The sequence below is a fragment of the Pinus tabuliformis genome, chromosome J, assembly GCF_031772625.1.
Source record: "Pinus tabuliformis cultivar Carrire ecotype Pingquan chromosome J, CPIR1, whole genome shotgun sequence".
NCBI lineage: Eukaryota > Viridiplantae > Streptophyta > Pinopsida > Pinales > Pinaceae > Pinus > Pinus tabuliformis.
In genome coordinates, this window is record NC_142295.1 from 1,185,630,629 (window position 1) to 1,185,702,717 (window position 72,089).

At 39.7% G+C, this 72,089-nt stretch overlaps 1 protein-coding gene across 1 annotated transcript; it reads right to left on the minus strand.

The window, feature by feature from the left end:
* Positions 1-2,567: 2,567 nt before the first annotated feature.
* Positions 2,568-57,300, minus strand: LOC149231321 (protein LOW PSII ACCUMULATION 1, chloroplastic-like). The gene is made up of 5 exons (XM_089376268.1): positions 56,976-57,300; positions 3,543-4,142; positions 3,380-3,430; positions 3,048-3,258; positions 2,568-2,839 (listed from the first exon to the last, which is right to left on the minus strand). Exons 1-4 carry the CDS (start codon positions 57,212-57,214, stop codon positions 3,120-3,122), a joined length of 1,029 nt encoding a protein of 342 aa, XP_089232394.1. The 5' UTR covers positions 57,215-57,300; the 3' UTR covers positions 2,568-2,839; positions 3,048-3,119.
* Between the last annotated feature and the right edge of the window lie 14,789 nt (positions 57,301-72,089).

Genomic DNA, 72,089 nt, shown 5'->3' on the forward strand with positions numbered 1-72,089 from the left:
AAATATCCTTGTAGTCCACTCCCTTTTAATGGGATAACCTTATTGCCACAAACTTTGCTTTGTTCTTCCCGATGCTACTAGAATCATTGCCTTGGCATCCTTCACAAAGTACCTAGAAACCTTATTCAGGAGGCTATGGAAGAAACAATTATGACTAAGCACAAAATGCAAAGACAAGAGGCTAACCAATGAATACAAATAATAATAGTAATCATGGGAGAAACATATGAATTACTTATCTTTTGAATAAAATGTTGAGAGTTGTAGGAAATTGTCAAATCCATCTTGATCCTTGGCTCCTTGTAGAAATTAATGAAGTCCATCTGCAATATCATCAAGTTTGGATTCCTTTTCCTTCTTCTGAGGTGGATGCTCACCCTTGTCCTCAACATCAACTGCTAATGCATGTTGCTTTCCTATCTAGCATGATTTGTAAGGGCGAGGGTTTCATCATCTACGGATTAGGCTTAGCAAGCCATTCATTGAGTTATCCAGCCACACCAAAGGCTCAACACCAAGCTAGTATCAACACCAAGTCTACCCTTGGATCTACCACTTACATTCCACATGTTATCAACGAGATAAAACAAGTATGCATTACACAACTCCAATTGCATCCAACATTTCAAGTCTTTCTCTAGGGATTACTTCACACAAACCCCAAGTCTTCCAACCCTTGTACCAGGTTGTCCTTTGCCTCCAATGCTCACACAAAAATCAACTCCTTTTGATCACTGTCAACTTGTTCACAGACAGGCTTCTCCTTTAGCCACCTGTACTATGCCAACATCAATCACCTTGCTATCATATTTCCCTTCTCAGCCCTTCCTTTCTTGTTGTCCACCACAGCCACCTTCTACTAGCTTTACCTTGGGTCTAAGGATGTGCTACACAAAATCAATAAAGGAAAATGTTCACTGAAGGATAATAAGGGAGTAGAGTTTGTAGAAAATGAGCTACAACATTCTCTTTAAGGTCCTTAGAAGGCTCATGCAGAAAAGAAGCAGAGGATGGTTTTGATTGATATCCATGTTGCTTAAACTGAACATGCTCAATTAACAAAGAGTTCCCACTAAGACCTTTATCATTGGAAGCTGAGACTGGTTGACTTTCATTTTGTTCGGGCTTGACATGTTCGATGGGTAAAGATCCCTAGCTTTGACCTCCGTCACTTGGAGTTGACTGCCTTAACATGTTCAATGGAAAAAGACTTGCTACTCAGACCTTCATCAGCTGGAGTTAAATCTAATTGTCTTTCATTTTCTTCAAGCTTAACATGATCAGTGAAAAGAGTTCCCCGCTTGAATCCTTATCATTAGAGAACTTCATTTGATTCTCATAGTGTTTGAGCTTAATATGTTCAAGCCCTCCTCAGAAGGCTTTCGGATTGATCTGGGGCCCTCAGCCTTCTTCTAGGGCTACGACCTAGACAGATATTTTCCTTGTAGCATTTTCCACCTCAGTTTCCCTTTAAAACTTTTCAGAGACTTTGGTTTAGTCCTCTTCTTGTCTGTTATGGTTCCTTTAGGGCTTGTTCTCTCACAAATGACTTTAATGGCTGCTCTTTTATCAAGGCTCTGATACCATGTTGAATTTTCTACAAAGATGCACAATAGAAACCAATCTTCTGATCTGGTAATTACTACCTAATGATATTCAATTAATTTATCTCATGCCACTGATATTATTGAGCAACTATACACTAAAAATCTCAACAGTAATGCAGTGAAAAAAGTAAGATCATAAAGAGACAGCCATGCACAATAGAGACAACAAATTTACACTAGGAAACCCAAACTTGGGAGAAAACCCAGAAACTTTTCTTCTAGGAGAAATTATTCTTCAGCAAGGTTTACAATTCAAAAAATTGTCTAGAAATCTGTGCCAAAATCCAAGTATAAAAAATGATCTATATTGTCAGGAGGACGAGCAGATATGGTATGTTGAAGTCAAGTTGTAAGTGGGTCTATAGTGGCTGCACAGGGTAATTCATGGTGGAATTGTGAAGGATCATAGTGTAGAATACTATGATACATGGGGATGCCTATGATCAGTGATGATCATGTAGGCATGGGTGACTCAATGTGGATGCTTTGAACCAAGGGTGAGTAGGACTGTTACCCAAAAAACAAGTAAAGATAAAAAATGGCAAAATTTGCTTCAAGGAAAAATATTTTGTACAATTACTAATGAATGAAGAATAATTGGATTGAAAGGACAAACATAAAGACAGGTCCCCCATTTATCAAATGGCTGCTCACCCTTGAGAGGGCAGTAATGGTAGAAAAATGTGGGAAGGAGCCCCATGGCTAAGTCTTCATGAAGTATGGAGAACTGGAATGCAGATGATCTGCTAATATTGGGGAATGAGAGGCCAATGAAGATGCTGGAATGCATTCAACAGAACGAACCAATACCAATGAAACACTATCTGTTGACATCCCTGAGCTTATTAAAGATGATAGAAACCTTAACCCTCACAGTAAACCAAAGAGTTGTCAAAAACCTGTGATTGCAAAATCTGAAAAATGACATTACAGTTGTTGTAGTTTATAAACCAGACGCAATCAGATTCAAACTGCTTCATATTTCTTTTGACATACTAAGTGTATTTTTGGCCTTTATCATGTGTAGCATGGCTACTATATACAATCGTTCAAATTTCATATTACAAGCACAAATAAGCAACCAAATAACCAGGTAATCCGGGTAACCAAACAGCAATTTGAGAAAACTCTTCTTTTGATTGCTGTTGCCAATGCATGTGAACGGCAGCCATAATGGAGACAATGGATATATCCAGCAGCTGAGATATGGGACCATTTTAGGCATCATCTTACTGCAAATATTATAACAAAATCAATTTTGAAGCTCAGGTCAAGATGTTTACCCATGTAGCAACACATGAAAAAAATCATAACACTATAAAAAAGCTATATATGCACTTCTTGCTATTATATTTATCCAGCTTGCATATCAGAAGAGTTAAAAGGGGAACAGGCCACATTAATGTATTGCTTTTTAAAGAAATCTGCTCTTTACATTACCTCTCAAAGCTTCTCTATGACTGCAACTTTGTGCTCATCATCTGATCTTCCCTGGAGATGACTAAGAGTTCTCTAAACTCTTCCATCCATTCCATCAAGCACACCAGACCAAATACCCTTTAAAGGTGGTAGTTGGGCTACAAATGCATTCCATGGAGGGTAACCAACTCCACTCCCTCGGACACGTCCATCCATACGCAGAGAGATGTATCTTAAGATCAAAGTTTTCATCTTGTTAGAAAACTAAAACTACTCATAAATAGGAAGATGCCACAATTTGTAGGATCTTCATTGGAGAAATGTTTAATTATAAATGTTGAATGGACACTTACACAGGCTGATCTTCGGCAACATTTGCCAATGACTTTTGTTCATTCAGCCACCTGCCAAAACCAAAAAAAATAGGATACAGCAGGTCACATTTTGTTTCGACCAAGAAGATAAATAAGTGAAATTACCTATGCCCATACATCTTAACTCAATAGATCTTCTTACTTTGACCATTCCGAAGTATAAATGGGAGTCAACCTCCATAGGCTTTTTCTTCTACTAATAGAACGTAGTCGTTCATCATCATTTTCGTCAGTTGAATTAGAATCTACATTTAAGGCCTGTAAGTTGGGTACCAAACCATCAGTGGCAAAATAGACCACCCTCACTCCTCGATCCAATAAATCCTTGGTGAAAGGATCACTCATTCTAAAGGCAGCTTCAATGAAGGCAGCAGGTCCAGCAACTATAATGAGACGGGCAAATCCTCTTAACTTGCTGATAGGAACTACCTCCTTCCCATTCACCTCTAACTTCAGATTAGCAAGGGTTTCTTCCCTTGAGAGCTTTGCTAGTTGTGCATTCTGAGCCTTCAGTTCCCTTGTGTAGAGAAAGGCGAACAAGGCAACTGCAGTCAAGTCAATACCCAACCCCTTGAGGACCTCTGGAGCTAGATCTGCATTTGGAGCATTTCTCAGTGCAGCAATCAAGCGAGTTATGGAAATCAGGCCTCCAAGACCACCACTTGCTATAAATGCAAGATAGAAAAACATCCTGACAGTCCGGAATGGAGAAAGGACTTCATTTCTTATCTTTGCTGCTGTACTGAAGAAAAGAATAAATTCAATGTCAGAATAAACCAAAGATTGGTGAATGAACTATGTGAGCTTGATCAAATCAATGTCAGAATAAACCAAAGAATGGTGAAAGAACCATGTGAGCTCAATCAAATCAGCTATGCAATAGGTGACATAAGCATGTAGAGTCTAGACTCTAGACCCACTACAATATTGCAAGAGGGTCAGAACTAGACAAACTTTCCCTTAGAATGGACATTACATCATGGCTTATCAAAAACTAAAGGTACAAATGAGAACGCAGGGAGCAATACTGGTAGCTAAATGGATTGTAAGAGCCATATGGTGGAATGTGCTGTGGTGGGCTCCTGTATGGCATCATATCCAAACAAATACAAATGTTGCAACCAATTAAAGACATTTCAGTATGTGTAACATTTATTAGTGGAGCAAAGGGCTTGGAAATCTCATGATCAAGAGTGCCCAAGAGGATATGGCAGCCTAGGCAGGTAATCACAGAGGGGCTTCACAGGGATATCCAAGGACCTCACAGTGGTTGGGACTTAGCATCAAGATTGATATGGACAAATCACCTGGATTCCAGGCAGATAAGCCTAACCCTTTTCTATCCAAGCAAAATAATGGCAAAAGAAGTTTTCAATGTTCACTCCTGGGGGGATTTGTGGGCCAAGGACTTGAGCAGGTGGATTTGGAGAGAAATCAATCCACAAAGGTAGCAGAGAATAGAAAAAATGCCTTTATAGCAGTCTGTAAAATCATACCTGAAGCCAATTTTTGCAACAGGAGCTTGGATGTGTAAGGACCAATCTTTTAAGACTGGAAGTGGTAATACAAAAAACCTTTTTTTTTATTATAGAACCAAAGAGTTTTATGATAGCACTCCCCCATGCTTCTCTATGACAGATGAACTCAATAGAAGGCAGTTCAGAATTCCCATGTCAGGTGAGCTAGGAGATCGCAAGGCATCTCGAAAGCACATGACGCATCAAAGCTAGAGCTGTCAGACAGCTGTGAATAACAACCTATCAGTTAACGATAGGCTACAACATACAGACTTTACATATGGTAGTTGTGAACCTTGCAGTGTAACCTGAATTTCTAGATTGGGTTGTAGCAGAATATCAGTCTCTGTTTATAACTTTATTGCCCCTCTCCGGCGGAAGGCAGCCATCTTTGGGGACAAGCAGATGATTCAACATGCAGGAAGAATTACATGGCAACACAAGTTTCAGCTAGGATAGGTATGTTCAGGAAAGATGGCGACTCTCCTGAAGTTGGAGCCGAGGCAGGCATGGTCACCCTCCTCGCTCATGAGGATGATAATACCCCTACTTTGGCTGGAAAAGTATAATAATATAATGTTTCTTCTGTTACACATTAAATAAATATAAGATGCAATTTTTCAAAAACAAAGAGCTAGTTCTGGTGTTCAATTATGACAGCTTGAGTAGCATTTTATTTTTATTGTTGATGATTAATAGTAAATCACTGAAATGTATCACGAAGAGCATAGAAGAATATTTTGAAATGAGCTCGACTAATCTGACCATAACAGCAGAAGATGCAAACAAAATGCTAAATTAAGAAATATGGTAACAACCCGAATAGAATTTCCTTGAAGTTTTCATGTCATAACAACATTTTTTTATGTTTATTGATGTTGTTTTCTTACTATTTTATGTTAAACTTATTTTTTAAGTATATATATATAGGCAAACCTCATCTGAACCTCATTAAAATACTGGAACTCGAATTGGACATAATTATTGTTGAACCCAAACCATGTGACTTAAATGGCCACTACAAGAACTGTGAATGGTGGTGGACTCACAAATCAGAGATTCCAGTTTTAAGCCAGGGTTATTAGTGAATTGTTATGTTTGATGATTTACAATTAAACGGTGTTGTCACCTAGATATACATATATCCACCTCATCAAAGGTCGTATCCTATGACTATAACCATGCATAAATACATTCTTTATTTACTTTATTGATGTTCTTGGCATCACAACCTTAATTGCATCCAGTTTAATCCATGTTATAAACTAGTTGATTACTACCAAAAAGCAACATCAAGTTGCAGATAGCAACATGACTCAAATGATAAGCTCATTTGTTTTTTACTATCCATCCTTAAGTATTGGTTAAGGATATACCTGCATGTGAGGTGTCTGACAAGAACCTACTCTCCCCAGTTGCTAACACCCATTTTATTGAGACTAAAATCTAGATGTCAGCTTGAAAGCCTTATATCTAGAACCTCAGCCATAATGAAAAAAAAATCTAATCATGTTGTCATTTGTCACATATGTATGTTTCATGACTAAGACGTATCATGGAAAACACAGCATAACCTAAGGTTTGCCAAAGTACTTTTTATTTAACCTTGACAACGTAGCTTAGTCATAAATCACTTTAATCAGATCTACGTGCAAAACTAGAAAAACAAGGTGATCATTGTGCTGATTCAAATTTCAGATATGCAAAATTCCAACAAATGCATGACAGAAATATATGTCTGGCTGTAAGAGAAGCTGAAAAAATCTTATTGCAGGTTAGATTCTATTTACAAATATAATACAATGCTCTCACCCAATTGCCTTTATTTTAGAAATTGCAAGTATAAATACACTCTCAACTAGTCAAAGTCACACTATTTGGGTCAGCTCCCAAATATGCATGACCAAGGTAGCACGAAGCGGGAGCATTTTTGAGAAGCAAAGCATTGGGAGCACCATTTTCAAAAAATCCTCAGAAGCGAAGCATCCTAGAAACATCTATCACACACACACATTCAAAAAAAACATCTAGAATGCCAAATTAGTTGAAAAATATACGAAAACATGCATATTTGTACATAAATCATGGCATCCATAGTACATTAATGATTAATTATTTGAGCATCAACCATCTACACTCTAGATTCTATCAATTACAAACAAACATACAAATTTTATTATTTTCAAGTCATATAATAGAAAGTAGACCATTGACTTATGGAATAGGTTATCTGGCCACCGTCAACAATAACATGACCATATACTTATGTTTTGCAAAATAGGACATCTATACACCAAAATATGAAGACCCAAAGGTCCAAAACAATAAATTGATCTAGATGCTAAACACCTCTCCACAAAAGAAGTGTTCAACAATTGTGAAAGCACCCAGGCTGCCAAATGTTGTAGCTGTGGTGTAGCACCACTCCTTGACAAACAATGCTCCACCATCGCTTATATTAGGGTCCTCATCATCAGTTTCATCCTTCATTCTTTTCCTCTTGTCTAGCCTTTGTCATTACCTTGATTATATAGAGACATCAGTCGACACTGCCCAATTTTGATCAAGCTGCCTAATCCAAGCCTTAAAATATGGTAGAAAAAGATTAGCATACATGATCAATGATTTTGGTTTGAGTGAAGGGTGCATTTTTGCTAAGGCCGTGACAAAGGAGTTCAACAATCAACACCACCAACACTAGGGTACATATAGGACTTGGTGTGATTAAATGTGAATCACATACCCTAATATATGATAGAATCTAATGAATGTTGCAATCCTATTAATCCTAAAATCTTGAAAATTGTTAAGTCTATTGAACTTTGAATGGGATATGAGACTCTATATTCTCCATATGAATTCCAATGATGTTGGAACCACTCCCAAAAATCTTGAAACAATTAATGGTAACGTTAAAAATTTAAGTAAAAGGATAATAGGGAGTTTCCAAGAAGTGTCTAGGGAGCTTCCAAAGAGGGTCTATTACCCACTACCAATGGGTGATCCCATAGGAGAATTTTTCTCCTAGATTTGTCTTCAGCTGTCAGCCAACGACCGCTAACAGCCACTAGTGTAGCAGATATATTGTGCCAATTAATCTCTGCTCCCTGAGCCAGTCATATGTCCCCTCGCCCATCTATCGAGAGAGTATGTTTGAAGGTGGGCCATTCATCCCTAAAGGTATGTTTTTCATTGTGAAATCGAGTGCTTATGCTTGTTTTTCCTTGGGCACTAATGGGTATGGATTATTGGGTGACTTGGAAGAAGGAAGGGTTTTGATTGTAGTCTTGTTCCCTCACCTTAAATGGGGGGTTAATCCTCAATCCTAGTCCCATGGGATCTCCCCTATTGGCTTATAGCTTCAATATCGAAAACCCTGATTTTGGTAGTGTAGTCCCCTTTTCCCATTTCACATTTTTCACTCCCCTCCACACATTACATGCCCTATTTCATCATCTTCCCTCTCTAGGTTCACATGACCAATGGGTCTAGAAGACTCTGGTACACCCCCTACCCTTTGTCCACATGTTTGGGTCGGGCTTGGAAATGTTTCTCCGGAGGTTGATGCAGCTAAAAAAAAGATGAAAGCATATCATGGCCACAAATGGAAGAAAAAGAATATAACAAAATGCAAAAGATGGCCAAGACATTAAAAAATAACACATGGGAAAGAGCCAAACATGAGCTCTACCCCTTCATTATGGCCATCACCCTGGTTCCTAGGGCCCCATGAGTGCCCCCACATCATTGAGAAACCCATGCACGTACCAACCCCTAGTGGGGGATGAACTGCCCCACCTTAAGGTGGGTAATAACTGCTTATATCATACACAAGATGCTCTTATCTCCTGAAGTCCTCAGTAGTAATAATTAAAAAAATCAAGAAAAGGAAAAAGGCAAATAATGAAGGGTGGAAAAACAAAGGTCGGGGTAACTCATGTACCACGATTGCTCCCTCATACATCTATACACCCAAGTGTGTGGACATCCCTCATCATTACCACCCTTGAACCCATGGCATTTGGCCTTGAGACCCCTATGTCCCAGTCCACCTCATCATTGTCCACATGACCCCTGTCACTTGAAGGATGTACCTTGGACATGTCTTTCCCTTTAGGAGGTGGAAACACCTAATAGGGTTGTTTATTAGCCACTCCTACCTAGGGAGGTAACAATATTACATGCTCAAAGCCCCAAATTTGGAAGGGAAGCCCATTATGAAGTCTCATTTGTGCCCTTGATTAACAAGCTTGGTTCACTTAGATGCACTAATGAATTATTGTACCTGATGGTGAGGAGACGCATTGGATCTTATATGTAATTGGCAAGTGGTTTCATCATGGGCCGGGCAACTTAATTGGGGCCCAAGCCCACCAAAGGATCATATTGACATTTGTAGAGGATGCGTTGAGAGTCATGGGACTTCATCTTGCGTATTAGCATCATTCCACACCATAGGCACCTTCAGTAGTTTGTTCATTGCCCCACATTATCTGCGAGCTGGTGCACTTGGAACAACGTGACCCAGCCGGCTTAGCATGAACAGGGCAGTTGATCCAAGGCCCAAAGGAGGTTTGTCTCACTCTTGAGACATGAGAGGGCAAGCACCATCATCAGAGCCCTCATTTGGAGCAGTCTACAAGCTTATCTTTCATCAGGAAACCCATGAGACTAGCAGTTGTTCACCAAGACCACCTTGGAGCACCACATGATGACTTACATAAAAATTTAGGGGGTTATCCCCTTGTCCATCATTCATGGAGGCCTCTCTCTCATCATGGCACCTAGAGGACTCAATAAGGCCCTCCAACGTCCCTTCTTCATCATGTCATCATTTTAACTCACTTATGGATGGCTTCTTCATAACTTTTGATGGCTACTTCGTTGGCTTGTAACCAAGACTTGTTATTAGCACATTATTTTATAATTTTTGGGGCTAATTAGGCTAAATCAAACTCGGAGAGACTCATATAAATAAGAGATGAGTCTCATTTGTGAGAAATCATCATCATCACTTCGATCTTTCTCTTGTAAAAAATTTCGCACTTTTTCTCTTGGATGCTAGTGGAGACTCTTTGATGCATTTCGATATCTTTGGAAGCTAAAATTTCGATTTTTTTTGGAGCTACTTCATGATTTTTGAATGGATATATCAATTTATCATCTTGTAAGTGATTTTTGTTGAATATTTTTTTTTGTTCTAACGTCTAGTGTATGGAATTGTTACAACTAGTAAATACTCTTATGCCCTAATTCGTTGAATATTATTTTGGATAGCTATTTGGTTGGTAATTGCATCTATTACTCATTGCATGACAATTGATGAATGTTCCTAGTGGATACGATTTTCATTTTCTTCCATGAATCTTCATAAACCTTGGGTGGGTAAATGTTAAAGATTTGTTGCTAAGGCATCATTCTTTTGTTGATTTGTGGTAGCATCAGATGTGCTCTAGCCACGAAATTTGGTGGAGAGGTTGGGGCACATGAGATCTCCAATACCCAGAGAGGGTTTGGGCAGATTCTAAACAGTTCAGGAGATATTAAAGTAATTAATATTTTTAATGGAGTCCCTAAGTCTAAACTTGGGGAAATTAAAATATTAATGTGGATTAATATAAACTGTGTTAGAATGGTCCAAAATACATGGATCAAGCCAGATCTAATCTTAGCCGTTGATTAGGGACTTAATCTCGGCCATTGATATGTGAACGAGAAAAGTATAAGAGGAGGCTTGAGGGTCACTTGGAGAACACACTAGATGATCAGTAATTCTATTCTCTAGAGCGGGTTTGCTAAGATAGATAGAATCAGTGATCGGAGTTGCAGCTGAGGGGCATTGAGTACAGAGATACAGAGAGGTAGAGATAGTGTCGGGAGATCAGCGCAGGAGCTAGAGAGAGTGACGCAGTAGCAGCTAGGGCTCATGCAAGGCCACGCAAAGGTAGCCAGGAGCTGCTCAGTGCTTCAGAGAGGCCATCGTTGCTAACGCAGAGGGCTAGAAGGCTGACGCAGGGCCTCCTGAGGCTAACGCAGACCCATTCAGGGTGACGCAGGGCCAATGCTAGGCAGAGAGAGGCTGACGCAGTCCAGAAAGGCTAATGCTGGGGTTTCTGGGGTAGATTGGAGCTGAGGAGTTGCGGAAGGTTTATCTGGGTTTCAGCTGGGACATTTGTCTCAGACTGAGAGGTACTACTACCAAGGAAATTCTCTGTTGGGTAAGCCGGATTTGGCACCCAGATTGTACTCTGAAATTTCTTAATAACAAATACAAAGGCAGAAAGGCGAATGAATGGGCTATTACACAGTAAGAAACAAAAGAACGTAATAGTGTACAGGAACCGTTGGATCAGTCAAATCAACGTACGAGATTGTGTGCAATAGACGGCTAAGATTAAGTCACGCAAGATAAAGTCAAGAAGATGAATGGCAGAGATTAAAACCACGTGCAGGATAGTGGAGCGGTCTTCGTAGGCGGTAAGCAGTATCTTGCACGCCCTCAAAGCGGTAAAGGGTATTCTATAATTTCACGCGATTAGACTAAGTGAATGACACGTAGCACGAGAAAACTACTTTTCTCGCACAGGCTCAACCTATTATCGTTCGCGCAAGAATCTGCGCGAGATTGCGTGATAGTTGTTCGATTGAATGAGTCACATCGACAATGGAGAACCAGAAATAGTGATGTCGATGTTGGTGAAAGGAGCATGTGAACCACTGAACCTCCATAAAGCACCAATTGATCAGGTAACATCAAAGATGAGGATTGAACCCATACAACTATGGAATTAATATGTCTATGTTGCATAGATATTGAAGGGATTTTAGGTAAGAATTCCTTCAATCGAGATTTGATATCATAAATTGATATGTTTTTGTGATTTGAATGATTTATGTGAATAATATTCCACTTAGCGTGGTAAAGGCATGAAGCCTTAGTCATATAAAATTTGCTTAATATGTTAAAAGCATTCATATGGAATAAAATGCTATGTCAAATGTGTTGTTTATGAACTAATAACTAAGGAAATTCAAGACTTATGATCCTATTGCAAGAATAAAATGCCATGTGAGATAGTCATGTATAAATCCATAGTGGTGTTGGATATAGAAAGGCTATAGTGTTGCACAAGTGTCCAATGGTCTCCCTACTTTTGTTGGTGTCCCAAACTGTAACCTTCTTTCCAACACTACGAACACCTTTAGAGGGGAAGATTTTCCCGAGGGATTGCAAAGCAAAGAAAAGAAATGTCTTGTAGTATGCCTGAGGGGCTATTTAGCAAAGGTTTTGCGCTGGGCTAAAGAGGAATGTGACTAGATGGTTGAGCAGGTATTGGGGAAGTAATTGGATGATGTGTCAAAGTATTGGCTAGACCTTCCAATTCATCATGGTGGAATACAGGACATAAGAATATAGTCGCATCGAGAGGTGCACTACAACCCAATATGGGGAAGATGTTGTAGTGGCCCATAAAACGACGTGTTAAATCAAACAATAATAATAAAACATAATGTTGGCTCAATCAAAAAAATAATAAAGATGATAAATTGATTCAATTCAATTTGTTATATGAAAATTTGTTTTTATTAATAAAATTACACACAATATTTTCAATAAAAAAATCATAATATGCATACCTTAAAATAAATTTAAATAATAATGATAAACATGAGATCTCTAAAACCCAGAAATCGTTTCTGGAAATTCCACTTAGAAATGACTTAATTAGATTATTAGTCAATTTTTAAATATTTCCTAAGTCTAAACTTAGGGAATATGACTAATGAATTAGAATTAATTAAGTTATGGTGTGAATGTTCTAGAAAGTTGAAACTCACACAAATCAACTTCAAGTTAATCCTAGCCATCGATTAAGATATAATTTTGGATGTTGAAGTCTCAACAGAGGATTATAAGAAGTCAATGGGGCTTGGAAAAATCACTTGTGCAGTTCGATTTCATTAGCAGATCGATTTCCTCAGTAGCATCATTCAGTTGCCGAAGAGAGAGCCAGAGAAATCGAAGCAGTGAGAGAGGGGCAAGGGCAATGAATCCAGAGGAAGGATTCCAATTCCGGTGAGTGCATTTGCAGAGAGGCAGAGAAGCCATAGTGAGGCTGACGCAGAGCAGCGCAATAGCCTCTAGAGGCAAAGACGAATTGCTGGGGAGAGGCAAAGTTTCAGCGCCAGAAGCTGGGCAGAGGTTCCAAAGGCCAGGAGAGAGATTTTCCCAGACAACAGTTGATCATACAACTTGAGGAGTTGTTCTGAGATGAGTGCAAGAACAACTGCATTAGGGTAACGTAGTGACTGCACAGAGCTAGTTTAGACGACTCAATTTGAGCTGAGGTCAGTGCCCAGATTTGCCTGTTGAGTGAGGGGATTTCCTCACTAGATTTTTCTTGCCAGTTTTTCTTTGTAGTATTGTCAGTTTCGGCAACCAATTGTACTCATATTATTTCATTGTTGCATAATAATTAAAACCCTCAACTAATACACCGATTTTCCTGAGTTGGGTTTTTCCGAGGACATTGGTCCAAAAAATAACTATGTTATTTTGTGTGTGTGTGCTAGTATTTCTTCCAGTGTTTATTTCTTCCGTAGTTTATTTGTGTAGGTTGTAGCGTGATTGATTCAATATTTGTTGTAGTACATAGTAAATAAATTGTTAAAAATTAATTTAACAATTAGGAGAATTATTTCCAGTCGGTGCAATAGGAATCGGGTTTCCGATTTTTCACATGGTATCAAAGCACATATGATTGGCCAAAGAGCTCAGTAGCGAAGGAAGAGGGAGTTTCGTTGTTCATTGAGGGGCAATAGATCAAAATGCCAGAAGTAGCGCAGTCACCTTGGCCAAGAGGTCAAATTTCTTGAGGAGAATCGATTTTTCTGAGAGGGACAGAAAAATTCGACTTTCCAGATTGAGGAATTTTAGAGGCAGAGGGAGCAGCCCAGTATTTTCACAAAGCAGATCTCTAGCTGGACGCAGTAGTTTTGCAACAGTTTGCTAGAGCAAAGCTAGCGTCGAGTGGAAGAAGAGCACACACTGAGGGAAAATTCTCCTCAGGGAATTTCTAGTCTCAAGAAGTTCAATTTCCCTTGCAAATCAGCGGTCGTTGTGTGTAGAGTTTCTCACTCCAAAAGGGAGTGTGAATAGCTGAGAAGCATCTGAGCATAAGGGAAGAGAAGATTTTCAACATTGTTTGAGATGGCCACTACTGGACTTCGAGATCAGGACAGGTTGGATGGTGCTTCCAACTATGTCATCTGGAAGGCAAGGGTGTGCTTCCTTCTGAATGAATATGGCCTGAAACCATTCATAGATGTAGTGGTAGCTATCCCCACGAATGCAGATCAACTGAAGGAGTACAAAAAAAAGATGGCGCGGGCAAAGAGGTTTATCTTTGATGGTGTTCGGGATCACATTGTTTCTCACATAGCTGGCAACGATACTGCCAAGGAGATGTGGGATACACTTTCCACACTGTACCAGGGCACTTCCAAGCAGTGGAAGATGTACTTAGAGGAGAAGCTGAGATGCACCAGGATGCAGAAAGGGGAACGCATAGACCCCTTCCTCACCAGGATTCAGGAGATCCGAGACCAGCGGTCAGCTGTTGGGGCAACGCCTCAACCCACAGAGCTAGTGCGATTGGCACTAAACAGTGTCTCCGAAGAGTGTAAGGTATTCGTCCAAAGCATTTTGGGCAGAGAAAACTTGCCAAGGTGGGACAAGATGTGGGTCGATTTGCAGCAAGAGGAGTTGAGATGAGACTTAGTGAAGAACTCCATCAGTGGCAGCAGCAGCGGATGGAAGCAGGTGAAGGAGGAGGAGAATGTGGCCCTCGCATCAAAGGGTCCTGGTCAGGGACATGGGGAGTAGCAAAAGAGGAAGAAGGACCTGTCAAAGGTCAAGTGCTTCAAATGTGGTGAGCTTGGTCACTACAGCACCCAGTGTCCTCTCAGGAAGAAGGACAAGGAGGAGAAGCAGGCAGCCTCAGCAGAGATCGATAGGTTGTCCTCCAGGCTGGCGGAAGACTTCTCCATGTTCGTTGACATACCCCAAGGAGTGAAGTGGGGAGACTTGGTGTTGTAGCCCCAAAGTGCTACAAACGGGTAGGATTCTTGAAGAGGTCCACCTCTTGAATCAATACCTTGCTACGGGGGCCCATAGTTTTCAGTAGCAAGATGGATTAGTGGCAGATGATGCAGTCAGATGTCAGAATAGTAGATGCAGAGTCTAGTAGCAGTCGGATGCTGAGAAGCGCAGTGCAGAGTTGGCAATAGTGCAGGTGGCACAGAGTAGAGTCAGCAACAGCCCAGATGCCTCAGTGACAATGTTGGAAATAATACTAAGAGGGGGGTGACTCAGTATTATCAGATCAATTATTTTATTTCCTAAACAGAATTATATACGCTACTTCAATGAAGTGAACTAGCGTGTACACGCAACTGTGCTTAAAGAAACCAGCGTATATGCAGAGAACTTGTGATTTAGACAGTTTATCATGTGTTGAGCTTAAACTAGTATATCAGAGATTTATTAGACAGTGCAGCAAAAGCAGAATAAAGCATCACACATAAGAAACACACATGAATACCAAGATTTAAGGTGGAAACCTAATGTGGATCAAAACCAGCTGCTGTTGTTGTCTCTGTCTTCATTTAATAATAAGAAAATCAGTTTACAACATTGTACTGGTGCAGACTCATACCAGTACGCAGGCTTCTACCTGCAGAAGGTTACAACCTTCTCTCGTTCTCCAGCTTCTACTGGAAGGGAGCTACAACCCCCTAGCTCTTGTACTAGCGGATATGTTTACTAGTACGTAGGCACCGACCTACAGAAGGCTACGACCTTCTTTCTTTCTCCAGGGACCACATTTCATAAATTTTCAGACTGGATGCTCCTAGTACACAATAATACACATGAAGGCCTTGTTTCATCCATTTTCATACTGGGCCCGTCAACAACATTGAAGCTTAGAATCAATCATCATTGCAATACAACCATCAACTACATTTGCATTAACCAATCACTGAAACTCAATCATCACTCTCTGAATCAAATAAACTCAATCAATCACTGACAACCTCTGACACAACTGAATCAACCATTCATTCATACATAATCAACTTCAACAAATCCACTGGAACAGATAGATCACTATAACCAGTACACAGATCTGAACCCAGAATACTGCATCATCATTCAGAACCAGTTGTAACCTCAAAAACATGCATCAGAGTGTATACGCAACTTGGAACAGTCGAACCAGCGTGTATACGCAACTTCATCAAAGCGAACCAGCGTATAGATCTGCAAATACTTACTTATAACTTCGCTGCACTTCCCGACTTTAGACATACCCAGATCATCAAATATAAAGGGTAAAATATGTGTTAGCAATCAGATCTATCCCATCAGATCACATAATGATTAGTCATTATGATCCTGATCCATCATTAGATCTCATCCATCATCACTGAAGCAAATCACAATCTATCAATTTGAACACTGTCGCCAGAATGCAGTCACCAGAACATAAAGCAAAACCCAGAACTCTGCATCAACAACCAGAACCAACTGTAACTTCAAACATCATAGTTCATAAGGTATATGCTACTTTGATGTGTCAAACCAGCGTGTATACGCGCTTTTACCAAAGCGAAACAGCATACATGAATGCTAACTTAAAACTTCACAGACATTCCAGACTTCAGTCATACCCAGATCATATCATTTACAGAATAAAACATGCATCAGTATTCAGATCTAGATTGTCCATGATCAAACCACATAATGATAATACGTTTAAGGCTTTGTGGTCCCGATCCATCAACCATCATCAACCACAAGGGTGCATCCTTAGATTAGATCAAGCAACGCATCAGAAGCTCATAACTTGCATATATGATCTAACACTTCAGAAGATATTCAATACTTGCACACCTTTGCCTATTGATCTTCTCCTCCTTATATAGTTTTGGGCCTTTCTCAATACCTTGGACCAAAACGACTTAGGACCAATACCTTAGACCAAATACCTAGGGTCAATACCTCGGACCAAATACCTTGGATCAAAATACCTTGGACCAAATACGTCGGACCAAAAACTTATTTTTCCAACATGTACGCGCTTTTCCTCTTGTGAAAGTGCGTGTATACGTTATATGCTCCTTTTGTTCTGTTAACCCGCGTGTATACGCTGCTTGGACAAAGTGAACCAGCGTATACCTTTCTTCTTCAATCTTGGAGTCTGATTTGTAATCCTTAACCTGTTGCACTATGAACTGTCCATCTGAGTGTGTTGCCATCAAAGACAACACCTGTATCATAATGCCAACAATCTCCCCCTTTGGACTTGATGGCAATAATAACACCAATACATTCTCCCCCTTTGACATCAAGGGCAAAGGGCGGACCAAGATATTCTTTCCCCTATGTTGTTCATGCTCCCCCTGAGTACATGCTGAATTCTCTGATTGAGCTCCCCTTTGTACATGCTAAGATGCACTGAAACCGTCCATGCTCCCCCTAAGCACAAGCAGAGTCTGCAAAAATATTCTCCAAAAGAATAACATGACTCTATAACTCAACTAAGTGAGTATGATCTTCCTATCACCAATGACTCATACATACATTCATCTCCCAACCAAGTGGGGATATACCAAATTTGACTCATCCACCCAACCAAGTGGGGATATACCAATTGTTTATACATGACAGAAATATAATTACATCATCCATCTTATGCAAAGTGGGGATACAAATTACATCATTTGTCCAATAGGACTCATTCAAATGTATGAGAAGACATATCACATCCTAGACTTTTACATGACTTAAGCAACAAAAGGTATAAATATCTGAAGCCATAGCTGGACTCAGCAACCATAATGCCAACAATGCAGAATGCGAGTGAAGGTTAATGCTCCCCCTGAACCTGTGCTACCTGTGCATTGTTAACAAGTCAATGATCAAGGCATCTTTGTCAGTTAGATAAAAATTAATGAACAGAGCATATCAATAGACTGTGATCATCAACATCAGACAAAGCACCCATATCAGAGCCTGCCCCACTGTTTTTCTTGTCTGAAAACATATACGCTCCTTGTCCCACAGAAACCCGCATGTGTATGCGACTCGACTTCATGAAACACACGTATAATAACCTTTCTCTGAAAAAATTAGATTTAACAGCAGGATGATGCAGCAACTACTCCCAACTTTTGTCTGAGATATTCAAATGTTTCTCTGGGCAGTGGTTTAGCGAATATATCAGCAACTTGTTCTTTGAAGGGAACATACTCCAATTCGACTTTTTGTTCAAGCACTTGTTCATGTAGAAAATGGTATTTGATGGGTATGTGCTTGGTCTTGGAGTGCATGACTGGATTCTTTGAAATACCAATGGCACTTGTATTATCACATAGAATGGAGATGGGTGGAGTATATGTGATCTGAATGTCTTGCAAGGTTTGCATCATCCAAAGTAGTTGTGCAACAAGATGCAGCAGCCGCATATTCTGCTTCAACTGTAGATAAAGCAATTGAACTTTGTTTCTTGCTGAACCAAGACACTAACCTGGAACCCATATAGAATGCACCACCACTAGTGCTTTTTCTGTCATCAACACTTCCTGTCCAATTTGCATTTGTATGTGCATGAAGAGTAAGATCTGCATCTTTACGATACCATAAACCAAAGTCCTGAGTTCCTTGAAGATATTTGAAAATTCTTTTGACTGCCTGAAGGTGTGATTCCTTTGGATTTGCTTGGAATCTTCCAACTATTCCTATTGCATGCGTGATGTCAGGTCGGGTACCTGTTAGATAAAGCAGACTGCCAATCATGGATCTGTAAGTTGGTTGATGCACTGTTGTTGATTCATCGTTTGAGCTGAGACTGCATCCTGTTGCCATTGGGGTACATACAGGTTTAGAATCTTCCATTCCGTACCTTTTCAAGATCTGACTGAGATATTTGGTTTGTGAAAAAAAATACCATCTTTATTTTGTTGAACTTGTAGACCAAGAAAATGGGTAAGTTCACCAAGCAAGGACATTTCAAATTCTTGCTGCATTACTGAAGCAAAATTTTGTCTCATGGATTCTTCATTGCTACCAAAAATGATATCATCAACATAAACAATGATAATTAGCAATTTATCAGTTTCAATCTTTGTATATAGATTGTTATCTGTTGAACCTTTTGTAAAACCTTGTTGGTGTAGATATTTGTCAAGGCGGTAATACCAGGCCCTTGGAGCCTGTTTCAGACCATAGAGGGCCTTTTTGAGTCTGCATACAAGTTTTGCATCATTTCCAAGAATGAATCCTTCTGGCTGTTCAATATAAACTTCTTCTTCTAAATCTCCATTCAAGAAGGCTGATTTCACATCCATTTGGTGTACTTTGAATTTTTGAAAGCTAGAAAGAGCAAGAAACATCCTTATGGCTTCAAGTCTGGCAACAGGTGCAAAAGTTTCTTCAAAATCTATACCTTCTTGTTGAGCATACCCTTTACAAACAAGTCTGGCCTTGTTTCTAATGACTTCTCCATTTTCATTTAGCTTGTTTTTGAATATCCATTTAGTTCCTATAATATTTTTATCATGAGGTCTAGGAACTAATTCCCAAGTATCATTTTTTTCAATTTGCTCAAGTTCTTCATCCATGGCCTTGACCCAACATTCATCTTTGCATGCTTCTTTTACATTTTGAGGTTCGGTGGAGGATAGTAATGCTAGATAGCTTGAGGTCCCTATAATATTTCTTCTTGTCTATACACCTACCTCTTTTTCCCCTAATATTTGAGTTTCTGGATGATTTTTCTGAACATACTTGGACGGAGTCTTTTCTTCTACCATTATCTCTTCTTCCGATGCTTCATTGGTTTCTTCTTCAATATGATTTTGACTTGATGTGGGAAAATAATCTCCATCTTCTTCATTGTCATAATCTTCTGTTGATTTTATCTGTTTTGGATTTTTGCATGCTTCATCAACTACAACATCAATGCTTTCAACAATTTTTCCAAGTCTTTTATTATAACATTTATATCCTTTACTTCTTGAAGAATAACCAAAAAGAATACCTTCATCTGCTCTGGGTTCAAACTTACCAAGTTTTTCATCAATCCTTTTGATGTAACATTTGCTCCCAAAAACTTTAAAGTATTTTACAGTAGGAGTCTTACCATACCAAAGTTCTTGTGGAGTTTGAGTGTTGTTTACCCGAACATTTGTTTGGTTGAGAATAGTTACGACAGCGAATGCAGCTTCACCCCAGAAGGTTGCAGGAGTTCCAAATTCATCTAGCATAGCTCGAGCCATTTGTTGAACTGTTCTGTTCATTTTTTCAACCACTCCATTTTGCTGAGTCCTTGCAGTGGAGAATTGCCTTTTTATTCCATGTTGTTCACAAAAGTCAAAGAATTCATCCGAGGTAAATTCCCCTCCTCGATCAGATCTGAGGCATTTGATTTTTCGATTTGATTCATTTTCAACCAAAGCTTTGAAGTCTTGGAACTTTTCAAAGACTTCATCTTTGTGCTTGAGCAGAGCTATCCAACACATTCTGGAAAAATCATCAACGAACAAAATAAAGTATTCTTCTCCACGAGGTGACTTTTTCCTTGATGGTCCACATAAATCAATATGGACAAGTTCAAGAGGCTTACTAGCTGACCCTTCCATTTCCATGAAGTGAACTCTGATTTGCTTGCCAATTTGACACGGTTTGCATATTGTATTTTCTGGGATGCTGATATCTGGAAGATCACGAACAGCCTTGAATCTGCATGCTTTCTTATTTGAGAAAATCTTAGATGTCCCAATCTTCTATGCCACAGCCAGTTTTCATCATTTTTGCTTAGATAGCACTGTTGTTGTCCTCCCTTGAGTATGTATAAGTTGTTTCGAGTTCTTGTACCTTTGATCACAGTCTCTCTTGTATCAAGCTCACGAACAACACATCCGTTTGATCGAAACACCACTTCATTTCCTTGATCACACATTTGACTGACACTCAACAGGTTATGCTTTAAACTGTCTACATACATAACATTTCCAGCTTTAACCTTTTCTTTCAAGAAAACAGAGCCTTTACCTTTTATGACAGCAGGAGTTTCGTTTCCAAATGAGACATTCTTTTCCTTTTCTAAGGCATTATATGAGTGAAGTTTTTCTTTGTCACCTGTCATGTGTTTTGAGCATCCACTATCGATGTACCACTGATTTTCTTGTCCTTCTGCATACAAGGCTATACCACATCTTTCTGTTTGAGATTCTTTCCTTCTCCATATCTTGGGATTTAATGGAGTTTGCTCCTTTTGAGATGATTGCCGAAATTTGCTCCTGCATTCAGATTCTTCATGACCAAAGTTGTTATAGATTGAGCATTCTATTTCATTTTCAAGAAGAGAAAAGTTATTATAGGAACTTTTCTTGATCCCTGTTACATTCCTTTGATTTCGTGCTTCTCTAGTCATGATGGTTTTGTAAGCAACACATTGAGCAGCTTTGTGTCCAAAATTATGACATGAAAAACATTGCCCATTAAAGAAGTTCCTGCGACTATCGAATCTATTGACCTGGTGATTGTAGTTTCTATTGATATTCATCTTTGGAGCAAATTGAGTATGATTTACCTGAGGTTGGTTGTGGCTTCTCTTCATCTTTGAAGTAAATTACCTGGTGATTTGCTTTATGCCTTTGTTGACGATTGTCATACTGTTCACTGGTCTTTGCTGCATCAAGATAGCTTTTGGTGGAGGTTGATGGCTTCTATGATTGAGATGCTTCTTCAGTATATCCAAGACCTATCTTTATCAGAGAAACTCTGAACTTTGATAATTTCATTTAAAGTTTTTGATCCTTTAGCAAATCTAAGATTGAGAGATTTCGTTTTCTCAAGATCCTTTCTTAGACCCACAATTTCACATTCTAGTTTTTCATTGTGTTTTTCTTTTTCAGCAAGTTGGTATGTTAAGGTATCTATAATCATATTCTTTTCTTCTAAACAGATTTTGAGTTTAGATATTTCTTCATGAAGGTCTTCCTCTTCTAAAGCATCCCAAAAATTATCATTGTCATAAGCCATGAGAAGTCTGTAATCTTGTCCAGTTTCATCTTCATCACTATTAGATAAACCATCACTATCTTCATGAGTATAGTAACTCCTTTTATTCACAACTTGTTTTCTATTCCCTTTTGCATATTCCTTTCCTTTTTCAAATTTATCTTTATGAGGACATCTGGCAGCATAATGACCGACTCTGCCACAAGAAAAGCATTTGAAGGGTAACTTACCTCTAAACCTTCCAGAACCCCGTTGAAGCTTTTTGACAAAGTTTACCTCATCTTCTTCTTCTAAAATATGTCTTGATTCATTGTGTTCTTCCTTTCCTTTTGTTGAAGCTTTGAATGCGGCTTCTCTCATATCTGATGGTCCTCCTTTTCTCATCTCAAAGGCAGTTAAGATTCCGTGAAGCTGCGTCATAGTGATATTCTGCAGATCCTGTTTTTCTTCTATGGCAGACACTTTGGATTCAAATTTAGCAGACAAGGATCTCAAAACTTTCTCAACTAAGGTAACTTCCTTAATTTCTTCACCCAGATTCTTCATACAATTGACAACCTCATCTATTCGTAGTAAGTAACTAACTATGCTTTCATCACTATGCATCTTAAGAGTTTCATACTGAATTCTGAGAGTTTGAAACTTAGCATGTTTTACCTGAGAGTCCCCTTCGTAGCTCAGAACGATTTTGTCCCATATTTCTTTGGCTAATTTGAGCTGCACGACTGCCGTATCTGTAGGAATTGCTGTTGGAAATGTATATCCTCCTTCCACAATTTCCCAGACATCCGTTCCAAGCGATTGTAAATAGGCTGTGGTTCTTATTTTCCAATAAACAAAGTTGCTCCCATCGAAGATTGGCGGTTTGATGGATCCCATGCTTTCTTGATTAGTCATGTTGATGGATCTCCCTTCAAGCGATCAAGCTTCTTTTGAAGGACGTACTCTGATACCAATTGTTGGAAATAATACTAAAAGGGGGGTGAATCAGTATTATCAGATCAATTATTTTATTTCCCAAATAGATTTATATACGCTACTTCAATGAAGCGAACTAGCATGTACACGTGACTGTGCTTAAAGAAACCAACCTATATGCAGAGAACTTGTGATTTAAACAGCTTATCATGTGTTGAGCTTAAACCAATATATCAGAGATTTCTTAGATAGTGCAGTAAAAGCAGAATAAAGCATCACACATAAGCAACACACACGAACACCAAGATTTAAGGTGGAAATCCAATGTGAGTGAAAACCACCTGCTGTTGTCGTCTTTGTCTTCTTTTACTAATAAGAAAATATGTTTACAACATTGTACTGGTGCAAACTCATACCAGTACACAGGGTTCTACCTACAGAAGGTTACAACCTTCTCTCATTCTCCAACTTCTACTGGAAGGGAGCTACAACCCCCTAGCTCTTATACTAGTGGATATGTTTACTAGTGCGTAGGCGCCGACCTACAGAAGGCTACGACCTTCTTTCTTTCTCCAGAGAGCACGTTTCATAAATTTTCAGACTGGATGCTCCTAGTACACAACAATGCACATGAAGGCCTTGTTTCATCCATTTTCATACTGGGCCCATCAACAACATTGAAGCTTAGAATCAATCATCATTGCAATACAACCATCAACTACATCTGCATTAACCAATCACTGAAACTCAATCATCACTCTCTGAATCAACCAAACTCAATCAATCACTGACAACCTCTGACACAACTGAATCAACCATTCATTCATACTTAATCAACTTCAACAAATCCACTAGAACAAATAGATAATTGTAACCAGTACACAGATCTGAACCTAGAATACTGCATCATCATTCAGAACCAGTTGTAACCTCAAAAACATGCATCAGAGTGTATACGCAACTTGGAACAGTCGAACCAGCGTGTATACGCAACTTCATCAAAGCAAACCAGCGTATAGATCTGCAAATACTTACTTATAACTTCGCTGCACTTCCTGACTTCAAACATACCCATATCATCAAATATAAAGGATAAAACATGTGTTAACAATCAGATCACATAATGATTAGTCATTATGATCCTGATCCATCATTAGATCTCATCCATCATCACTGAAGCAAATCACAATCAATCAATCTGAACACTGTCACCAGAATGCAGTCACCAGAACATAAAGCAAAACCCAAAACTCTGCATCAACAACCAGAACCAACTATAACTTCAAACATCATAGTTCATAAGGTATACGCTACTTCGATGTGTCGAACCAGCATGTATACGCGCTTTTACCAAAGCGAAACAGCGTACATATCTACAAATGCTAACTTAAAACTTCACAGACATTCCAAACTTCAGTCATACCCAGATCATATCATTTACAGAATAAAACATGTGTCAGTATTCATATCTAGATTGTCCATGATCAAACCACATAATGATAATACATTTAAGGCTTTATGATCCCGATCCATCAACCATCATCAACCACAAGGGTGCATCCTTAGATCAGATCAAGCAATGCATCAAAAGCTCATAACTTGCATATATGATCTAACACTTCAGAAGATATTCAATACTTGCACGCCTTTGGCTTATTGATCTTCTCCTCCTTATATAGTTTTGGGCCTTTCTCAATACCTTGGACCAAAACCACTTAGGACCAATACCTTAGACCAATTACCTAGGGTCAATACCTCGAACCAAATACCTTGGACCAATACCTTGGATCAAAATACCTTGGACCAAATACCTCGGACCAAAAACTTAGTTTTCCAAAATGTGCGCGCTCTTCCTCTTGTGAAAGTGCGTGTATACGTTATACGCTCCTTTTGTTCTGTTAACCCGCGTGTATACGCTGCTTGGACAAAGTGAACTAACGTATACATTTCTTTCTTCAATCTTGGAGTCTAATTTGTAATCCTTAACCTGCTGCACTGTGAACTGTCATCTGAGTGAGTTGCCATCAAGGACAACACCTGTATCATAATGCCAACAGACAACACAGATACTAGCAGCAGTCAGAGACTCGGGTGATAGATGCATCATACTAATCACAGTTGATTCAGTACTTAGGATGTTTTTTAGTTGCAGATGTTGCAGTTGCAACAGCAACAGATGAAGAGGGAGTTGCAGTGCAGATGCAGTATTGATAGCAAGGTCAGCAACAGTACAGATGAAACAGATATCAGAGTTACGCAGTAATTGGTGGGCAGCAGCAGCGTAATAGGAGATGATGCAGAGACAGGTTGTTGCTACAGGAGGCAGCAACACTAGAACGCATTCCTCGCTAAGAGGGAGTGCTAGTTTTTGTAGCATAGGATGTGTTCTAGCCTTGAAATTTTGTGGAGAGGCTAGAATACATGAGATCTCCAAAAACCACAAATCGTTTCTAGAAATTCCTCCCAGAAATGACTTAATTGGATTATTAGTCAGTTTTTAAATATTTCCTAAGTTTAAACTGAGGGAATATGACTAATTAATCAGAATTAATTAAGTTATATTGTGAATGTTATAGAAACTCGCACGGATCGACTTCAAGTTAATCATAGCCATCGATTAATATCTAATCTTAAATGTTGAAGTCTCAACAGAAGATTATAAGAAGAAGTCGATGGGGCTTGGAGAAATCAATTGTGTAGTTCGATTCCATTAGCAAATCGATTTCCTGAGTAGCAACATTCAGTTGTTGGAGAGAGAGCCAAAGAAATTGGAGCAGTGAGAAAGGGCCAGGGACAATGAAGCCGGAGGAAGGATTCCAATTCCGGTGAGTGCACTTTCAAAGAGGCAGAGAAGCCACAGTGAGGCTAAAGCAAAGCAGTGGAATAGCCTCTAGAGGCAAAGTCAAATTGCTGGGGAGAAGCAAAGTTTCAGTGCCAAAAGTTGGGCAAAGGCTCCAGAGGCGAAGAGAGACATTTTCCCAGGCAGCAACTGATCAAATGGCTTGAGAAGAAGTTGTTCCGAGCTGAGGGCAAGAACAACTACGTTAGGGTGACGCAGTGACTGCACAGAGCCAATTTGGACGGCTCAATTTGAGCTGAGGTCAGAGCCGGGATTTCCCTGTGGAGTGAGGAGATTTCCTCACTAGATTTTTCTTGCCAGTTTTTCTCTATAGGATTGCCAGTTTCAACATCCAATTGTACTCATATTATTTCACTGCTGCATAATAATTAAAACCCTCAACTGCTGCACCGATTTTCCCAAGTTGGGTTTTTCCGGGGACATTGGTCCAAAAAATAACTGTGTTATTTTATGTGTGTGTGCTAGTATTTCTTCCAGTGTTTATTTCCTCCGTAGTTTATTTGTGTATGTTGCAGTGTGATTGATTCAGTATTTGTTGTAGTACACAGTAAATAAATTGTTAAAAATTAATTTAACAATTTGGAAAATTATTTCCAGTTGCCGTAATAAGAATCAGGTTTCCGATTTTTCACAATTAGAAACAAGAATATTTCTATATATAGATGTGAAATATATATAAAATATAAAAAATAAAATTCGTTTTCCATAAAAATTAAAATAGCAATTCATATTCGTAACCATTATATTTCAGAGCTTCATATTTAAATTTAATTAATAAGCATATAAAATCTCTCTCCCTCTCCCTCTCTCTCTCTCTCTCCCTCTCTCTCTATATATATATAATCCATGCTACGCATATACATTAAAAAAATAAATTATAAAAATTATAAAACATGTTAAAGAAAAATGCCAAGCGCATATAAATGTAATTATATGTATTATCGGGGTTTTAATAAAATTAAAAATAAGAACAATTTTATATATAGAGATGTGAAATTTATATAAATATAAATAATATTATTACGAACCAACATAAATGCATCTTAACTCCAAATCTACTGAGCAGCGAGAAGAATCGAATCTCTAGGTGCAAACATTTCCTTAAGTTTTTACTCAAAAAGAGGTTTGCATCTTGAGAAATTTGATCCCTCTCTGGACTTGGTAGATCCAAGTTAAGATGGATCTATGTTGGTATTCTTGAATCAATGCAAGGATGCATTGAGTAGATGTGCATAAATAAATTATCTAAGAGTGCAAGTTGTAATTATGCACCCATACATGTTGCCTTGTATACTTGAATGCACTATTTGAATGCATTTTGTGAATACATGCTTATGTTATGTTTCATTGCAATTGATATGATTATAGCTGAAATGATGGAATTATTGATAAGCTCATGATTTTTCTAGATCATTTCAGCTGTTGTTGTGATGTTGCAAGAAAAGAATAGTATGCCACAATAGTCATATTTGGGTGGACTACATGAAATCTTTGTCAGGAAAACAAAGTTACAGAAAATGATGACTGTTGAAAGATGGATAGCCTATGAAGGGAGTTATGGAAAATGATGACACTGGAACCCTTTGATTACCACAAGTTCTTAATTGATGAGAGGCTACCAATGGATGCCTAGCAGTAAGTTGGCGCTCTTCTTGCACATGAAAATTTCATCAAGATGGATCAACCGAGAGACTATTTAGTAAAGAAGGAGATGCTTAAACCCAGAAGGGTGAGTGCAGCAAAGAACGAGCAACTTAAATGAATCCGTTGTGTGAGATTCATGTAAAATGATGGCCAAAATCAACGTGTGTTGGAAAGGAGAACGAGATGAAATTTTGATTGTAGGAAGCAAAGAATATACCTACAAATAAGTATTGGGCTAAAATTAGATACTTATTTTGTATCATGAATATACATGATTACATTGTATAGCTGAAAATTTCTTGTGAAGGGAATAGCTATTGTATAAAAATGCTATAACGAGCCTATTTTTCTTAATAATTGATGTAGATACATGCTAATATGCTAAGACCAAAGAAGTTATCAAGATAGTAAAATCCAATGCAGGTGTATTGTGCCAAGCTAACCAATAGCTATACAAATTTGCAAAGAAATGGATGGAATTATAGATGCAACAGAAGATTGAAGAAGCAACATGGGAGCAAATTATAATGCAAAAAGCATATCTGTACTTGTTTTGACATTTTGATATTAAAAAAAAAACAAATTGTTAATGTATATAATGGTGATGTGCACTGAGAAAGGTGCAAATCTAGGAGGCAGAGAATGTAATAAACCAATGTTGATCCCCGATTCAATATTGTATCATGTGCATGAATAATGGCTATCAACTGACAAATGCAATTTGCAACCAAACATTGAATATTAATAAATACATCACCAACTGCAAAAGAGAAGAACAAAAGAATGGGAGCTATGACTCCCCAAGAGAGGAAAGACAAGGGAGCTTAAGTAGGCTAAGAAAAAGACCTTAGTAACTGATTTAACCAAAAGTGTTTGTAACCTTAATTATGTCCTTTGATTATTTGCTAATTGTTATTTAATTAATCATTGGGAATCAGTGCATGAAGGAGATAAGTGGCCCCTTCATGCCATGCAGCTAAAAGCCTTACCCTTTTGCCCATGCAAACAAACTATGGTTTGAGTTGAAGTTCAAAGGTTGGGTATCGTTCCAATTATAAGAGAGCTGAAACTATCAGAAATTGGAATTTACCCGACAAACTATCCTTTGTTTGGGGAAATTGGGAGGATTATCCTTGAGTGAACCACCATGAGAATGTTGTAAATGAATTATGGAAAACCTACCGTGATGAATGAAGTAAGAATTGTGGTTGTGTAGAATGATAATAGTTGTCATTGAGGAAATTCGCTATAGAAGATAATTCCCGAGAATTCCAACAGTGAGATTTCCTAGTCAGCCAATGTTGAAAATCCTGGAGGGATGTGTGAATTGGGATAGCCTAAGGGATCACTTAATAGAGAAGGGAATTTCATTCCTTGGGTTGTGTAGGCTGATGGGCAAGAGGGTTGTGGATTGGGAATAGTTGCAAGTGTAAAAATGACTGTGAGCTTAGCAATTGAGCTATGAGAAGAGAAATTAGAGGCAACCATAGGAAGAGAGTGCCCTTGTGGATTCATAGCTTCAATTCAAGGGAAGCCTCTGTTGCAAAGAGAACTGGTGAAGTAGGGAACCTATGGTTGGAATGTCCTTCTTCAACATCCAATTGATGGACAATTTCCGAACAGCTAAGTACTATAGATTTTATTATTGATGTGTCGAAGTTTAATGCTATTGTTGCTGTGTATGAAAATTATGCAATTATATTCTCAATGATAAAAGGATGGAAGTTAGCTTTGGCTCAAGAGGGCATTCCTGTCTGTCTAGGATATATTTGTATGCAAATTTAAGGCTTTTACAGTGATATATTATAATGAAGAGGACATAATTCTGCTTCTATCATGTAATTTAATTTCTAGCAATGTCAATTTGTCATAAATGGCATTATGGGTATCTAAGCAGAGGCTAGAATCATGGAGGAAATGTATTTACTTTTCTGAAGAAGTTCTGGTTATGTATACTATTACAACTTCCATGTTTCAATCGTTATTGTCCAATGTATGTACTATGAACAGAAAATATGTTTTATATGTTGATATGGCTCATCATACTCACGGGTATTGAATTATTTTGTTGCGGGCATTGTATATTCCACTACCGAGTTTCATTCGCCTATCAATTCCATGTTAAAATGTTGATGTCAGCTTAATTAGATGGCCATGGATTCTTAATCCAATCTTCCTTGTCCCTTGACCAATCATCCACTGCATTCTTCATTGAAGATAATCTAAAATGTTCAAACAGGGTGATGTGTTGATCTGAGGGGTGTTAGTTTCCATAGCATCAGATGTGTTCTAGCCACGAAATTTGGTGGAGATGCTAGAATGCATGAGATCTCCAAAACCCAGAAATTGTTTCTGGAAATTCCACCTAGAGATGACCTAATTAGATTATTAACCAATTTTTTTAATGTTTCCTAAATTGAAACTTAGGAAAACTGGTTAATTAATCAGAATTAATTAAGTCAAGGTGAGAATAATCTAGAAACTCACACGGATCGATCCAGAAATGATCTAAGCCATCGATTAAAATTTACGATTTAATCTTGGTCGTTGGAGTCCCAACAAGAAGATAAAGGAAGGGATCGATGTGGTGATGGAGAACACACTTGAGTAGTTCGATTTCCTTGGCAGATCAATTTCCAGAGAGAAGCAGTAGTTGCCGAAGCGCTAGAGAGCTAGAGATCGAAGTAGAGACAGTGATCCTGAAGTTTTCCAGATCCGGAGAGGCAGCAGCAAAGAGGTCAAAGTTATTCCCAGTGAGGCAGTGTAGAGGACTGCGCAGTTGCTTCAGAAGAGCAATTCGATTTAGCTGGAGGAAAAATCGTTTTCAGTTCCAGAGATCAGACAAAAGTTCCAAAGTGTTGGAGAAGCGATTTCCTCAACAGAGACAGGCAGAATGACTTCATCAGAGGCAGTTCAGAGGCTAAACGTCATTGGGCCTGCGCAAGCACTGCGTAGCGGCTGACACAGAGGCGGCTGACACAGAGGGTCCAGAAAGACAAGTTTCTAAAGGAAGTAGTGTTGGGGTTGCTTGTGGAAGAAGGGTAATTCCCTTACATGATTTTGGCCAGATTTTCTTGTTGTTTGGATTGTCAGTTGGGCATCCATAGATTGTACTCAGATTTCATTGCTGCATAATAATAAAACCCTCATCTGTTGCACCGGTTTTCCCAAGTTGGGTTTTTCCGGGGACATTTGTCCAAAAATAATGGTGTCATTTTATGTGTGTGTGTGTGTGCTAGATTTTCTCAGTTTCCAGCGCTATTATTTTCCACAGTTTATTTGTGAAAATTGTAGTGGAGAATTATCCATTGTTTGTATAGGAAAATAAATTGTTAAATTAAATTAACAATTAGAACAATATTTTTCAGTTGCTGCAATAGATGAAATTTTCACATGGTATTAGAGCGTGAGTGATCAACCGGGAAGATTAGAAGCGAAGGAAAGAATTTCGCTACTCAAAGGGAGCAACAGGCTGAAATTCTTAAAGGCAGCGCAGTGCTCAGATAGGCAAGATGAATTGTTGGGGTAGGAATTCGATTTTCAGTTGCAGAAAAGTCGAGTTGCTTAGGTTAGTGATTCCAACAATCAAAAGGAGCAACAACAACTCAAATTTTCGCTGAGCAAATTCCTTGGTTGGACGCAGAGGGTTTTGCAGTAGCAGAACTAGCATCGGGTGGAAGAGAAAAGAAAGAACAATAGAGGGAAAATTTCTTTCAGGGAACTTCGAGTCTCAGAAGTTTGATTTTTCCAAGAGATTGGCAACAACAGCTAGCAGATTTGCGCATTTTAGAAGGGAGTGCGAGTAGTAGAGCAATAGCCAGGCAGATGGAAAGAGGGAATTTTCGACAAATTCAGAGATGGCCACAGCAAGGCTTAGAGATCAAGATAGGTTGGATGGAACTTCCAACTATGTCATCTGGAAGGCTAGGATGCCCTTCATTCTAGATGAATATGGCCTGAAAGCCTACTTAGATAATGTGGTGGAAGTTCCCCAGGATGCAAATCAACTCAAAGAATACAAGAAGGAGATGGCAAGGGCGAAGCAGTTGATCTTGGATGGAGTCTGAGACCATATAGTCTCACATCTGGCAGATAAAGGTACAACCAGAGAGATGTGGGTAGCTCTCTCCATGCTATATCAAGGTACTTCTGAGCAACGAAAGATGTTCCTGGAAGAAAAGCTGAGATGCATAAGGATGCAGAAGGGAGAAGGCATAGATCCCTTCCTCACCAAGATTCAGGAGGTCTGAAATCAGCTTGCAGTTGTTGGGGCAGCGCCTCAACCATCAGAGCTAGTGCGATTGGCACTAAACAATGTCTCGGAGGATTGGCAAGTGTTTTTCCAAAGTATATTAGGAAGAGACACTTTGCCAAGATGGGACAAGATGTGTCAGATTTGTAGCAGGAAGAGTTGAGGCGAGCTTTGTTAAAGAGCTCCATCAGCAGTAAGAGCAGTAGCAGATTGAAGAATGTGAAGGAGGAGGAGAATGTGGCCCTTGCATCTAAGGGTCTTAGTCATGAGCAAGGGGAACAGAAGAAGAAGAAGAATGACCTATCCAAGGTCAAGTGCTTTAGGTGTGGCGATTTTGGCCAGTACAATACCCAGTGTCCTCTCAAGAAGAAGGACAAGCAGGAGAAGCAGAACCAGGCAACAACACATGCTAAGATAGATAGGTTGTCCTCCAGGTTGGAGGAAGATTTTGCAATGTTCGCAGATATACCTCCAGGAGTGAGGTGGGGTGATTTGGTGTTGTAGCCCAAAGAGCTGCAAAGATTGGGCAGGGTCCTCGAGGAGTTCACCTCATGGATCATTACCTGGCTACGGGGGCCCACAGTACTCAGTAACAGGATGGATCAGTGGCAGTTGATGCAGTCAGTACCAGAGTGACAGTTGCAGACTAGTAGCAATCAGATGCTAAGGAGCGCAGTGCAGTGTTAACAGTAGAGCAGGTGGCTCAGTGCAGAGTTGGCAGCAGCACAGAGTCTTCAGTGACAGTGCAGATGCTAGTAGCAGTTAGAGACTCGGGAGACAAATGCATCATACTGAACACAGATGATTCAATATTTTGGATGCTTCTCAGTTGCAGTAGTTGCAGTTGCAACAACAACAAATGAGAGGTAGTTGTAATGCAAATGCAGAGTTGGCCGCAGTATGGCAGTGTCAGCAGCAGCACAGATGCAGCATCAGAGTTGCACAGTGGTTCGTGGGCAGTATGGCTAGACATCAACAATGTGACAAGAGGTGATACAGAGACAGTGTTGTGGAAAGAGGTGCAGCACTAGAGAGAACATAGTCCTCGGTAAAAGGGAGTGTTATTTTCTGTAGCATCAGATGTGTTCTAGCCACGAAATTTGGTGGAGAGGCTAGAATGCATGAGATCTCCAAAACTCAGAAATTGTTTCTGGAAATTCCACCTAGAGATGACTTAATTAGATTATTAACCAAATTTTTTAATGTTTCCTAAATCTAAACTTAGGAAAACTGGTTAATTAATCAAACTTAATTAAGTCAAGGTGAGAATAGTCTAGAAACTCATACGGATCGATCCAAAAATGATCTCAGTTATCAATTAAGATTTAATCTTGGTTGTTGGAGTCCCAATAGGAAGATATACGAAGAGATCGATGTGGTGATGGAGAACACACTTGAACAGTTCAATTTCCTTGGCAGATCGATTTCCAAAGAGCAGTAGTTGTTGCTGGAGAGCCAGAGATCGAAGAAGAGACAGTGAGGGGCAGAGGCAATGATCCGGAGGAAGTTTTCCAGATCAAGGGAGGTAGCAACAAGGAGGCTGAGTTATTCGTAGTGAGGCAGCATAGAGGACTGCGCAATTGCTTCAGAAAAGCAATTTGATTTAGCTAGAGGAAAAATCGTTTTCAGTTCCAGAAGCCAGACAGAGGTTCCAAAGTGTTGAAGAAGTGATTTCCTCAGCAAAGATAAGTAGAACAACTTCATCAGAGGCAGTTCATAGGCTAGATGTCATAGGGCATGCACGAGCACTGCGCAGAGGCTGACACAGAGGGTCCAGTAGGGGGATTTTTCTGAAGGAAGTTGTGCTGGGGTTGCTTGTGGAAGAAGGGTAATTCCCTTACATAATTTTGGCCGGATTTTCTTGCTATTTGGATTGTCAGTTGGGCATACATAGATTGTAATCAGATTTCATTGCTGCATAATTATAAAACCCTCATCTGTTGCACTGGTTTTCCCAAGTTGGGTTTTTCCGGGGACATTTGTCCAAAAAAAATGGTGTCATTTTTAAGTGTGTGTGCTAGATTTTCTCATATTCCAGCGCTATTATTTTCTGCAGTTTATTTGTGAAAATTGCAGTAGAGAATTATTCGTTGTTTGTATGGGCAAATAAGTTGTTAAATTAAATTAACAATTAGAAGAATAATTTCCAGTTGCTGCAATAGATGAAATTTTCACATGGGGCAAGGCAAATGCTTTAAAGGTCATCAATTTGTTATTGGAGCTTTGAGCGATGTCTCTCATATGAAATGGAAATTGTGGAGAATGTCACGTGGCCTTTGGTTACTGATACAACCGTCATCCATGTTTCTAATACTTGGTTGGTGAAGGACTATGGTGAGTAGTCAACCATGGCCCTAAAGCACTCTACTTCCGAAAGGTTTATCAATTCCTCTATACTTTAAGATGTGCGGTAAGGTGTAAGGGTATATGTGCTAATTCAAAACCCATCCTTTTAGCCATTCGTCGGCAAATATCCAATAACAGCAAACCAATCTAAATCATTAACTGTTCATTGATGGCACTGGAACAGCAAAACTGGACTTCGGTTATATCATTCAAATCGTCTGTCAATGAAATCACAAACTACATCCCGTTAACAAACTATACAGAGAAAGACTGTTGTGTGCTGTTTTCCAACCAACATATCCCTAAATCAATTATAGGTTTCGTAATTCAGATTGCTGTATGGGGAGGGCTTTGTTCCAATCACTAAAACAATTATATAAATTCAACTCACAAGCACCATTTCTAACCACAGTTCGCTGTACATGTATAAACAAACAGAAATATCCAAATCGAAATGCACTAATATGCATATACAGCTGTCAATTCTCCTGTTCACATTTATTTGCAGATGGGGTGTCAAACAACACCAATGAACAAACCATACAAAAAGGATTGCTGTGTGTGGATTAGTGCAATGCATGAAACATGAAGATGTATTCAAGCCAATATTTAATCATTGCTCTCTAATTTCTCAACAGAATCATAAGGAATAAACAACAAATGCAAATCGAATTGCTAAAGGGATGAATGGTTCAGTGGGAGCACTCACACTCATTAAACACAAGGAACAGCATTCAAATAGCAACTATTAACACGCACACCTAAGTCACATGACAGAGCGGCACCAGACACACATGACACATGGATACAAGTATTTAACACATGACACACCAACCTCTGGAATAGGATATGGCAGAGACGGCATGTTGAGCTCATATTGAGTATATTGTTGTAATGGTTTTAAGCCTTGTTGTTGTATGGCCTTGAGCCCTGAAGAATATATTATCCTTGTCTGCAACTTGGAGGGTGGGGTGCTTGTTTTAGATATATATATATATATATATATATATAAAATACAAAAATGAAATATAAACATAAAGATCCATCCTTTTAGAAATTAGAACATTGACAAAACATTGATACGACTAGTTACTACATCGAAGATGATAAAATACATAAAAAATTAGAATATTCAATAAACGCATAAAATAGAGGTTTAGAAGTTGGAAGTTGGAACCATAAACTGTAGTTTTCCCAATGAGTTATTTGATGTCATCAAAAATCAAAATGTATTACATAGACACTAAATCAGAACCACTAAGTACCTGAACCCAGCATGATTAGTGCCCTCTGTTGCTACTATTCTTTGAATCATCCATGGCCACAACTTGGAGGGACTAGAGGGCCACTGGATGTGGATCCCAATGCATTGGTAACATGTTGCAAACTAAATCTTTATGGTGTTGGATTTTCTTGGATGAGGACCTCACTCAAGCACAAGTTGTGGAACTTAAAACAATCTAGAGAATAGGTTATGGCAGCACAGCAGGTAGGGAAGTGGGTAGTTATCAGGTATCTTCGGGCAGTCATTCGGGACTCCTTCCCACCTGGGTGGGAACCCGAATTGGAGGTTCCAAATGATGGGCCCGCTTGGGGAGACGACAGGGTACAGGCATCTCTATCCATTGTTGGAATGGCAATGGATATTTCTGGTCATCGTTGGGACTTTTGTATGATGCTCTCGAATCAGCGAACATCCTCTTCGTGACCGAGACTCATGCAAGCCCTGTTCGACCTCTCCCAGATATCGCAGGTTACCATTGGTTCTCAGTTTGCAGGTAGGAGACGAGGAGCTCAAGAGGGGTCAGAGGATCAGGTGGAGTTGCTTGTTTGACTAGTGACTCACTCCGGAACAGGGTATCCTTGGCAGTCGAAGATGAGTTTTCCAAGTTTATGTGGATTCAAATTAGCATCGAAGTCTCTCCTCCGAAATACATCTACATTGCAGTTTGTTACTTTCCCCTAGCCTCTTCACCATTTTCCATCCATAATGGCTCAAATGGGGACCCCTTTATAGACTTGTACACTTAGTCACCAGGTTCGGCGAACAAAATCGTTGAAGTTCGAAATTGGCCGAATTTAAAAGGAAAACGAATTTAATCGTTCGAGTTCGCCGAATTTTATGGCGAACTCAAACTTAATCACGAACTCGAATTTTTTGGTGAATAAAATCATTGAGGTTCGTTTGGAGTTCGAAAAAATTCGTTTAGGGTTCGAAAAAATTCGTTGAAGTTCATTTTTTACGCCCGTTTTACCAAATCAACTGCAGTCTGCGGGTTTCATTGTTCGTCGGGTTAAACGATAGTTTCACTGTTTGCAACTTTGCGCGGGTTTCATTGTTCAGAGGGTTTCATTGTTCGCAACTTCGCCGAAGGGTTTCATTGTCTGCAGTCCAGTCTACAAGTCATTGTTGGGAAAGTTTCTGCCGGGAGTCTTGACTGATACATTACACCGAGCGGCCGACGGCGACACGTCTCGACTGAGTTTTGTTCCCAAGTAAGTGATCCGAGCCTAATTTCTTTGTCACAAGTCTGAGACAAATGATCCGAGCTGATTGTCTTTAATAATAATAAGTGATACAAACAGACTGTCCTCCAATCCAAGCTGAGCTTAAGTTTTAACTCCAACAAGTCTGAGTTCTGGTTTGTCTGGAAGACTGCCACAAATCCAAATCTTACACCTGACCGAGTTGCTACAGGAGTATAGAACGAGGTTTAAACTTTAGGCTTCACAATAGTTCAAGGTGTTAGTTTACAACTTACAGATCCAAGGTCAATTTTTCAGTAATCCGAAGCTCCTTTAGCAAGAAGGTTGCCTAGTCCTGTAGGCTGTCAGTGTTCAACTCAGGGTGGATGTAGGCTTACAATTTTTTATTTTTTTTAAACCAATGCATGAAATTACATTTCAATGAAATATGCTTCATATGAGAGCAAGATTGATGGTTTTGATTTCATAAAGCCTTGTCTTAAGACGCATAATAAATAATGTTTAATTTGTAAGACGTAGAAGAGCTTCCTCCTGCCTACTGTAATGGTTTTCTCTTCTGCCTTCCAGCCATTTTATTCTGCCTACCCGCCTGCCATTTTAAAGGGATGGATAATGCCTTTCTTTTAATCCTCCAGTTTTAGTCCATTCATTGTGAATTCAAATTGAGCTTTGTCAATATTTGTCCAACCAGGGGAGATAGTTCCTTGTCTTAGACATTGCTTCTTATTACAACATTGGTTGCAATGGCCGAATGAGGTGTTATTTCACCCCCTGTCGGACTCCAAAATGGCTGAGTTTAAGTTAATTCATTGTAACTTGTCACTGATCCGAGAGAGCTGACCCAACAGATCTTTTCCAAACAGTGTTCAAGTCTTCCACGACAGGTGGTTGTTTTATACAAGATTGAAGAGAGTCACAACTTAAAAATTAGATTGAAAATTTTCAACCTCTTACACAGTCATGAATCCTTAATCGAAAGAGTCAAAGACCAAACTGGCGTCTTACTGTCCTTATGAGAAGGTAAGCTTGCTGGTTATGTCACATGTGAAAGACAATTTTAAACTAGAGTTCAGATTTCTATGGGAAGTTCTAAGTTCTAATTCATGAAATACATTGTGAAGTGAAATTTCCTGTAGAATCTGCAAAGGCAGCAGCATATTCCATCAATAATTAAAGCATAGTAATTTACTAATTTCCACAATAGGAGAATTCCTAAGGATTTTTAACAGAAACTACATTTTGTTTGCAAGATCTTTAAATTTTGCTGTAATATCAATTGCTGCTATAGAAAAGAACATTCTCAATAGTGAAACAATCTTTACTAATGGGAGTCCACAGATTGGTTGTTAATGAACCAAGTTTTAGATGAACAAACTTTCATTTCCTTCTTGCAAGTTGCAACTTGCAATCATCAACATAGAAAACACAACCCAGGTCCCAAACATCAGCTCAATACTTCCTTAACTGACCTCTGGTCCTCTGCCCAAGGGAAGGCTGTCAGCTGATTCCCATTCTCGTCTTCCTGCTCAGCACTGTATCCAGATTCCAGACATACTGTTGAATTCAACTCCACATTGATACATGCTAAAAACAGTTAGATCTGAAGTGTATGGCCTGTTATGAAAATTCTGAACTGTTTTTAGTTAATTGATTGAATTTTTTTGAACTGTTTTTAGTTAATTGACTGAATTTTAACTATAAACAGTTAGGGTCATTAAATCTTTTAGATTTGAAGTGTATGGCCTGTGTAAGAAAAAAAAAACTACAGCAGTACAGCCTGCTCTTTTCTGCCTGTTTTGAATCACTCTTCCTTTTTCTAACTAATGAAAATGTAATTTCAAAAAAAATTGCAGACATTTCAGACTTCAAGCCTTCACCAGTTTTCAACAATCAGAGGTTCAGAACCTTCAAATTTCAATGGCACCCCCAAAATCAACTGTTGTAGCTTGGAATTTTGTCCAAAAAGATGGTTATAATCTTTCATGTCAGCAGTGTGGACATAATTTCATTGGCACTTTAACTAGAGCAATGGATCACCTTCTCGGTATTAGCAATGGAAGTGGAGGTGGTGTTGAAGCCTACACTAAGATCACCAATGAACAAAAAGCCACAATGCAGAAAGACCATTCCAATTCACAAATGCAAAAGGAGAAAAGGGTAAATAAGAGGCAGCGAATTGAGAGGGAGATTGCCATGTCTTCCTCCACCATTAATTCAGTTTCAAACATTGGTGGATCAAGTTCTACTCAAGCAAAAACAGGTGGAACCAAAACATTAAATCAATTCTGGAAACCTGTGGAGATACGGGAAGTTGATGATGCTATTGCAGAATATTTTTATGCATGTGCAATTCCCTTTAATGTGGCAAGGAGTCCATATTTTAAAAATGTAATTAAAAATGCCATTGATTTTGGAAAGGGCTATGTTCCTCCCAGATCTGAAGCTTTAAGGACAACTTTGCTAAAGAGAGCAAAAGACAGAGTGACAGGAAAGTTCGCTGATATTAAAGAGTCTTGGAAGCTTACAGGATGCACAATTTTGAGTGATGGTTGGTCAGATTTGTGTCATCGCCCATTGATCAATGTGCTTGTTTATTGTCCTCAAGGGGTACTTTTCTTGAAGGCAATAAATGCAATGGATCGAGTGAAGACATCAGAATTTATTTTTGGAATTTTGGATGAAGCGATTCAAGAGGTTGGGGTGGAAAATGTTGTCCATGTTGTTACAAATAATGCATCAAATTGTGTTGATGCAGGGAAGCTGCTTATGGAAAAGTATAATCAGATTTATTGGACTCCTTGTGCAACTCACTGCTTGGATTTGATGTTGCATGACTTAGCCAAATTTCCTTGGGTCAATGAGACAATCCGAAGAGCCAAAACAATTTCAAACTTCATCATCAACCATCGTCTCACTTTGAGCATATACAAAAAGAATGCATCAAAAGAGTTGTTGAGGCCTTGTGATACAAGGTTTGCCACTTTTTATATTACTCTGAAAAGAGTTGTTGAGGAAAAAGCGAGCCTAAGAGCTGTTTTTTGCAACACTGAGTGGGAGAGATCTACCCTCTCAAAAGAAACTAAGGGGAAAAATGTTGAACAAATAGTGCTCAATAATGGCTTTTGGGAAAATGCAAACAAGGTTTTAAAAATTTGTGGCCCAATTGTTAATGTGCTCCACATGGTTGATGGTGACAAACCTTGTATGGGTTTTGTTTATGAAAGCATTGATCGTTGCAAAGAGACCATTGCAACTGCTTTTAATAATGTGGAAGCTGATTACAAGGAGATATGGGATTTAATTGATCATAGATGGAAGATGATGCATAGTCCATTACATGCAGCAGCATGCTATTTGGACCCTAGATTGTTTGGGTTACCAAGACATAGGGATGAAGAAATCATGAATGGACTTATCCAGTCTATTGAGAAGCTAAATCCAGATCCAAATATTGCAGGTTTGATCAGAAGTCAGTTGAGGGCATACAGGTTAGAAGAAGGGTTATTTGGAACACAATCAGCAAAGTATGATAGGAGCAAAAGTGATCCAGCAGTATGGTGGGAATTTTATGGTTTAGGGGCACTAGAATTGCAAAATTTTGCAATTCGTATCTTAAGCCAGGGAACAAGTGCGTCAACATGTGAAAGGAATTGGAGTTCCTTTGACCACATTCATTCCAAAAAAAGAAATAGATTGTTATCTGGAAGATTAGAAGATCTTGTTTATGTTCGTAGTAACTTGCAGTTGGCATTGAAGAATATGGCTAAAGAGTCATCCAATTCTTCTACTCCGTGGATCGATCCTGTTCCAAATGCAACAATGGATGACGTTGATTTGTACATTGATAGTGACATAAACACTGACAGGGAATTCACTGATGAATCTGATGCTGAAGCATCTAGAGGATTCACAACTCATATTGCTCTTGATGACATAGAACTTTTTGATATAACAAGTGGGCAACAGGAACATCAAGAATAAAACTTGTGTTCTTGTTTTAGATTTCTAGTTTACTTTTTGCATGAACAATTTTCTAAAACTGCCAAGCTACTTTAAAGTTTAAACTTTCGAGTTTATATATAATTATATTTTGATATATTGAAGAACGAATTGCTCTCATTATTGGCTCACTTCATGGTTTACTGCTCACTGTCATAAACGAAAAGAGGTCTGAAAACATATCAGAGGCTTAAGTTTATTTCCACTGTTTGCTTGCTTCAATCTAACCTGAAAAGGAGTGGTGATTTTAGGACTGTTTTCAGCACCTGGTATTAAAGTTGACTGCTGTCATAAATGATAAAGGTTCTTGGCATGGGTTAATGTTCAATTTAGTTGTTTTATGATTTCATACCAAGAATACTATTATACTACATTCATATGAAAATTCTGAACTGTTTTAGTTAATTCACTGAATTTTTCTGAACTGTTTTTAGTTAATTGACTGAATTTGAGCCACTATATTTGCAGAGATTCTTTATGCATTTTCTGAGTTTGTACTTCAGAGTTTTGTAGTGATCTTTTGTCTCCTAGGCCATGGGCATTTTTAACTGTACTCTTTCTTTTTGAAGGCTGAATATCATTGGAAATCTGAAGCATATAATTTGGAGGAGAATTACAATAAAGACATTAAAGGCTTGAAAATGACCAAAATTGATCACACATAATTTATAAAATTTAATAGATTTTCTAGCCTCTGTTCTCTTGCTAAGCCAAAAATTTATTTGAATTTGACTTTAAATTGATTATATATATATATATATATATATATATATATATATATACATTTTTTTCGAATTTTATGTCGAACTTTATCGACAAAATTTTAGTTGTCGAACTTTATTCGAATTTCATGGTCGCCGAACTCGAACTCGAACACGAACCTGGTGACTTAGCTTGTACATCGGCATCACCCAGTACTCTGTTGTTGGGGAAGTCATCCTCCTAGGTGACTTCAATGCTCGTACTAGAGATCTCCAAATCCCTCTCCACGATCGATCAGAGGATGTGTTTTGTACCCAAGGGATAGATCCAGATTCAGTTGGGCTTCACCGGATGTCAAATGATGCTTTGGGGTCCACTACAGTTTATGGTAAGCATCTATTACAGTTGGGGGAATCACAGGAGTTGTTAATTTTAAATGGTCTCCCTTGTTTCCCAGACTCCCGCTTTTTCACATGTCGGCCATATGGCGAGGGTGTGAGTGTAGTTGATTATGTCCTCGCTAGCCAAAACTTGCTCCCTTTTATTTGCCATCTCTCGATCTCCCCCATCCCCCTTGTTGATCATGCACTTCTTTCCTTCTCTGTCAGGTTTGACCCTCCCCTTCCACCCCATCCTTCCCCTCAAGACCCACCCCAAACCACCTTTCGATTTGACGAAGGCGACCCTGACATCTTCTCCTCTACCCTACGCAAGATGCTTCCATCAAAGACACAGTTCTCCTTGCTTGATTATGCTTCCACTAAATACACTCGTCTTTCATCTACCATTTGGGAAGCAGCGCTCAAATCCTTCCCTCACTCCACTCGTTCCACTTCCATCTCCCGAAAATTTGGATCTTGTCCCATGAACAAATGGTATGATGATGAATGCAAGACTCTACATAGAGAACTTCGATATGCTTTCACCCACTCTCAACCCTTCTACCTTGACCTCAAAGCTTCTTACCATCGCCTCCTTCGTCACAAGAAACGACTCTTTGTCTCTCATAGAAGACGAGAACTTTCTGCTCTCCTTGTCCACTCCCCTAAACAATTCTGGCATACCATCCTTCCCCGACGCTCCCCTCTTCCATCTGACCTCGACCCTACATCCATGTTCTCTCACACTTCCAACCTTTACGATATTCCGAGGAAGGGAAAATTCATGATACCTCCCCACCCCCTTCCTGTTACCTATTCTCAGACAAAGATATTAGAGAGGCCATTTGGGTGATGAAAAACAGCAAAGCAGCCGATGAGGAAGGCTACCAAGCAGAGTTCTTTAAACATGGTTTCTGTGCTTTGGTTAGCTACTTGGCTGCTCTCTTCAACCATGTAGTCCGTGAAGGTTTTCCACCGGCATGGTCACACCACATCATCCATCCGATCCACAAATCAGGGCCTAGCTCAAATCCCAATAACTACAGAACGATCATGATGGGCCACACGTTCTCAAAGTTGTATGCTATTGTTCTACATAGGAAGCTCTCCAGTGACCTTGAGCAAGGACAACTCAAAGCTATGGGACAGGCAGGTTTTCGACCAGCTCATCAGAGCATCAACCAGATCTTCACCCTCCGTGTTGTGATTGAGGAGGCACGACATCGCTCTTCGAAAGTCTATTGTTGTTTCGTAGATTTTCGGAAAGCTTTTGACTCTGTTCTGAGGGAAGCCTTACTCCAGAGACTCAGAGATATTGGCATCTCGACGACCCTATTGACAGTTATTACGCGCCTATATGAGTCTGTCCTTGGTCGTCTTCGCATGGCTCATGGGATGTATGATTTCATCCGAAGCACTATTGTGGTTAAACAGGGCGGTCCATTGTCCCCTACCCTGCTTGGGATATATATTGATGAGTTGGAGGCTTTTCTACACAAGCATATCCAGGACACTGATGGTTGCCTTCTTCACCAGGTCCTGATATCTATTCTACTCTTTGCTGACGACATGGTCCTCCTCTCCTCATCTCGAGAAGGATTACAGAGGCAGCTGGATGCCTTAGCTTTGTTGAAGGAAATGTAAATAGGTTCGGTCTTCATAAATGTACTTTTGATATTTGTATTTATTCAAGAAAAGAAATATTATTTTTATAATATATGTCAATGAGTTTCTTGCTCATTGAAATAGGTCTAGCACATGTCAAAGTGCTATAGGGGAGTCAAATGGTCAAAAGAAAATGATGAAGACCTTAAGGGCATGTTACTCCATGTATATGTTTGTATAAGAGTCAAAGAATAACCCTCCAAGCAAAGTCAAGTCTCCTCCAAAGCAAAGACACCACCAAAGAAGCCATCCGAAGCAAAGGTAGCAAGTCGGCCTACAAACAATCTTCAAGTCAGCCTTCTAGTCGGCCTAAAAGGAGGGACAATCTTCTATATATAGAGGTTGTCCACTCCACTATAACATCACTCGTATTCCTCTGAAATCAACAAGCAAGTAAGACGAATCTAAGGTGAAGAAAAAGCGAAGAAGTGAAGCCTCTAATGCAACGAAATAAGGGAAAGTATATCCGAAGGTTGTAGGTTGTTTTTCTAGGGTAAATACAGTCACACGTGCGAAAAGATGAAGGACAGTCTGCGGTCATATCAACAGTAAGATCATAGTCATATAACTTCGTTGGTTGAGCAATCTAAATAGGCCTATAAGACCCCTCACTCAAGCGAAGAAGGAAGAGGTCAACAACACAAGGAAAACAGTCACGCATGCAAAGGTAAGGAGGTTGTCTTGTTGTCATAACAGCCCTCCCATTATAGTCATACAAGTTCATTGGTTGGTGAAGAGAAGGAAGGGATCATCATAAGGAAAGGGTCTCATCAAGGTATCTCTTCTAGAGCAAGTGCAACAAGATCTAACAATAACTGAAAGGAGGACGAAGTGCCAGGAAACAAAGTGCCAGAAGAAGGAAGTTTCGGGGAACAAAGTACAGAAAAGAGGAAGGACTTGACTTGTGCTTGGAGGACATTCTAGTCAAGGGTATCAATAAGAAGCTTCAATAAGAAAAACTTACTAAAGGGTTTTCCTTTCAAGAGAAGAGAGGTTTTGGCCCTGGCAGAGAGCCAACATCTTATGTTTTTGTTCTTATTTTTTTGTAGCAGTTTGATGAAGTACACACACATGCATTAAAAAGAAGAAGAAGAAGATTAAGCTAACAAGAAAAAGTAAAAAGACTCCACAAATTGTTATCAAGTCAAGAAGAATCACACTACATAGAATTGCCCTAGATTCTTCAACATGGTATCGGAGCTAAGGTGACACATCAAGGAAAGGGCATCTCAAGAACACTCATAAGGTGACTCATCAAGGAAGGACATCTACAAAGTTGAAGCATCAAGCCAAGAAGTCTCAATCACTTCAAGGACAAGAAGGCCTACCATCTATCATTCATCAAGGAAGACTACAAAGCAAGAAGAAGAGCCTTACATAAAGGCACCTACAAAGAAGAACAAATCAAAGAGGGACCTACATCATCTACAAGTCATCAAGCAAATCTCATCATCAAGCAAGTCCACTTGGAGAAGGCAACTTGAAGAACATCAAGATCCTAGGAAGGCAAGCCATCAAGTCTTCAAGGAGAAAGCAAATCCACTACATCTAAAAATCTATCAAGTATATGTCCCCTTTTGAATATACATTAATGTCTTTTTGCAAGGAAAGCAACAAATTGGTAGGTACCAATAACTTTCTTGCATGGAAGAAGAGGACTGACTTACTTCTCAAAGAGAATGAACTCCTAGAACACATCAAAGGGAATGTCACTATTCCTGCAAAGGGACAAACTCAAGCCTTAGCCAAGTATAATAGGGATGAGACAAGGGCTCAAAGGATTCTAATAGAATCCATCAAAGACTCTCTCATTCCTTATGTATTCAAATTTGAAACATCAAAAGAAATCTATGATAAACTAGTAGAGCTATTATCGATAACCACAGCTGGAGAAGTGATATCTCTAAGAAATGAACTATACAAGATGAAGATATCAAAGGAAGGAATAGCTCCCTACTTCATTAAGACCTTTGAGATAAGGAATCAACTTCAAGAGCTAGGGGAAGTCATGTCTGACAAATAAATGACAATTGTAGTACTCAATGCTCTACCTGAGGATTGGGGCAACTTCACATCAAGCATATATGCAGAGAAGGAAGCTACCACATTAAGTGAAATGTGGTCTCTATGCAAAACAAAGGAAACCAGACTCAAAGCCAAGGAAGATGTGGGATCAAAGGAGAAAGCATTTGCTACCATGGCCAAGAGAAAGGGAAAATTTGGCAAATTTGGTCCACGAAGAACAAACAATAAAGATATGTCCAAAATCCAATGCTATGGATGCCAAGAATATGGACACTACAAAAGGAATTGTCCTAAACTAAAGAAGGACAACAACAACAAAAGAAAAAGGGAAGAAGCTCACATGACTCAAGAGGTGAAAGAAGAAGAAAAGAAGCAAAAGAAGGAAGATCCTCTGGATCTCTACTATGACTAAGTCAAACTCTTTACTTAAAGTCTTCTTTCAAAGTTTTGAGTAGGATAGGAGCATGTAGGAATAGAATAAAATTGCATAGCTAGAAACATCTTCTAGAATCTAGCAGCATGAAGTACATAGAGTTCTAGATACTCATGTAGAAAGAGCATTTATAAATGAGAACAAAATGCATGGTTAGAAATATCTTCTAGAATATAGGAGCATGGTAGATATAGCTCAAGATATTCATGTAGAAGGAGCATACCTAGAATAGGACCTCATCCACAATGAAAGAAAATTGATCATGATTAAGAATCTTAGAAGACATCCATCATCAAAAGGAAAGAAACATTTGCAGGGTAAGGGTCTTCAAGATCCTATGATGGAATCTTCAAAAGAAGATTCATGAATAAGAAGCAGATGTTTCATTGGGAGTCCCATTCATGGGATTCAAGAAAAGGATGATATGCAGGCAAGCTAAGATGGAGCAAGAAGGGCCATATCAAGGACAACCAAATGAAGCCAAAATGATCAAAGGAGAATCAAGATGAGGTATGTATGCATCAAAGTTTAGTCATGTTATCATATGTACATTATTGAGTCATGGGAATAGTTCTATGACATGATCAAGTATGAAAGAATCTCTTTCACCAATAACATGCTCGAAGGCATGTACTACAATGCAATGAAGGTCAACAAAAGGAAATACTCACATAAGGAGTATAAGATTGTTGACTAGGAAGCAAGAAGGAATGTTGACTAGTCCTAGAAACTAGCAATGAAGAAGTGCTCCCTCAAGAAGTAGAAGGTAGTTGACCAATCTATCCAAGAAGAAGCAAATGAAGAAAGAGATCAAACATGTGAAGAACACCATGATCACCAAGAATCACTATCTGACAAGATACTTTGAAGATATCTCTTGAAAGAAGGCAAGACAACTTTGACAAAGGAAGGAAAGACCCTTGACACCTATGAAGGCCTTGGAGATACAAAAGGTGCAGATAATTGATTCTACTCTACAAAGATGTCATGATGAAGAAAGCCATCCAGCAAAACTTAATGTTGAAGCAATAACAGGATGAAGTCATGAAGGGCTACTCGACCGAAGCATGGGAACAAGCAAGTTCAACAAAGCATCCATGAGAAGAGTATTCTGAAGCATGGACAAGATGAAAAAGGAGTAGCCAGATGACAAGAGATCCTGATATATGACAAGAAGACCACTTTCCACAAAGGAAGCAATGACATGACAAACCAGGAAGGAAAGTGATCGATGGATGGTGCCCTACCAAAAGGAAGTTCGAACCAAGACTTCATGACATCGAAGGAAAGAAGAAGATCAAGCAGCTGAAGGACCCACGAAGAAGAAGTTGTTGATGAATGGACAAGTCCCTAGCTAAGAGGGAGTTATAACAAGTTCCCAATTACAAAGGAACTTGGACAAGTACCTTGTCAGAGGATACTTGGGCATGTCTTCCTCAATTGAGAGGAAGAGATAGACACAACATTCTTGTCTTCACTTGGGAAGAAAGAATGGGAGGATTGGGTAATCATCTGGCATTCGATACTCTTTGAGGATGTGTAGGGCATCCAAGACAAGAGTAGGCAAGCGGATCGATATAATTGAGGGTTGGGAACCCAAGACAAGAATAGTCCTAGAAGGTCATGCTCAGTGAACACCCGGGTGGGTATGTACCTTGAGAGACAATGACTAAGGTGTCTATAAGTCATTGGTCTCGCCAACATTGTGTTCTGATCTATTGAGAGAAAGAGCTATCAGTCAAGGCCTTGTTGTGGAATCAATGTTGGTTACTATGATGCTATAACAGATGGATTGCCAATCTGGTTTCTCTTATGAGAATTCTTCAAGATTAAAACTAACCAAACACCTTGTAATGTTGTATGAATACCTCCCTAGTTAAGAGGGAGTGTTGAAGGAAATGTAACTAGGTTCGGTCTTCATAAATGTACTTTTGATATTTGTATTTATTCAAGAAAAGAAATATTATTTTTATAATATATGTCAATGTGTTTCTTGCTCATTGAAATAGGTCTAGCACATGTTAAAGTGCTATAGGTGAGTCAAACGGTCAAAAGAAAATGATGAAGACCTTAAGGGCATGTTACTCCATGTACATGTTTGTATAAGAGTCAAAGAATAACCCTCCAAACAAATTCAAGTCTCCTCCAAAGCAAAGACACCATCAAAGAAGCCATCCGAAGCAAAGGTAGCAAGTCGGCCTACAAACAGTCTTCAAGTCGGCCTTTTAGTCGGCCTAAAAGGAGGGACAGTCCTCTATATATAGAGGTTTTCCACTCCACTATAAAGTCACTCATATTCCTCTGAAATCAACGGAAAGTAAGACGAATCTAAGGTGAAGAAAAAGTGAAGAAGAGAAGCCTCTAGTGCAGCGAAGTAAGGGAAAGTATAGGCGAAGGTTGTAGGCTGTTTTTCTAGGGTAAATACAGTCACACGTGCGAGAAGATGAAGGATAGTCTGCGGTCATATCAGCAGTAAGATCACAGTCACATAACTTCTTTGATTGAGCAATCTAAATAAGCCTATAAGACCCCTCACTCAAGCGAAGAAGAAACTCTCTCAAGCGAAGAAGGAAGAGGTCAACAACACAAGGAAAACAGTCACACGTGCGAAGCTAAGGAGGTTGCCTCTGTTGTCATAACTATGAAAATTTCTGAATCTACACATCAGAAATCCTACTGCAATCATTGGTTTATCATCTCCTACTTGTTCTTTACATTCAACAAGTTATTTAATAATTTAAACAGCGATGAAAACATTATTGCATACTACACATACATACAGATCATGAACTGAAATGAGACAATCACACAAGGGACACCATTATTTTTGGACAATTGTCCCCGAAAAAACCCAATTCGGGAAAACAGGGGCAGCATGTAGAGGGTTTGTATTATAAAGTAGATTTCTGAATACAACTAGGGTGCCCAATCCGACTCACCCAACAGAGAATAAACCTGGCAAAAGTACCTCTATCCGGAGATAGATATTTTGACAATTCCAGCAACTGGATGATCAAACCCCACAAATGACAATGTTGTTCCCAATGCTAGGCAGCGATGGCTGCTCCAAGCTCTATGCTGGAACTGCGTCACCCTTCCAGTGAGCCTCCCTTGCTCAGAAGTCGATATGTTGAACTGCTGTTCTCTCTGCCCCACACAAAACCCCAGTGCTGCCTCTAAGGGACTGCGTCAACTCCTCTAGCTTCTGTGTCAGCCTCTCTAGCTTCTATGTCACGCTCTTTGGAGTTGCGCTGTCTCTCATGTTGCTGCTCTGGCTCTCTGCTATGTATTCTCGGCCTTGGACTGAAGTCTCTCTGCCGAACTGCCCCTCTCTCACTGCAACTCAGATCACTTAGCTCGACTTTCTCAACAAACCACGCCCCGGAAAAAATGAACTCCTTGATCTCTCAGTGTGTCTCCCACTAACCCTCAAGCCTCCTTTTATACTTTTCTTGTTGATGAATCAACGGCCGAGATTAAGTCCCTAATCAACGGCTAAGATTAAAACAGACTTGATCCTCGTCACTTAGAAGTTTCTCACCCATATTCTTATTAATACCCATTAATATTTTTATTTTCCTAAGTTTAGACTTAGGAACCCATTAAAAATATTAATTATTTTAATAACTCCTCATCCAGGTGGAATTTCTCCAAACGATTTCTGGGTCTTGGAGATCTCATGTGTTCTAGCCCCTCCACAAAATTTTGGAGTTAGAGCACATTCGATGCTACCCAAAATCAACACTACCTCTAAGCAAGAAATGTGCTCTAGTAACACTTCTCAACAAAAGTACTACACTGATCCTCTACATCGGTCCTATGTGCTGCTGATGCTTGGCCTGATGCCCTTCATCCACTGCACTGTTGCTTCCTATACTGCTACCCATGACTCTACCACTGCCACTGCTACATCTGTACTACATCTCCCTCTCAATATGTTGCCCATAGCACCTCCCAATGCTAACTTTTGCACTGCAACTCAGTTGCTGAGAAGTAAGCAACTGAAACTTCACCCAAACACTGACATGCTGGTCAGTATAGATGCCTCGTGATGCTGAAGCTACCTCTGCTGCTAATCTGTGCTGACCCTCTGTTGCTACTGCGCTGCTGCAAACTGCTTTGTGCCTCTTGCACTGCTACAACATCCACTGCGCTGCCTCAGACTTTGGCACTCTAGCTCTACCACTGTCGCTCCATCACACCTCGCTCCAACCAACACCCATCATTTTGCTACTGTCGTGAAGGGCTCCCGTAGTCGTATGTGATCCAAGAGTTTGGGCACCTCAGGGATCCTACCCCATTTCCATACAGTCCTCTCGACTACAACTCCATGTTGCCCCATCTCTTCTCCAAAGGCACATGAGCACTCATGGCATAATCGTCATCCTCGTCTTCCTTGTCAACTTTCGCTGGAGCAGCCTTTAAGTCAGAAGCCTCCCCCTTGCCCTTATTTCAGGGGCACTGAGTGGCATCATGTCCCATTTCCCAACAATTGAAGCATCTGACCTTGGTTATGTCCTTCTTTCTCTTTTGCTGCCCTTTCTGTCCCGATGATGCAAGAGCTGAATCCTCCTCCTCCTCCTTCTTGACCCGGGCTCCTTTGCCGCTACTCCCTATCTTGGTCAACCTCCTGAGCTCTTCTTATCAAAGAGTTGCCCACATCTCCTCCCAACTGGGGAGAGTCGCTTTGCCCAAGATACTTTGGACAAAAGTTTCCTAGTCCTCAGTGACTACATTTAGGGCAGTCCTGACAATGAACTCAGGATCTGGTGTTGACCCCACAGAAGTCAACTGGTTGCGAATCACTTACAACCTGAGAAGGAAGGGATCGATCTCCTCTCCCTTCTGCATCTGGTATTGTCTCAGCTAATTTTCTAATAGCATCTTCCGTTGGACGGAAGAGCCCTAGTACAAGGTGGTCAACGACTCCCACATCTCCCTTGTTGTGTCCTTCTCAACAATGTGTGGTACTACATGATCTTTGACCCTATCTAGGATCATGCACTTGGCCTTCGCCTAGGCCTCCTTGTACTTCTTCAAAGGATCAACGTCAACCAGAACAACAACTGCTTTCAAAGCATAGTCCTTGATGCGATGTTTGTCTAGGATTGCCAGGATCCTAGCCTTCCAGTTGACAAAATTGGATGCTCCATCCAATCTGTCCTGATCCCTCAACCCATTCATTGCCATCTCTGCTCAAAAATAGGACTAGTTCTCTTCTCCCTCTCTTGCTGACAATCTTGCAAGACTTGGATCTAGATTTCTTTAGCGCAAGAAACCCTCTAAGGAACAAGCTCCTCTAGACTCCTTCCAAGTCCTGATTTCCCTTACAGAAATCCTCCGGCCAAATGTCGAATCCCTCCTCTCCAATCCTCCTTTACTGCTACAACCCAAATCTAGATTTCTTTGGTTAGAAATATGTCAAGGCAACGACTCCCTCTACCTCGGCTCTGTCTCCACAGACACTATTCTACACCAACAGAAACAGCGTCCCACTAGCTCCTCAAATCGAATTTGCTCTGCTCCTCCAGCCCTGGCAACTGGCTGATTCGAACCTTTCAGGCTCTGCGCTAGCCTAGAGAGCTGACGCAGTCACTGCGTGGGCTCCTCTTTGGCTCTGCGTCACCCTCTGCAGGCTTGAAATGCTGACGCAGGCACTACGTGAGCCTCTGTGTCACTCCTCTGGCTCTGCATCACTCCTCTGGCTACTCCTCTGCCTCTGAAACAGCGTTGTCACTCAGGACAGCTGCTTCTCTGTAGCAAATTCTCTGGATCTCTTGGTTGGTGTCTTCAGTCTCCTATGATCTACAATGCTCTGTTACCATGTGAAAATTTCTGAATCTACACATAATAAATCCTACTGCAATCACTGGTTCATCATCTCCTACTTGTTCTTTACATTCAACAAGTTATTTAATAATTTAAACAACGATGAAAACACTATTGCAGACTACACATACATACAGATCATGAACTGAAATGAGACAATCACACAAGGGGCACCGTTATTTTTGGACAGTTGTCCTCGGAAAAACCCAATTCGAGAAAACCGGTGCAGCATATAGAGGGTTTGTATTATTAAGAAGATTCCTGAATACAACTAGGGTGCCCAATCCGGCTCACCCAACAGAGAATAAACTTGGCAAAAGTACCTCTATCCGGAGACAGATATTTTGACAATTCCAGCAACTAGATGATCAAACCCCACAGATGACAATGTTGTTCCTAGTGTTGGGCAACGATGGTTGCTCCAAGCTCTGCGTTGGAACTGCATCACCTCCACTAGGAGTTACGTCACCCTTCCAATGAGCCTCCCTCGCTCAAAAGTCGATATGCTAAACTGCTGCTCTCTGTGCCCCACTGAAAACCGAGCGCTGCCTCTAAGGGACTGCATCAGCCCCTCTACTTCTACGTCACCCTCTCTAAAGTTGCGTTGTCTCTCCTGCTGCTGCTCTGCCTCTCTGTTATGTATTCTCGGCCTTGCACTGAAGTCCATCTGCCGAAGTACCCCTCTCTCACTGCAACTCAAATCACTTAGCTCGACTTTCTCGGCAAACCACACCCCAGAAAAATCGAACTCCTTGATCTCTTAGTGTGTCTCCAACTAACCCTCAAGCCTCCTTTTATACTTTTCCTATTGATGAATCAACGACCGAGATTAAGTCCCTAATCAACGGCTAAAATTAAAACAGACTTGATCCTCATCACTTAGAAGTTTCTCACCCATATTCTTATTAATAAACATTAATATTTTTATTTTCCTAAGTTTAGACTTAGGAACCCATTAAAAATATTAATTATTTTAATAACTCCTCATCCGGGTGGAATTCCTCCCAACGATTTCTAGGTCTTGGAGATCTCATGTGTTCTAACCCCTCCACAAAATTTCAGAGCTAGAGCACATCCGATGCTACCCAAAATCAACAATAACAGCCCTCCCATTACAGTCATACAAGTTCATTGATTGGTGAAGAGAAGGAAGGGATCATCATAAGGAAAGGGTCTCATCAAGGTATCTCTTCTAGAGTAAGTGCAACAAGATCTAACAACAATTGAAAGGAGAACGAAATGCCGGGAAACGAAGTGCCGGAAGAAGGAAGTGTTGGGGAACAAAGAGCAGAAAAGAGGAAGGACTTGACTTCTGCTTGGAGGACATTCTAGTCAAGGGTCTAGGGTTTGGCATTGATCCATAAGAAGCTTCAATAAGAGAAACTTACTAAAGGGTTTTCCTCTCAAGAGAAGAGAGGTTTTGGCCCTGGCAGAGAGCCAACATCTTGTGTTCATGTTCTTATGTTTTTGGTAGCAGTTTGATGAAGTACACACACATGCATTAATAAGAAGAAGAAGAAGATTAAGCTAACAAGAAAAAGTAAAAAGACTCCACAAATTGTTATCAAGTCAAGAAGAATCACACTACATAGAATTGCCCTAGATTCTTCAACAAGCTTTGTTTTGCGATATTCGATAGTTGACAGTTAACCTGGGTAAAACCAAGGTTATGATCTTCAATGGGGTGAAGAAAACATCAAACCTTCACTTCCTATTCAGAGGGGAGGAGGTTGAGATCACCAGCACATATACGTACTTGGGGGTGTAATTCTCAGGTGCCGCTTCAGTTTGCAACCAACGCTTTAGCCTCAGATCAACAAAGGATATGGATCCTTAGCCCTTCTCAAGAGACAGTGCTTTCAACATCACCTCCAAGACATCTCGTCCAAGATGAACCTCATGGACACCTTCATCTGTCACATTGTTCTATATGGCTCAGAGATTTGGGGACCATCTTTACTTGAGTCAGATTGGGCTTCAGTTGAGAGAGTCCAGATTCTTCTTCTTCGTCGCATCATTAGATGCAAACAGACAGTACCTCAGCACATCATCCTTGCAGAGTTTGGAGCTCAGCCCTTTCGGCTTGAGATAGTCTTCAATTTGGTCTCATTCTTGCATCGTGTCTGGGGATTTGCAGACTCGATAAAGAATAGGAATCGTTACCCTTACTTGGCATATTGCTCTTCTGAGAATATTGCCCGTTCTACTCCCTCGGGTCGGGCTAGACGTTGGTTTACAAGAGTTTCAGATCTCTTAGAGTCAGTGGGCATTCAGTTGGATCGTCTCCCTCCTTTCTGATATTCCTTGGATGCTCTTGATCACCTTCTACCTACTAGACAAGAGTCGAACAAGATCATCAGGGAGGACATCTACAGGCAGTTCATCCAGGTCACCTAGGTCAATCCTCCGAGAGGGTTGCGCCCAAAGATGGCCTTCTACGCTGAGCACTTCTTGGAGTTGAGAGACGCACTCATTATTCGACCCTAGTCTACGTTTCACCACTGGATGCATGCTCTTCGCATTCCTCCAGGCCAATTCAGAGTATGTTCTCATAGACTTCAGGTAGAGACGAACCGCCAGATTGATAGACCAGACAGAGCCTGCCAAGTATGTCTTTTACAGGAAGTAGAGACCGAGGTGCACTTCATTTTTGGATGCCCTATATACTACGAGATCAGAGGAAGGTTCCATTGCTTGTTCAAAGACTCTCAGACCCTCGCAGACTTTTTCACGTATCCCGATCAAAGATGTTTGGCCCTATATATGCAAAAGGCTCTCAGGTTCCGAGCATATATTCTTCAGCCTCCAATCAGACCAGACCCCACATAGAGGATCACGACATTTTTCAAGGCACTACCTTCAGACAAGGGCACAAAGAGTCCGATTGATACCGTTTCATATCAAGACTCTAGATCACAGAGGATCTGTGGGACCTCACCCTGCCACACAAGATCTCAGCAACAAATCTGTCTCAGATCTATCCCTGGGAGACAGACTAGGTCCTCCAGACCTCAGCAGTGCGTGAACTCCCCTAGACAACAATTTAGTGGACAGTCCACACCTCCCACTGGCCCTTCATCGGGCCAACAAACTTTGTGGAGTTTTTTTCAGTGTTCTTCAGTCAGCCTCAGATGTTAGGAGAGATGGGTCTAATCCTCCAGACCTCAACAGTGTGTGAACTCCCCCAGGCAACGATTTAGTGGACAATCCGCACCTCCCACTGGCCCTTCATCGGGCCAACAAACTTTGTGGAGTTTTTTTCAGTGTTCTTCAGTCAGCCTCAGATGTTAGGAGAGATGGGTCTGATCCTCAGACCCATTAGCCCCTGGATCTTCTCCGTCAGGGCATTCCATACATTGTATCTTTTATGTTCCTGCATTGTACCTTTTATATTCATGCATTGTATTTTTTATAGGAGACTATTTGGTTCTCCCGCATTGTATGGACATCATTGTACTCAACAGTCCCTTTGACCTACTTTGTGGTCATTAGTTGGACATAAATATAATTATCTTATCTTATCTTATCTAATTCTTCTTTTGTTCTCTTCCTCTTCTTTGTTGATTACGTCATGTGAGGGCTTCATATTGAGGGTGTTGTTCTAGTAGAAGTTAGGTCTTCCTATGTAGAGTATCAAATAAGGATTTGTGGGTGTAAAACCCAAGGAGAAATGGTGGATTCTGTAAATATTGCAATGCTTTTGTGGAAATCAGGTTGGTGGACATTGCAAGGGCCACATTCAAATCTTTTGAATACCTTATAATACTAGTCATCAATTTTTTTATACCACACACTTAATGCTATTCAATCCAAGATCATCTATTAACCATAGACTATTGCGAGAAGGAAGCAGGAAGTAATCTCCTTCTTCTACAGCATGAACACACAAGTTGGTGTCATCATTTTTCGACAGTGGAAACTGAATGCTTCCTATCCATGATCACCTAATAACCATAAACTGTGAGGTTGTTGTGCAGGAAGGGGAGGAGTCACTAGACAATCTTTCTCTAAATTTGAGCAATCAACTGGTGAATTCATCCTTGTCGCTTTCTGATAAACCTTTACCATATTTAAGCATCCTAAACCCCAAAGAGAATCTCATTTAAGAAAACGCCATACCTAGGTCATTGTTCTTCCGTTGTCTAGAACAAGTGTAACTTGTCACAAGCTCATTTTTCCAATCTAATGGAACTTTCTTTGGCAAAAGTTGACAAAGTTTCATGCCCAAATTCAGAACTCAGGCGGGTAAATGACGTTACCTACTAGGTCACGTAAGATTATCACTTTGTTAGAAGTTTCCTTCGCTGTGCTCATGGAAAAATTTACTTAACGTGAAGGTCAGGTTATCTCAACCCAGTAAAAACTTAAGGACCTTACCACATTTCAGAACCAACCGTTCTAACAGAAATAGGCACGGCATCCTGATCTTTACGGCAATAAGTGACCCTATTACTGACTTATCATCTCGGCAATAAGTGACCCTATTACTGACTTATCATCTATCCAAAGCAATCTTACCTGCCCTAGAACGGTTGGTTATCTGTATCAAACCGTGACCAAAAGTGAGCTATATGATGTGTTGAGAATTTGTGATCAATTTTTTCAGCTGTTATTATTCGTTATAATTTCCATTGAAGGAAGCAATTTTCATATAAGAACTTATGAGGATGTGCCACCATGGTAAGATATGCCGTTACAGATATCACATAAATAATAACCGTGGGCTGCAGAGAACTCACAAGACATCACACAGAAACCATTGGCAATGTTGTACAGGAGCAAGGGTGGGGTTGTTTCCCAAAGCCAACTTCAAGTGGGGTTGTTCCCAAAAGCCAACTTCAAGATTGGCAAAGTTTTTTATATAAACAATGTTTCACAAACCATCTATGTCTCATAATTTCTAAGTCTCTCTGTCCCATAACTGTACACACATACATGAAGGAGAGAACGAAATCTCACGTGCTAACAATGATTACAGTTGTAATGGATACTTATGTCGCCCATCTACCACAATGAATGTTTATATATAGTTAAAATTTTGGCCATTGGGTACCCATTAAGGAAGAAAGTCAGCATCCTTTTCAGTCCGAGAGAAGTTGCTGGTACTAAGCCAGTCCTCACTATAACTGCAAGAGAAAGGTTGGTGGTACTAAGTCCATCTTTAGTATAGACTCATTTAAAAGCACAACATAAGTACTCTATTCCAATTCCAGAGAGTCAACATGTCAACTTATAAGACTTAAACCTGTAAGCCCTCAGTATAGACTGCCAAACAAAATTACTCTATTCCAGGGCGTCAGCCTGTCAACTTATAAGGCTTGAACTTCCCTAAAGAAGATAACAACTATTCTTCCCAACGACTATACAAATGTTCTATGGGTATAGACATGAAAAAGGAAATTGGTAGTAAATGGCCTGCAGAAACTTGCCTGATTTCAGCAGGAGATCTATTTCCAGGATTAGCAGAACAACGGACGACAGCATCTCCATGCGTTCCATGGCCTTTACTTTGAAGAGGCAGAAGCTTCAGCAGTCCGAAACGACATGGGCTCGATCCACATAGCTTCTTACTTCGCCCAACAAGAGGATTCCGTCTTATTGTTGAAGGAAAATACATGTTAAAATGCAAGCAAGTAGTGGTAATGTAGCAGGAGCTTACAGGAGCCATGATCAGCGGCAATTATGAATAATTCCCTCGACTCTTTCTTCAGATGCCATTTTTTTTTTGTTCTTCTATGGCTACACGAAGCGGTACACCAGCCACCCGTTTTAATCTATCAATTTAAACTCTAACCCCCGGTCACATTGACGCCCCTCCAATTTTGAGGGAAGATCTGGGATTGTGTAATTTTCGTGGTTTATCGATTTTAGTTTAAAGGGCATATGAGGAACACGTGAAATGGTTGTATATACTGTTATCTGGCACCTACTTCGTTATTAAGTTTATTTTCAATTAATAAATTATTTTTTATATCAAGTTTATTTTCGATTCATACATTTTTCTCACTTATATTTTAATAAACTCTCTTTATGTACGGTGCCCTCATTAGCTATATGGACGGACGAAATAAAAGAGGGCCAAGTTCGAAAAGAGCTCTAGCCACCTTGAAGATGGTTTGGAATTGATGATGGAGACGCTGAATTTGGGTTTCTGATAGCAGTAGGTGCAGGAATGGACTATGGAGAACGCGAAAATTGATCTCACTATGGAGAGAGAATGATTTGTGAGGTCTAGGGTTGATAGAAATCACCTTTAGATGGACGACATAATGGGGTTGCCACCATTTGCAATAGTTTCTCGATCGTTGGCTTGGTTAGCCCCTTCGTTGGCATGGTTACCCCCTCACTGGTAGGATGGGGTGAGGAGGCTTTAGATAGATGTCAACCTTTTGTTTTTTAAGGTTTTAATTATAGGGGAAGAAGGTATCGCTGACATGGATAAGAAGTATAAGGTCGTGGATTTGGATTTTGGGGATTTGGGGTTATGGGATTCACCAAATATTCTCTTATCTGATGGGGGAATATTGTGAAATATTGAAGTGTATAAAAAATTTTGTTGAATCCTTTAAACATAAAACAGGGATAGTAGATCTAATAGTCCCTAACATGTATGATGGATTAGGACAAATAGGAGGGTCGGCAATTGTTGGTTATGGTAGGCAGGCATCCTAAGCACGTGAAAAGGTGGCAAATGAGGACAATGAGACCTTTTCGAGGGGGACTTCTCCTACATGTGGTGTTGAGCAGGAAAACAAGAGGGTTTTTTGCCCTTGAGCTAAGGGGGGGAGAGTCTGCTCAATATGCATCTGATCAGGGTTTACTGAAGCGAAGAAGAAAGGCTAAATGCATCAGGAAAGTGCAAAGTGCTCATCGTATGGTGTTGTGTGAAGATGTAACTATGGATCAAGTTTGAATTCTTGCAGATCGAAGCTTGGTAGGGAGATTTATGCGGCGAAGGGTGACGAAGAAAGGTTTGTCGGAGTGGATAAAACAAAATTGATTGTCATTTATGGGTTATGAACCAGAATTATGCCGCTTAACCAAGGGGTGGATAGGAATTATCTTTCAAATGAGGCAGGGTGCAGAAAGAATAAAAGAAAATGTATGCCTTTGGGACAATGTTAGTCTAGTTTTAAAGTTTTGGCATCCAGCTTTATGTGCACAATTGGAACCTGTGTTTGTTCAACATGTTGGGGCTTTAATTTTTGGTTTGTCATTACAGTTTTGAAATAAGGAGTTCATGGAAAAAGCCGGAAATTTATTAGGTAAGTTCTTATTTTTTGATGAGACACAAGAGTTGATTATGGACAAAAGGGTGGCCCGTGTGTTAGTCAAGGTAGATTTCAATCAAGATTTGGTGGCGAATTTGGAGGTTGTTTGGGGAAAATGTCAGTACAAATTTCAAGTGGACTATTGGCAGGTCCCTTTTAGATGTTCCGGTTGCAGGGAGATGGGACATCTTAGGAGGGATTGTCCATATTTTGTTGCTCCTTCAAAGCAGCGACCATTTAAGAGGAATATCAAGAAGGATGAGTCGAAGGAATATGTTTGCATTGATAAAGTGGATAATGTATTGGAGATTTTTGTCATTGAAGCAACGAGGGAGGATCAGACCCACGTTGGAGAAACTTCTAACAAGACTACTCTTGTACCAAGTATTCAATCTTCAACAAATCCTCATGTCATATTTTCCTCTTCTATCTTTTCTAGAACTTTTGTTTCAATGCATGAGGATATGGATCTTATCGAGTCAGGCTTAGAGGAAAGGGTTGTAAATATTTCAAAGCAAACCCCGGGCTCTCTGGACATTTTGCTTAATGCTTAGTGGGTTTTAAATCCTCACATCCCACCTACTTGGACAGAGGATATGGTTTTTTGCTCATTGGTAAAGTGGCAGGAGTCTAATCGGTCTTTCGAGATTATACCCTTACTTCTTATTAAAGTTCCTGGAACTGAAATTGTAGAAGATAAGGTTGTTGATTCTTCTGCTGAAATAATTCCCATGCCTCCATTGAATACCTTTATAAAGGAAGGGGAAGGGCATGAGGTTGGTTATGGTCCTTTGGTGTCGGTTTGAAAGAATAACAAGGCCCGGGAAGTGTCTCCTGTGGACAGGACACTAATAGCATAAGTGATTAAAAATTCGGGGAATAATAGATTATGTAAGGAAGGAGGAATAAAGTCGAGAGAGGATTTGTTGAAATTATTTCGGTCGGAGTTCCCTTTGGAGTCTTCTACATCGTTGATGGCTCCAATTTCTTCATAGGATCTGGAGTTTTCTTCTGGTAAGTCAAGGTCTGAGTTGAGGTTAAATCCAAAGCTTAGATTTTCTACCCCTCATGGATTTTCGTCTCCTATATATGATAATTTACTTGAGCCTCTTAGGGGAGAGAAGGGATTCCCATCCTTCAGATTACAACTGAAACCCATATTAACAACTTTTGGGATGGGGTTGTCGTATTTAGGGAAAAGTTCTATTGGTGATGCTATTTTCAGAGGAGGAAGATTAAAGCCTAGCCTTGTTAACTAGAGGGTGTGGAATTGGCATCATGTTAAGGGAAGGAGGGATATGAGGAGAAGATTGTGGGACATGGAGGAGGAGGATTTCTACTTCTGGGCGCTTAGAGGATATAAGCCTAGTATGGGGGTGGTTTGATGTTAATTCTCTCCTGGAACATTAGGGGCATTAGGGGTGCCTGAAAGAAAAAGGCCCTTAAATTTTTATCCTTTCTAATTGTGAGAAATGGGGGAAGAAAGCTCATTTTGATCCTTTAGCTCTCTTCTTTAGAAATCTGATAGATAACTGTAATTTGGTAGATGCAGAGCCTTTTCCTTTATAGGCTACTTGGACGAATAAGCATTCGAGAGAAGAAGGGATAGCAAAGAGATTAGATCGTTTTCTGGTTTTGGCTGATTTGATTGAACAATTTTGATGCTATATGAGTTGGGTGTTAAAGGATGGATTGATTGTGGGCGTCTTAGATCATTTCCCGGTTCTCTTGCAGATGGGGCATATACAAAAAAGGAAAAAGGCTCCTTTCAAATTCAATCCAGGTTGGATTAAAGAGGATTCATTCGCAAATTTGATTCAGAAGGAATGAGGATCTTTTGATTCAAGGAATAAGAAATCTCTGACAAAACATTTCATGCAGATGTTAAGAGACATTAAAATGAAAACAATTGAATGGGGTGCGAGAGGGAAGAATAAGGAATCATAGACAATGCGTGCAGGGATATTTTGGCTTTTGTGAACAAAAAAAGGAATCTTGCATTCTAGACCAAGAGGAACTTTTGTAGCTTCAAATTCTAGAACAGAGTCAAGACAATTTTTTATAGAAAGAGGAAGTAAATTGGAGAATACGTAGCAGAGATATATGGTTAGAAGAAGGAGATAGTAATACTAGATATTTTCACAAGTATGTTGAGTATAGAAAGGCTCAGAATTCCATTTGGTCCATCAAAGATCAAGAAGGGAGGATTATTACAGACTAGGAAGAAATTTGAAATATTGGAGTGCTTCATTTAAAAAAAAAATTAAGGACCTAGGGATAAATCACATTGTTGATTAATTAAAATTTATTCAAGCCTTTCCAAGACTGGTTGAGGATCAAGCAAATGAGATAATATTTGTTGATAAAAAAAGGAGAGATTCTAAATATTTTAAAGAAAGCGAAGAAGTCAAAAGGCCCAAGTCCAGATGGCTGGACAACGAGTTCTTTTTGGAATTTTTTGATCCTCTAACAAATGACCTAGTCCTAGCATTGAATGAGATTCAAGTAGAGGCAAAGGTTCCAGGTGCACTAAATGCTACTTTCATAACATTAATTCCAAAGAGTTTTGGTCCACAAACTTTCGATGATTTTAGGCCAATTTCTCTTTGTAATTTCTTTTATAAGTTGAATTCAAAAATCATGTCAGGCAGATTGAAAAGCTTCTTATCAGAAGGGTTTTCTTTGGAACAATTTGGATTCTTAAAAGATTGTCAAATTTTGGATGCGATAGGCGTGGCTCAGGAGGGTCTACACACAATGGTAAAGAAAAATTTGTTAGGTCTTGTTATGAAATTAGATCTTGTGAAAGCTTATGATAGGGTTAACTGGAGTTACCTGAGATTAATGCTTCTGCAAATCAATTTGACAATTCAAATTGTAAATTGGATAATGGCTTGTGTACAATCAACAAATTTTGCAGTTTTAGTTAATGGGGTAGCATCATATTTCTTTCGTGCTTCAAGGGGTATCAGACAAGGTTGCCCCTTGTCACCTTTCCTTTTTCTGCTGACAGTGGAAGGTTTAAGTCAGTTATTGATTTTAGAAGTAGAGGCAGGTAGAATTAAAGGCATAAATGTGATTGATTTGGTGAAAATTCTTCACTTGTTATTTGTGGATGACGTATTACTTTTTGGGAAGGGTGAGATTCAGATTTGGGTAAGAATATGGGACATTTTACAGTTGTTTTGCAGGGCTTCTAGTATGGAAGTAAGTCTGGTCAAGTCTTTCGTCCTCCACCATGGGCTGTCATGATTTTCTTTACAAGACCTCAAGAGAAATTTTCCTTTGGAGTTTAGACATCTAGAATTCGGTTTAAAATATTTGGGGTTTAGATTGAAAGCAATTAACTATATGGTAACTTATTGGAATTGGTTAGTGGAAAAGGTGAGCAGGAGGATTGATCATTGGTGTAATCATTATCTTTCTTTAGGAGGAAGACTTGTTTTGTTAAAATTAGTACTAGAAAGTATTTCAGTTTACTAGTTGTCAATTGCTTATGTTCCTAAGTCGATATTGGAGAAAATCAGAAGATTGTCTTTCAATTTCTTATGGAGAGGTAAGAAAAATTCAAGTTATCATCTAATGAAGTGGAAGGAGATAACCAAGCCAAAAAAACAAGGTGGTTGGGGTCTAAAGAACATCTTTAGTTTTGGGAAGGCTCTTATGGCAAAAGCATTATGGAGAGGGCTCTTTGACAAAGGGTTTTGGGGACAAATGTTCATAAGTATGTAAAGGTTGACAATTTAATGGATTGGGTCAACATGGCACATTCTGGTAGGAATGGTTCAAACATATGGAAAGCCTTTATAAATGCTTTACTTGTCATTCGTAAAGGACTAGTATGGAAAATAGGTAATGGAAGAATAACAAAACTGGGTTGGGAACCTTGGATGGCTAAAGGAGAATTGCAGACTATGTCCTATAATCTTAGACTAGCTTTGAATATGAGAGGGATCTTTTATTTTATCGATGTTTTCAAGGGAAGTCAATTAGGGGATGGGAGTTGGAAGAGTGCTTTGGAGCTGGGACTTGTGGGAGATTTAGCATTGGAATGGAACATGTATGTGTCTATTTTTCATCAAAGTGGTATTGTTTTATCGGAGGAAAATGATAAATGGATTTGGAGAAGGAATCCAGTGGATGGGAAGGTGACAATTAAATTAGCTTATTTGGTGTGTGAGGAGGAAGAGGCATCATATTCTAGTTGTATATGGTTAAAAGGAATCTGGAAATGGCAATGATCTTTAAAAATTAGATTATTTATCTGGTTGTCCCGTCGTAACAGAATTCTGACAGTAGATAATCTCCAAAAACAAAAGTTGTTGTGGACATAATTGGTGTGTTCTCTGCTAAAGAGACGGGGAATCTGTAGACCATCTCTTCATCAAATGTCCATTTACAACAGAATTTTTCTATGACATTGTTACAGATCCATTTGGGCACATCAATCCCATCATCCGATCAGTGTTTTAGGGTTCATCAAACCCTAATTTCAGTTGCTACATGCCCTAAACAAGTCACCCATTTGAATGCCTCCTTCCCAGACAGTTTCATGACATGAAGATATCCTGAAATGACCTCTAGAGGGACCAGCGCAGGTAGGCCCATGTAAGGGTGCGCTGCAGAGCAGTTAAGTCCATGCTAGGGTGCTCTGCAGAGCACTTAGGCTTCTCTTCACCTGCGCTGGGCGAGTTTGAGAGAAATTCACATAGGGTTTTGGGAATATTCTTATCTTTTGGAGTCATCTAGAAGGTTCCCTCACTTATCAACTCGTATGAACTCGAAAATGGATGAGGAATGAGTTAAGATGCATCTCATCCTCTCATCCCTTCCTCCATGGAACTAATTCTAAGTATGGAAGGCCATGCAATGCCACCATTTATGACAAAACCTCTTTCATCTCCCTATAAATTGACTACTCATCTAAGTGATTAGGGGTTGGATTATGTTGAATTGTAAGGAGATAATGTTGCTATGAGATTTGGCTTTGAAGCAAGTATTGTAATGCCACAAGTTTGTCATGCTTTTGATGTGATGTGGATGGGATCCAAGTTGGAGGAATGACTTTGAATCAGACACAAATGGTTGTAATTCCTTCTTCTATTCAATAAAGTGTTTGAACCTTTCTCCCATATGTTTGTATTGTTTTATAATGCTTATATGTGTGAAATGTATCTGATTCCATTCACTTATATTCAATAGATCTTTTGCTTTGATCGATTCTTTGTTTTCTGTTGTGTTTACAATTACTTCTCAAGTGTATTAAGTACGGGAAGGAGCGACAAGATCGATACAAAGGAGACGAGAGGAAAGCAGAACTACAAGTAGGTATTCTCGTCTTCTCATCTTATCAATTGCTTATAGGGAAAGTCTAAAATACTTTAAATTGTTGTTCTAGATATGGCTACTTATCTAGGGAATTAGTATTTATCCATAGATACCAAATTATCCAAAACAAATTGGTGACCATACTAGGGAAGATCCTCTTTTCTAGTAGCTTATCCACCTCCTAGGACATCCTTGCAGACCCTACTTGTGTTCATAGATTGTAATTCAGCTCTTTTGCATTGAAAATTTGGTCAAAATTGTGTCAAATTGCCTTTTGAAATGGCTCATTGTCACCAACGCAGGCTTGTGAGGGACACAGTGCGCTGCAAAACACCCCTGGCTTAGGGACAGTGCTCTGAAGCGCAATGTCTCCCATTTAGGGCTGCGCTGATCCTCACAGGGTCAGTTTCCCACCTTGGGAATGTGTTTTTGCCAACTTTTCTCTGTTTGTTTGTTTGTTGATTGATCAATGAATGTTATGTCTCGAAGAACAAGTTTCTATCTCCTTGTCTAGCCCGACTTTGATTTGATTGATTAATGTTTCTTAAATGTTTTATTTGTCATTATCAGTCTATAGTCAAAGTTAGAATATAGTTGATTAATCTTCGTTCGAAAGAAAGTGTCGTAAAGTCTTCTTTTCCTTCTAAACAGAACTCTCATAAAAGTTTTCGTTCTTATGAAAGATTGATTGGTTGTATGTGCATATTTCCTTTTGCTCATATTCACATTAAGGAAATAAAAAAGAAATACAAGCATGTTGCATTGAAAAAGTTTGTGTGTGCTCATAGGAATAGTGTAGGGAAATTGCATTAGATTGTGATTTTTGCTCTTTGGTCGAAAGAAATATGATTGCTCTATCTCTAAGTAGCTAGGATTTTTATTGTTAAATTGAATGGAAAGAATGCTTATCATGACAGTTGCATTCCTAGGAATTTTAATACATCACGTGGTCAACTTGAAAGGCAAATTCCTAAGAAATATCAACTTAAAATTAACATCAATTTACCTAATGGAGCATTGTCATTAACAAAAACATTTAGTGGTTCTAAGCTAGAGATGTGTTCCGGTGTCGTAAAACAAAGCAGTTGTCGCTAACTTATCTGCAATACATCCCAAGTGTGATACCTCATTCCACGTACGTGAGTATATCGTAGCTCGTCCACATACCTTCGGGTATATAGAGCGATGTTACAGTACGTAAAGTATATGGGAATGCTCTCACTGTGCGGTTTTGCATTAAACAATGCTTATACGGACTGGGCCTCCACGTACCTTCGGGTATATATGGGAGGAAAACACTAGGTTGCTATCCATCCTTAGGTAATCGAGTCAGCTGCCTTGTACACTGTGATACACCGAACACAACATTCGGGGAGATTGCCTGCATGTACTTCTTGGTTCGCCAGAAGGTATTCTGTAGTTCACACTTGCTTGGTAAACCTTTTGCCTAGCTTCCTTGTTTTTGTTTATTTCTTTTTTGATAATAAAATTAATCAACAATCATCGAGGAACATCAACCCTTACCCCGTCATTCGCGGAGAACAACGAGTAAACCGCCTTTGCTGCCCGAAGCTACACCTATTTGGTCAAAGCAGTCTCGCTTAACTGAGTCAAGTACATCAAGAACTCCTAGTTCTTCATTTGAATTACCTGAATCATCTATTTCAGTAAGTACTGAGACTCCAATTACTCCAACCATTTCTGGTACATCCGTTTCTGAAGAAGAAGTTTCACAATTACCTGAGGACATTAGCACTGATCCTAGTGAAACAGTAACCGAAGTTGTTCAACAACAAGTTGATCCTCAACTTGAAGTTGCTCAATAAGAAATTACTTCTGAACTTGAATTAGTTCAACCAGAAGTTAATCCAGAACCTATCACAGTTCAAACAGAAGTTACATATGAACCTGAAGTTGTTCAGGAACCTCTTTCTGAAACTATTGTTCTTTTACCCGAACATCTGGACTTCGAATTTGAACATTCAGAAGTTGTTACTTTACCAGAAGACGATCAACTGGTGAAGTTCTTCCACCTGGTTTAATTGTTGTCGAGGACGAATTGGAAGAATATTCTACACCTGGAACCCCATTCCACTTTGGAACTGGGCTTTATCTTTACCCTCATACTCCCCATTTTATTGCTTCGTTTGATCTTGCTTCTTTTCAAGTACTCGTCGATTCTTTAGGACAACTTTTGGGTTGGTTAACTATGGTTGAACAACCGTCAACATCCCAGACTACATCATCTGATGCAGCTGCGATAGAATCTTCTATTGCAACCTCTTTGATGTTTTCTACCACACCTGAGTCACACCTATATGGTGAATCGTTCGTCCCGGTTGGTTACCAATCTTTATCTGGAACCCACTCAGGGGTTGCTTCTACACCATGGTCATCACCCATGTCCTCAATCGAAATTCTACCTGGTTCTTCTTTAACGGGAACTCAACAGTTTGATCCTGCATATCAATATCAAGCTAGGAAATCTTGTCAACAAAGACCTATGTATCCATTAAATATTGGATTGCCACCATATGGAGAGCAATATGCTTATTCACCTTATCCTCCCTATGGAGGACTGTCATATGGTAGTATCCCGCAATATTCAGGTCAGCCTGGAATTTGAGTTTGTTAATGGCAACCAACAATGCGAGTTCAACCAAGGCTTGTGTATCCAACACAACCAATGCAAATTGTGTCAGTTATTCCTACTACACCTGTTGTTACTACTGTACCACAATCACAAGTTCAAACTATTGTATCTCAACCAGTAAAAACTGGTCCTTCTACCTCTCAACCACAAGTTTCGGGTCAACAAGTTCAAGTTTCTCAGGCTGTTGTACAATGACCACTTGTGTCTGGGGTTCAACAACCTCAGGTTAGTATACCCTTATCTAGATTGACTCAAGCTTACACTGGTATAGTTTATTCACAACCTGACCAACCTTTCATTGCTGGGCAACAACAACCGTTAAATCAACAATAGTTGTACCAACAACAACAACAGTTGATTCAACAACCATGGCAGCCCCAATTTCAACAACCTCAATTCCAGCAATTCCAACCCCAATTTGGACTTACCCAACAGGCTCAACCTGGGTTTGGATAGTATCAAGCTTACCAAGGTCCTGGTCAACAAGGCTTTGCAGGTTATGGACAACCGCAAATTCAACCTGGTTATCAACAACCACCTTATGCCGGATTTGTTCAACAACAACCTTATCAAGGTTACCAAATGCAGATGCCCTATGTTGGTATGCAAAGACCTATTGCTTAGGCAATTCCATCATATCCTGGGTATGCTCAACCTGACCTGAATCGACAGTTGCCATTTGTAGCAACTTTAGAATTACCAGATTTAAATCGGCTCACTAATGATCCAATCTTATATGCACCTTGGTGGTCGGTGATTCCGCATAAGTTACCTTCTGACATTCCGAAATTCAATGGAAATCCTAGAGAAGACCCATCAAATCATGTCATGACCTTTCATTTGTGGTGTTCATCAAACTCCTTAAATGATGATTCGGTTAGACTCCATCTTTTCCAAAGAACAGTTAATGGTCCGACTGGTAAGTGGTACATTGAGTTACCACGAGCTTCTTTCGACAACTTTACGACTTTAGCAACCACATTTCTGACCCACTTCTAGTTGCCTATTATATATGAGACTGGAAAGGAACTCCTAACCAACTTTAAATAGACTACTGCTACCCATATATCAGATCATATTCATGAGTGGCAGCGGCAGCGTCAAATGGTTAATACATATGTTTCTGATCAGCTTTTGGCTGAGTGGTTCATAAAATCCTTGTTGCCATCAATCATCGAGGATGTGGCAAAAGGTGGAGTTGTCACAGAAGAGTAAGTAATTGCTCATGCCCAATACTTGGATTTGATTTACACACAATCCAACATGCTCTATGATAAAATTCCCAATGCACCCCGATCAACTTTCACTGTTCCTCCTCCTCCACAATCGAGTAAGGACTCTCATGTCGGCGATGGTGTGATCGGTTCATCAAGCACACAAATGGTAGGAAGACCATCTGGTCAAACTCTTGCCATTACCAATCAAACTACCAATGCATCAGAGAACACTCTTGCTTCCAGAGTTAATGCCATGTCATCTGACAAAGGCAAAAATAAAAAGCAATGAGGAGGCAAGAAGAAGGGGAAAAACAAGAAGAAACAAGATAATTCTCCTCAAGATAAATCATATGATTCCTCTACTTTGGAAAGGAAACCTCGTTATCCATGTCTAATATGTAATGAAGAGAATTTTACAAGAGATTATCCACACTGCTCAGAAGTCTCTAAACTTCTAAAGACTTCTAACACATCTGCAGTGTTGACTGATTCGTTTCCAAACCTGGAGATACATTTGGTTACGACAGACCATGCTTCCACATCCCAAGTACTCATGTTATCCATCACAAAGCTGCAAAACAAAGTTTTGGTGTCAACGAGAAATAAAGATTATGGAAATCCACTGTCATCGTCGAATAATTAGGCCACTGATCAACCTAATCCTTCGACTTCGACTACATCTGAAAATATTCCACCACCTATTGCACCAGAATTAACAATAAAACCACCAAAGGGAGTTGTGCATAAATCGATATTTAACCCTTGAGCTCGAGCAGCTCAGAACTATAACATAGTGGAAGATCTTGCTCAATCACCTTCTGCTATGTTGACACTCGAGGTGTTACAAAATTGTCCCTCCCAGAAGCAGGCTTTACTGTCAGCAATTGGCGGAATAGACCCTACGGATTCCAACCTCGTGGTTTTTAACCATGCGGGATATACACCACAATTACCGGCGTAGTTAGCTTTCCCAATTCAAGTAAAAGCTCTCAATAAAAATGTTCACCGAACTATTATTGACGAGGGGGCATCTACTTGCATTATGTCAATGAGCTGCTGGAAAACTCCAATTGGATAGTCATTTTGCAGGAGTTTGATATGGAATTCATCCAGTCCAAATCAAAGAAATCTCTTGTTTTCACAAAGTTACTTTGCGACTTTCCCTCAACCTCCAGTGATTCAACATCTAAACCATCGATTTTGGATGAGTCTCTGTTTCTGATATCGTCCTCTGACGCGTGGTATGGAGATATACTAATCTGTCTCTAGACCGAAACTTTTTGGCCAGATACCTCTCACTCACAACAGCAACGTATTCGATACCAAGCCAAAGATTATCTTATCATTGGCGACACTCTTTACCGTCGTGGTGTCAATATGATTTTACGGAGATACCTCACGCATGAGGAAGTCGATAAAGCATTGAATGATTGCCATTCAGGTGCCTGTGGTGGACACTTATCTGGATATGCAACCGCACAGATAATTCTATGTGCTGGTTACTTCTGGTCAACTATATTCAAAGATTGTATTGTTGTTGTCAGAAGCTATCACTCGTGCCAGATATATGACCAAAAAACCAGATTACCACCTGCACCATTGCATCCAGTCATTGCTGTTGGACCATTTGCCAAATGGGGCATTGATTTCATGACATGTTAACCCACCTCGCCCAGGGGGCATGGGTATATTATAGTCGTCGTTGACTATTTTACCAAATGGGTCGAGGCGATGCCAACATTGAACAACAGTGGCAAAACGGCTACTCTTTTCTTTTTTAACCATGTGGTTGCCCGGTTTGGTGTACCATAAGCCATAGTTACAGATCATGGGTCATATTTTCACAATCACATGATGGCTGAGTTGATTGCTAAGTTAGGACTGTCACATGATCGTTCTACCTCTTATTACACGCAAGTGAATGGATAAGTTGAGGCCATCAACAAAGTCCTGAAGCAGATGTTGCAGAGAATGAAAGGGGTTCATAAGCGAAACTGGCACTTAATCCTGTACTCTGCCTTGTGGGCATATCGAACCAAGGTAAGAAATACAATTAGATTCACACCCTTTCAATTGGTGTATGGTTTGGAAGCAATCTTACCGATACAATGCGAAATTTCATCTCTCAAACTCGTGATTGACCTGTTACTCGACACTTCTGAAGAAGAAGTGCGTTTCTTGGAATTAATCCATCTGGATGAAACTCGTCATGATGCCACATTGGCTAATGAAGCACATAAGAAACGAATCAAGGTGCAATATGATAGAAATGTCAAGCCTCGTATCTTCTCAGAAGGAGACCTGGTCTTGCTTTACGATAAGGAAGCTGATAAACTTGGAGCAAGGAAATTCAAACCAATGTGGATGGATCCTTATATTGTCAAGTGTGTTCTGGCAAAAGGTTCCTACGAGTTAGTAGATTATGATGGGATTCCATTGTCGCAACCACAAAACGGGCTGTACCTCAAACGTTACTATGCTTGATTGAGTGTAGTAAAACTCACTGTATATATGTTTTCATTGCATGTGTGTGTGTCTTTTAGAGTTTTTATCTGGTTAGTAATCTGCTTTGCATTTGTTGCAGATGTTGGAGTCTTTAGAACCTTTTGTTGGTTACGCCGATGGTGCTAGTCGTAGTACGCAGAATTTGTCTTCTGCAACATGGGCTATTTTCGCTCCAAGTGGCGAGTTAGTGAGTTTTCAAGGGATTTGTATCGGTCGATCGACAAACAACATCACTGAGTATAACACATTGATTGAACTTCTCTCTGATTCCATTTCACTTGGCATTCACCGAATCATCGTTAGGCTGGACTTGCAACTCGTTGTACTACAACTAACAAACATTTATATTGTCCGAAATCCAACAATTTTTCATATGTTCCTTAGAGTTCGTATTTTGGAAAGGCATTTTGAACACATTCAATATCAACATATTTCCAAAAATCTTAACACATTAATTGATTCTCTAGCGAATTATGTGTTAAATAGGCATTTGCGACACATGTAAAAGTAATATTTTCAATTCATATCATCAGTTGAATAGGATTGCATATAACCACAGAAAACTCTGAAAGTAAAATAGATAGATGTTTTAAAAGTTTTTACAAAATTTGTGTCCAAGACATGTTTGGTCATCTGACCCAAAAAACTCAAAATGCATGCAAAACATCCTAAGTAGATCTAGTGGTGCACATGACAACAGGTCACACCCTGTGCTATCATGCGCAAAAGCCTCGCCCAGCGGCTAGGAACACCAATAGTGTGGTGTTGCAGCCTCATAGGTAACTGTTGAAATGTGGCAACAAGAATATTCCAATTTAATTTGTCCTTGAATTAAATTGTGAATTAAAATCGAATTTAGTCTTAACAGCTACTTGGAAATAACAAATTAAGTTATTTTGACTTAATTAGTTGGAGAAATTCAAGTTAGAAGTCTTTCTGAAGTCATGCAAGAGTTATCCCTTAAATTAAGGAGATAAGCCTTAAATTAAGGAGATAAGATTGAGTTATATTTGAGTTGTAATTAGTTAACTCAGTTTACTGATTTAAGTCCAGTTAAATTAGTTCCAAATCGTTTGAGGAACTAATAAAGAGTTAACAGTCAGTTGATGCATGCATGCACTCAACTAGTGTACTCCAGTTAACTGAAGATTCCCTCATCAGAAACTCATGCATGTTTATTCTGAGAAAGATCCAGTTAAGTTAAATGTCAAGGACAGTGTACTATCAGTTGCATGTGTTTTCTTATAAAGAAAACTCATGCATGCAGGAGGAATCAATTCCTTGAGGATTGTGCAGTTCTCACAATGTGTGAGATAGTGTTCCACTTGGTTGAAGGTGATTCATCCCATAGGAATATTGCAAGGAAATAGGAGCTTGGAGGGTAGAGGAGAAGGCTTGAGAGAAGCCGGGATTGCCTGTGAGCATCTGTGAGGATTGTACTGAGAGCTGGCTAGCTGTGGGAGCTAAGGATTTGTATAATTCCTATGTATTTCCACCTTGTATGATAATACAGATAGTGGGGTTTTTAGCCGAGGCTTTCCCCAAAGTATTCTCATGTGTATTGTGCAT

What these genes read in the sequence shown, in the direction of transcription:
- LOC149231321 (XM_089376268.1), bottom strand. Translation starts at nt 57,214, where the DNA reads ATGGCTCCTGTAAGCTCCTGCTACATTACCACTACTTGCTTGCATTTT. An exon ending in AGATCTCCTGCTGAAATCAG is followed by an intron (nt 4,143 to 56,975) that starts GCAAGTTTCTGC and finishes TCTTTTCTTCAG; the next exon opens with TACAGCAGCAAAGATAAGAA. An exon ending in TATACTTCGGAATGGTCAAA is followed by an intron (nt 3,431 to 3,542) that starts GTAAGAAGATCT and finishes TGGTTTTGGCAG; the next exon opens with GTGGCTGAATGAACAAAAGT.